This window comes from Biomphalaria glabrata, chromosome 12 (genome assembly GCF_947242115.1).
Source record: "Biomphalaria glabrata chromosome 12, xgBioGlab47.1, whole genome shotgun sequence".
In the NCBI taxonomy this organism is placed as follows: Eukaryota; Metazoa; Mollusca; class Gastropoda; family Planorbidae; genus Biomphalaria; species Biomphalaria glabrata.
In genome coordinates, this window is record NC_074722.1 from 15,187,355 (window position 1) to 15,259,443 (window position 72,089).

General features: G+C 36.5%; 1 protein-coding gene across 1 annotated transcript; it reads left to right on the top strand.

Moving 5' to 3' along the window:
• Positions 1 to 11,920: 11,920 nt before the first annotated feature.
• LOC106073628 (cartilage matrix protein-like) lies at positions 11,921 to 54,498 on the top strand. The gene is made up of 12 exons (XM_056007275.1): positions 11,921 to 12,073; positions 19,522 to 19,540; positions 20,336 to 20,508; positions 21,521 to 21,717; positions 27,636 to 27,826; positions 34,830 to 35,011; positions 35,736 to 35,932; positions 43,145 to 43,335; positions 47,726 to 47,856; positions 48,916 to 49,041; positions 49,978 to 50,118; positions 54,208 to 54,498. Exons 1-12 carry the CDS (start codon positions 12,035 to 12,037, stop codon positions 54,316 to 54,318), a joined length of 1,698 nt encoding a protein of 565 aa, XP_055863250.1. The 5' UTR covers positions 11,921 to 12,034; the 3' UTR covers positions 54,319 to 54,498.
• The last annotated feature ends 17,591 nt before the right edge of the window (positions 54,499 to 72,089 follow it).

Below are 72,089 nucleotides of genomic sequence, written 5' to 3' on the forward strand. Positions count from 1 at the left end.
TTTCTTGCCTCTTTTTTGGGTATTTCTTTCACCTCTTTTTTGGGCTCATGCCTCTCATTTTGGCCTTTTTTTTAAATAATTTTTTTATTTCTAAGAAAACACATAACATATTATTTTATATTAATAATTATACAAAGAATATTTCATAAAAACAAATTTCTATAAAGGAAATAGTTTCTAAAAACACATTCCAGGATTTCCAGCATGATTGTGGAGTCGGCTGCGGCAAGGGGCTACAAAATCATGACAAAGTCAATTTACAAAAATCTTGAACATTTTGTCAAATCAAATATTCCAAAACAATTTTTTTGCAACAATTTTTTCCCTTGAGAATCCAAGACAAAAGACCTCCATCCTCTAAAATGTATTCTCATTATTGTTTAAAACCTTTCAGTATTATGCTCGCATTTGGAGAGCGTTAACGGTAACAAACTTTTTAAAAATATAATAATATAACTTTATGTAAGTTATTCCGTTATGTCATTTTCTAAATAAGACTTTTTAAATATATACCAAGTTCGCAAGAGGCGTCTGCTACAATAAAGAATCATTTTTTATAAGTCGAAATTATTCGATTATTCTCCATCTAATTTTTTTTCCCACTGACGTCCATCAATGACTTTTGTGAAAAAAAGAAAAAAGTCCAAGAGAAGACTTTACACGGACGATCACGAATTATATGTTCCTCAAAGTTCCCGCGCATAATAGTGTTGGCCAGTACTGTCTCATTATTTATTGCCTCATTATTTATTGTCTCATTATTTATTGTCTCATTATTTATTGCCTCATTATTTATTGTCTCATTATTTATTGTCTCATTATTTATTGTCTCATTATTTATTGTCTCATTATTTATTGTCTCATTATTTATTGTCTCATTATTTATTGTCTCATTATTTATTGTCTCATTATTTATTGTCTTATTATTTCTTGCCTCATTATTTATTGCCTTATTATTTGTTGTCTCATTATTTCTTGACTCATTATTTATTGCCTTATTATTTATTGTCTCATTATTTATTGTCTCATTATTTATTGTCTCATTATTTCTTGCCTCATTATTTATTGCCTCATTATTTATTGCCTCATTATTTATTGTCTCATTATTTATTGCCTCATTATTTATTGTCTCATTATTTCTTGCCTCATTATTTATTGCCTTATTATTTATTGCCTCATTATTTATTGCCTTATTATTTATTGTCTCATTATTTATTGCCTCATTATTTCTTGCCTCATTATTTATTGCCTCATTATTTATTGTCTCATTATTTCTTGCGTCCCGAGACATGACGTTAAACTGCGCTCCTCTTTCCTTAGCACTTTTGGAGCTCAAAAGTGCCCTACTTCTTTTCTATCATTGTGTCTGCCTCCTCTTTTCCTAAGTCTGCCTTCATTGATCATCACACTGTCTCCTTAACTTTAAATTCTCAGTACGTCCTAGACCAGTCCGTTTGCCGTGGACTGCGACGGGTAAGGGGGGATAAAGAGATCCTGGTGTTTGAGTGGTGGCTATCTGAGGATAAACCACAACAACACAATACTTTGGCTCCAAGTTCCCCTAGACCTGAGACCCAGATGGCCCGCTCTGGGTCAACCGGCTGGTCATGCCGAGCTACCAGCATAGGTCGTCGACCTATGCTGGAGGGCGGTGGCTGGAGGGTCAATCAGGGAGCTGCTGTATCGGACACATGTCCGATGTAGCAGCTGACTGAGTATAGCACCTGTGTAGCCCTGGCGGGCTCATTCTGGACATCCGAATGGCCCGTCCCCTTGTTGGACTCGATGGCGGGTGGGGAGCACAGGTGCCGAATTAACCAATATATATATGGACAAAAAAACACACACAAAACTACTTGCCCCAGACCTATGTCTGGGCAAGAAACGACGAATTGACGATAAAAAAGAGGAGGTCCCAAAAAGCTGTGCCACCTGGCCATCATTTCTGGTGGTTAGATGCACAGAGGAGGGAAAAAGCCTGACCAAGTTGAGCCCTTTTATTATCTATAAGGGACTCAAGTCAGTAGTGGGAGAGCCCAAGAGTGTGTCTAAGCTACACAAAACAATGGAACTCCTTGTAGAAGTAGACAGCAAGACACACTCTGATGGGCTTTTAAGATGCAGAAGACTCTGTGATCTCCAAGTGGAAGTCATGCCACACAAGAGTCTGAACACCAGCAGAGGTGTAATCAGCTCTAGGGACCTACTGGAATGTTCCGAGAAGGAAATAGTGGAGGGCATTGAAGGAGTCACCCATGCCCGGCGCATTACCAGGCGCAGGGAGGGTGAGGAGGTCAAAACCGCCACTATTATCCTCACATTCGGAACTAGGACACCGCCAGAGTATGTGAAGGCAGGATACCTACGAGTTCCAGTGAGGCCCTACATACCTAACCCCATGAGGTGCTTCAAGTGCCAGGGTTATGGACACGGCGCGGCAGTCTGTAAGAGGAACACTGTGTGTGCCAGATGTGCTGGAGAGGGTCATGAGGACAAAGGCTGCACAGCCCAGTTCAAATGCCCAAACTGTCAAGCTGGCCACTCAGCCTACTCCAAGGACTGCCCTGTGTGGAAACAGGAGTTTGCCGTGCAGGAGTACAAGGCAAGAAACGGATGTACCTTTAGCCAGGCGAAATCGGCTGTACTGGCCCTACCCAAGGGCCAATTCGGCTTGACAAAGACCTACGCCCAGGCTGTTGCTAAGAAAGGAAGATCCATAGCCACACAGACGGACACATTGACCCCACCACCCCCTCCTCCTCCCCCAACTCAGAAGAAAACACCGCCAAAGAACACACCTCTGAAGAAACAAGAAAGCCCTGTTGTCATGCTAAAGAACAGGTTCTCTGTGCTCGCTGATGAGAGCATGGAGACTGAGCAGCATGTCAAAACCAATACTCCGGGAGAACCCGGAGACATCATGTCTGACACAGGTTCTCCTCAGAGAACCCAGCCAGACACCCCAACCTCTACTGAGTTAGAGGTTGACCAACTCCCTAAGGGGAGAAAACAAAGCGGAGAGGATGCCCGAGGTGAGAGAGGAGGAAATAACCTCCGCTCTAACCAGAGGGATCTCCCCTCTCCAGAGAGAAAGACTTCCCCCAAAAGGGGGTTGTCCTCCTCTCCATCCAAACCCAAGAATAAAAATACCAAGGTCACTGGAATAAAGGGAAACCCCTCCGGGGGCCTCCCAAGGCCAAATAGCTCCAAGTAGGTCATCTAGAATAAGCCATGGATTCCAGAATTGTACAGTGGAATTGTAGAGGCCTCAAGGCCAATTACGAGGAAATGCAGCTACTGATGGACTCTGAGACTCCTGTAGCTGTCTGCTTACAGGAAACATTTCTAAAAGATTGCATCAGCTTCCGAAGCTACCGTGCTTACACCAAGAATGTTGAGGATGCAGGTGGAGTCTGTATCCTTGTGAAGGATAGCATCCCCCATGAGAGGGTAGAACTACAGACCACACTACAGGCCGTAGCAGCTAGGATAACCCTTCACAAGGTTATCACTTGCTGCAGCCTGTATCTACCACCAGGCGCTCCATTAAACCGAACAGACATGGAGGACCTATTGAAACAACTCCCCCGGCCTTATTTAATCCTTGGGGATTTCAATGCCCATAACACCATGTGGGGATCCAACAATACCGACACAAGAGGTCGTATGCTGGAGGATATCTTCCTCCAACATGATTTATGCATACTTAATGATGCATCACCGACCTACTTGCACCCAGGAACTGGATCATTCACATGCATTGACCTCACCGTATGCGTCCCCGGACTTCTGGACGATTTTAAATGGTCAGTTAGCAATGATCTACGGGGAAGTGATCACTTCCCAATCATCATTACTAACAATCTCCCTTCATTGGGACGACCTCAGCGGTGGAAACTGAATAAGGCCGATTGGGAACAATTCCAAAAAAGATGCTCTGAGGATATCACAGAAAATATCCTCCATGAACAGAACCCAGCTGATACCTTTGCTAGCAAGCTACTAAGTATAGCCAGGAAAGTTGTACCCCTAACCTCTGCAAATCCAAAACGGCCTAGCAAACCATGGTTTGATACAGCTTGCAAAAGTGCTATTGGTGATAGGAAAAAACGACTGGCTGCATTTATAAAGAATCCTTCCCAGGAAAACCTAAAGCTATTCAGAATAGCTAGAGCAAAGGCTAGACAAACCATACGGTCAGCCAAAAGGAATTCCTGGAGAAGTTTTGTCGGCAGTCTGGATGCCAAAACTTCTGCTAGAGCGGTTTGGAAGGCAGTAAGGCGAATCAAAGGGAAAGAATCAAATGCAATAGGGCATTTGAAAAACCAAGGACGAACTGTCACGTCCCCCAGAGAAATAGCCGACTGCCTTGCATCCTCAATAGCAGAAAAATCATCCACTGCACACTACACGCCAGAGTTCCAAAAAGTCAAAACCAGGGAGGAAAGACACCCCATTGATTTCAGGTCAGAGAACAATGAAGACTACAACAAACCGTTCTCGCTTGAGGAACTGAGGGAATCGCTGGACAAGTCACATGACACAGCGCCTGGAGAAGACGAAATCCATTACCAGTTCCTCAAGCACCTTCCCGAACCCTCATTGGCAGTCCTACTAGGGGTCTATAACTGTGTGTGGCAAACAGGCGCTTTCCCAAACAGCTGGAGGAAAGCCACAGTTATACCGATACCTAAACCGGGAAGAGACGGCTCTGACCCAGCTAACTATCGACCAATAGCACTAACAAGCTGCATCTGCAAAACCATGGAAAGAATGATTAACAGTAGGCTGGTCTGGTACCTGGAAAGGAATAAAGTGATCTCAAACTACCAGTGCGGATTCCGGCAGGGGCGGACAACAACTGACCACCTGGTAAGGCTGGAAGCTTATATTAGAAATGCATTACTCAGAAGAGAACATCTAGTAGCTGTATTCTTCGATATAGAAAAGGCCTATGACACAACCTGGAAACATGGCATTCTACGTGACCTGGCGCTTATGGGGCTTAAGGGACACCTCCCCCGTTTTGTGGAGGAATTCCTGAAAGATCGAAAATTTCAGGTCCGAGTGGGCAACTCCGCTTCTGACACTCATGACCAGGAAATGGGTGTACCCCAGGGCAGCATTCTGTCAGTCACCCTGTTCAACATTAAAATAAATAGCATCATAAATGCGCTGTCCCCTGGCATAGAGTGCTCTTTGTATGTCGATTACTTTGTCATACTTACTTATGGGAAAAGCATGAACACCTTAGAAAGGAAATTACAGTTATGTTTAAACAAAATTCAGGGTTGGGCAAACTATAATGGTTTCAAATTCTCAGACTCCAAAACAGTTAGTATGCATTTTTGTAATCTAAGGGGGCTCCACCCAGACCCTGAACTATTTATACACAAAAAGAAGATCCCTGTCGTGAAAACTACAAAATTTTTAGGCCTCACCTTAGATTCCAAATTTAATTTTCTCCCCCACATTAAGGAACTTAAGAAGAAATGCCAAAAGTCATTAAACATACTAAGAGTACTCAGCCAAACGGACTGGGGAGCTGACAGAGATACCTTGCTGCTGCTCTATCGGAGTCTAATTCGATCCAAGCTAGACTACGGATCCATAATATATGGAGCAGCAAGGAAGTCGTACCTAAAAATACTGGAACCAATACAAAATGCTGCCCTGCGTCTCTGTCTCGGCGCGTTTCGTACATCACCTATCCCAAGTCTCCATGTGGAGGCTGGAGAACTCCCCATGGATATAAGAATGAAAAAGCTTGCAATGCAGTATATAGTCAAGCTAAAATCCAACCCCACGAACCCTGCTTTTGACTCCATATTTAACCCCACAGAGGTAGAATTATACAATCGAAGGCCTAACGTCATACAGCCGTTGGGCCTTCGAATGAGAGAACCCATCCAAAATTTAACCCCACCCATTGACCAAATCTCTAAAATAGAAACCCCTCAGAATCCTCCTTGGCTAATGAATAAACCTAAATTAAATTTATCCCTCCTTAATTTCAAAAAAGAAAATACAGACCCAAGCATACTACAAGTCCACTTTAGGGAACTGCAGGAGAGCTACGGAGATTGTGGCACCATCTACACAGACGGATCCAAAATGGAGGGAAAGGTCGCGTGTGCCTGCTCCTTTCGGAACAAAACAATCTCCCGTAGACTCCCCGATGGCTGCTCCATCTTTACGGCTGAATTGCACGCAATATTGCTTGCACTTATGGCCGTAAAAGCATCAGAAAGGAGTAAATTTATAATCTGCTCCGACTCCAAATCTGCATTGCAAGCTTTGGGGCGGATGAAGACTGACATCCCATTGGTACATAAGAGCCTGAAGCTGTTGGACCTAATAACAGCCGACCGTAGGGATGTCACCTTCATCTGGGTCCCCTCCCATGTTGGCATTGAGGGAAACGAAGCCGCAGACAGAGAAGCAAAGAGAGCCCTAAATCATGCGGTGTCAGGAACCCAAATTGCCTACTCGGACCTGAGACAAAGTATTGCCTCTGCCACCTATCGAGAGTGGCAGAACCGATGGGAGGCTGAGACTCACAGTAAACTCAGGCAGATTGTGGCGGATGTCAGGTGGCGGCCCACATCTAAGGGTCTGACAAGGCGTGGTAGCACAACCATGTCCAGACTTAGGATTGGCCACACCTACATCACGCACTCTTTTGTACTGAAGAGAGAGGAGCCCCCACTTTGCGAGTACTGTGACTCTCGCCTCACCGTGGAACATATCCTCATTGATTGCCCCAGATACCAGGATGTCAGGGCGAAACATTTTAGAGCCACTAATCTAAAAACACTATTTAATAATGTCGACCCTGGGAAGGTACTGGGCTTTATTCGGGAAGTGGGGCTATCTACGAAGATCTGATTTCTGAATTTGTGAACATGCACTATTTACATTAGATTTTTACCAAATATTAAAATTTTTACTACCTTTACTATTTTAACTGTGAATAGACCTTAATTTTAATTATATAACTGTATAGAATCTGGCCCTTGTTGTTTAGAGAGAGAGTAGTCCTTAAGGGACTGCAGGCACGACATGGCCTAAATTGTGCCGATGTGCCTCAAATCAACAAATCAATCTCATTATTTCTTGCCTCATTATTTATTGTCTCATTATTTCTTGTCTCATTATTTATTGCCTTATTATTTATTGTCTCATTATTTATTGTCTCATTATTTCTTGCCTCATTATTTCTTGCCTCATTATTTATTGTCTCATTATTTATTGCCTCATTATTTATTGTCTCATTATTTATTGCCTTATTATTTCTTGCCTCATTATTTATTGCCTTATTATTTATTGTCTCATTATTTATTGTTTCATTATTTATTGTCTCATTATTTATTGCCTCATTATTTATTGCCTTATTATTTATTGCCTCATTATTTATTGTCTCATTATTTATTGCCTTATTATTTCTTGCCTCATTATTTATTGCCTTATTATTTATTGTCTCATTATTTATTGTTTCATTATTTATTGTCTCATTATTTATTGCCTCATTATTTATTGCCTCATTATTTATTGCCTCATTATTTATTGTCTCATTATTTATTGCCTCATTATTTCTTGCCTCATTATTTATTGCCTCATTATTTATTGTCTCATTATTTATTGCCTTATTATTTATTGCCTTATTATTTATTGCCTCATTATTTATTGCCTCATTATTTATTGCCTCATTATTTATTGCCTCATTATTTATTGTCTCATTATTTATTGCCTTATTATTTATTGTCTCATTATTCACCTACTTTTACTTTTTAAAAAAATGTGCTCTAAATGCGAAGAAAATGCATTTCCGCAGGTTAGAATGTAGGAAAAGTCATGAATGTCGGCAAGACCCACTTGTTCTTAAACATTATTCAGCCTGCGTTCATCTTACTAGTAGAATAAAAGCTTTGTTTACGATTGGTGAATGAGGTCCATTGGCAATACATCAACACTAAAAATGCTATACCGTACACCACCGTACTAAACTAATAAATTCTACTGTGTCTATCTCTTCCTGGACTCGTACATTCACTTCAGGACCCCACCAGGACCGACTTCATGGCAGGCTAACAGACCCGGTCTACTCGCTGTCCTGTCTTGAACTGCACTGCCTTACACACACTGTGTCTCTGGTCCACGCAGGCTTATGATCAGATGACCATACCACGGATCCTATTCACGTGTAACGTTCATGCCAGTACTGTCCCTTGCTCTTCAATATATCACGCTAAACTGTATTACTGGCCTGTGTCACATATGTCAGCTGATCACACACAGCTAACCCGTATTCCGTAAATAATTTAATTAGTTGTAAAGAACTTAGTTTCAGTTCTATACTTAATACTATGAGATCAAGATTCAAACCAATGGGGGTAGTTCCGGATCTCTTCTCAGTCACGTGGGTGTGTTGTTTACATTTGTGACCTCATTGATTTCATTGTCATTTAAAAATGAAAATAGTCTAGATCTTGACATCTTTAAGGAAAAAAAAAGTATGTTACAATAATTCACTAATTTTTATGATTATTTAGTAGGTCTACTAGATCTAGGCTAGCACTAAATCTAGATCTACATCTTAACATAGGAAGATATTGCCACAGTCACGTGAATTTTTATAAAGTAGGTCAGACATTCGGAACTACCTCATTATATATTCGGTATGGGCAGGGCTGCCGCGAGGGTTGTGGCCGCCTGCGTGCGAGATTTTAAAATGCCACCCCCCACATTTTGTTTTTCTGAGCTGGACTATGTACCAAAAGTGCCCTTTGATTTAAATCCATTTCCTAGACCTTTGCTTCTCCAATTGTATCAGTAATTGGGCGAAACCCCAGAAAATTCTCATGTATTTCAACATGAGGTGTATGAGAAACAGGAGCAATAATAATAATAATTAGTTCGGTACATAGACATGTCTGTAGAATCCTCTTTTGTGTGTGTGAGTGTGAAAATATGTGTGATTACACAATTTCAATTATTTTATTTTCTATTTCACTCAAATTCTTAAATTGTCTGTACATATTTTATACAGCAACCATCAGCAGTCTAATTAACTTTGCCATCACCTGCTGGTATGGTAATACTTCACTTGCACAAAGACTTAGACTAAATAGACTAATTAAAAAGGCATCGTATATCACTCGAACACAGCTACCATCACTTTAGGAGCTTATTCATGAGAGATGCCTTTCCAAAACACTCACGATTCTTAAAATAACCTGCACCCATTAAACCACTGTTACATAAGATCTGAACGAAGAGGTCGTCTCCTTTTTATTAGGACTAAAACAGAAAGATTTAAAAACTCTTTCATCCCACCTTCGGTCAGAGTGTTACAAGATCATCTGTCGTCATCGAGAAGTACATAGAAGTCTAATTTATAAAGAGCTGGTTATGAGTGTGTATGTGTTTTCGTGTGTGAATGTTGTTTGTATGTGCATCTATATTGTTATAGTACATTAGTTACGCTGAGGTTGTCAATTGTAGTCACACTGAATTTCCATTTTTTTGGATCAATAAAAATTATCTTATCTTATCTTATAATTCTTGATCAAACAAAATCTATTCGTGGATCCTCTACAAGCGAGACGTAGTCACTAATAGTTCGTTCTTTAACGGATTACTTCTTTTATAAATTCACATACTGTCGAATGCGTTGCATATTTTTTTTGTTTTCTTTTCAAGAGCAATTTTTTAAATTTTCTGTATATGATCTGCATTATATACGTGTCTTTTCAGAATTAAAGACTTTTTAAAATGTACTCCTTTTGTGTCTGTAATGTCTTCATTGATTTATTCCTAAAACAAACAGCATAGACCGTAAATTACAGAATAAACTCACTCGAAATACAATAGCCATTGGCGGTGAAACGTTTTCAACGCTCCATAAACTTTGATGATGCGCGATTGTCTTTTGGAAAGAGTACATTTTAAGTACATTTCTGTCGCGGACCTTATTTTTCTACACAAAAGTCACTAAATTGAAGTGCAATAGTCGGAAGAAATCAAACCATTCTGCAACAAGAAAATCTGGAAGAATCATATTAGCGGGGACGTTTTGAAATGTTTTCTTCAAAACGTTTTGAAACATATTGTTGCATCCGCCTCTCGCGAAAACTGTCCACATTTGACAAAGTCTTATTAGAAGATATAACGACGTCTCTTATTTAAGATATTTTAATTCTTAAAACATTGGTAATTATGGTAATTTTAAAAATATTTAGAATTCAGACATGGATTAATAACTACAATGTAAATAAACATCGTTTTTGCCGCCCCCCCCCTTTTTTTCTTGTTGGTTAGTAGTTAACTTGTAGCTGGTGTAGGTGATCTATATTTTTAATAAATAAGCTTTAAATAACTTGAACAAAAGTCTCTTGTGAACAAAGAGTCAATAAAACAGTCATTACAATATACACAGATTTAGCTTGCTTAATTAACAGCCATTTGATAAAGTGAAAATGTTTAAAACATTGCCTTTTTACTGATTAATCTACTTACTGAAAGGGCTTTCGACTAAACAACAATACTTATATGTAATAAGTAGATACTTTAAAAAAAGAAAAAATTATGTTGGCTGATCTGCTTATGTAAGCATCATTCAAAACAAATACTACAAACAGCCCGCGAAGATTCAAGGCCAGAAATAAGTAGTCGCCTATTAAAAAACGCGCGGCGATTTTTTGTTTTTAAATAAGTTATGTACAAATGTCCTTTTTTTTAAAAAAAAAAGTTTGTAAAAGATACTGGAATAATTAGAATTCATATAAAATATTAAAATATTTAAGGTATTGTTTCTTATTAAACTAAAAATAAATTTTAAACAATTAACCCTGAAATAATCATTTGGTCGCCTACCTAAATTTGGCCGCCAGCGTGCCATTCACACATTGCACAATACGTAGCGGCGGCCCTGGGTATGGGTAGACCCCAAAATGTAATGTGCTATGCAAGACTTGAACTTTCACTATTACACTATAGCTCTGGTAGAGGTTTGAATCAATGAGTGAGGAATAACTGAATGAATGAATAAGAAGTTACCTAGGATGAACAAATTAGATACTACAAGGCAACAATGAGTACGCAGATCATATGATTGATTTACAATACTATTTGTTCATGTGCTATATAAGATATTCTCATTGATAGTGCTAATACATTTAAATGCACCAAAGTATTACACTAGTAAACAAATAGAAATCATTCGTAAATGGTCAACAAAGCTTAGACATTATCCCAATACAACACATGAGAATACATCCCTATCATACAGTACTGAGCAGGACAAGATCAGCACACCAACTGACTAGAGCAGCGGTTCTCAACCTTTTAAGTTCGGCGACCCCTTTTTACAATCCCCCATTCTGTCGCGACCCCCCTCCCTCACACACACACAGCAATAGAAGAAAAGACAACAACAATCCATCTTTTCGATGGTCTTAGGCGACCCCTGGCAAATCGTCAATCGACCCCCTAAGGGGTCGCGACCCACAGGTTGAGAACCCCTGGACTAGAGTGACAACTGGATACACATATTACTCCCTTGAAAAAACCGTGATAAAAACAATTCACAACTCACAACTAATAAAATAAAAAAAACACACACACACAATTTCACATCTTACACACCCCTGCTCTTTACATTAGTCATAAAGACTTAATAATGCAATTGGGATGTAATGATCTTTCATTAGAATTAAAGAAATGTCATAAGACTGATAATATTACAAATTACTATTCTAAAAAAACTGATGTCTACACCCAAACGATTAGACCTAAAGTCTAATTCATAAATAAGTAGGTCCACGTCCACAAACAAAATTTAACTTACATACACATATATACACAAATACAAAAACACACTCATTTCAAAGACGGATCTATATAATAGTCAGATTAGAAAGCTAAATCAGAAAGGCAGTTTTAGGAGTCTCTGAAATGCCTCTATCTTAATTAAGCTTACCACATAGTGTAGATATAGCTTTAAAGCCAAGAATTATTGAGTGAATTCAACAAGATGGTGTGGCAGCTAATCATTTGTTTGTCATTAACACAGGTAAGTTATAGATTTATAGATATGGATAGATAGATAGAAAGATAGATAGATAGACAGACAGACAGACAGACAGATAGATAGATAGATAGATAGATAGATAGATAGATAAATAGATCTAGATAAATAGATAGATAGATAGATAGATAGATAGATAGATAGATAGATAGATCTAGATAAATAAATAGATAGATAGATAGATAGATAGATAGATAGATAGATAGATAGATAGATCTAGATAAATAGATAAATAGATAGATAGATAGATAGATAGATAGATAGATAGATAGATAGATAGATAAATGCCAAACCAGTGATCGCAGTTGTGTATCAAGGATTGGCCTCTTTAGCCACACAAGAAGTTGCAAAGGGAAAAGATCGTCTCTCGAGACGTAAAATGCTACTGTCATGTCATATTGCCATGTTTACATGAGACAAGATCGAAAGGATCTAGATCTAATTTTAAGAACTACACTTTGCAAAGATAGTTTCGTACTTCGACACACGAAAATACAAAACATACTCCATTGATTTCATTTATAATAAAATTAACCTTCAAATTTGGGTTTCAAAAAGATTTCTACATAAACTCGTTCCTTATATCTGCTAATTTAGACGTCCTGACGTACCTTATAATCTCATTCATTTATCAGATTGGGTGAACCCGTTTCCATAGTATGATTTTCATAGATGATATGAATGTATCGGCTTAACGGGTAAAACTACTTTTATTTTCGTGTGAAAGAGAAAAACTTAAATGGAACATTAGCTAAGTTTGACATAGATCTAAATCCAAACCACTAGATTAGTAACACACAAGCTGAGGCCCGCAGGCCACGGGAGATATCCGGCTAGTATGAATATATATATATATATATATATATATATATATAAATTATCATTGGTACATAGATAGATGGATTATAATTATTTTATGTTGTTGTTTTTTTTTTTTGCCATACAACCGTATACGTTTTCAACGTCTTTAATATCAGTGGTAGAACCCTTGGCTTACAAGCTGAGGGTCTCAGTATCAAATCCTGTTTTCAATATTTTACGGGTCTCATGATGTCTCTGAATGTATTTAACTTTAAACAAAATTTTGTTGTTGCTGAAAATAAAATTGCTTATGCACATGTGCTCTTGTAAAAATAATTTTAAAAAATTGTTTTTATTATATATCTATCTTTATTTTTAGCGGCCCCCGAAAGGGGAAAAGACGCTATTAGTTTTGTGTGACCTCCCTGTCCGTCTATCCGTCCGTCCGTCCCGTTTATATCTCAGAAACTAGAAGAGAAAATGAAAATCGGACATCATTCAAAGTTCTGATGCAACGGCTACTTTTCTCTTTTCCGAAAGTGAACCATCTAATTTTTTAATTATATATGCAAGCAGAGTTTTCAAAAAATTACACCACTTTTTAATGAAAAACTTCAGGGGAGGTAATTTTTTTTTAAATGGTTATGAACGTCTTCATTAATAACTCAAGCTTCATTCATAGATTCGCGCATTGGTACACAAAATTATTTACATCTAAGGTCACAATGGTAAAAGTGTCAATGGTTTATTATAAAATATATTTTCCATTTATTAATTGACTCATTGAATAGAATATTGATTCAAATGTTGTTTTAAAAAAGAATTTTGATACGAACTTCGTCTAGTTATAAGTTTAAAAAATAACAAACTACATTTAAAACGCAAAGTTTTGACATATCCTCATTATAGGGGCATACACTTGACAGTCTAAACAAGACTAAATAGAGCCTAGTTCTAGATATATTTATAATAAATGTATTAATAATTTGAACAAAATTTTAATTATTAAGCAATAACTTATCATATGACAGCTTAGGGGGTGCAGATTTATTTATTATGTAAACAATTGTATCACATTAAGAAATGAATCGGATACGAACAGCATAATACACCATTAGTAATGGCATTACCCGATAACATAAGTCCTACTATTCATGATCTTATCTTATCTTATATGATACAGACATAACTTCAAAAAAGAAGATGATTACGTCTTACGCGTCATGCAATTAGTCTTGCATATTAACCAATGACCTAAACTCCACCAAATCACTGGTTTTCCTGGCTAGCTCAGGCAACCCATTCCATGCTCTAATAGCGCTAGGGAAGAAGGAGCTTTTGTACAAATTTGTCCTAGAATATGGAACGAGAAATGTGCCTTTATCTTTGTGTTCTATGTTAAGATTAAACGTGTAAATTCATACGAGTTCTAGTCTAGATATAGCAGATTCTATATTAAGATTCTTAAGATCTAGATCTAGAATTAGATCTACACTTAGATCTATTTCTAGATCTAGACTCAATTCTAGTTTTAGACCTAGACTTAGATCTTGAATCTAGATTTAGATCTAAAACTAGGTCTAGATCTGGCTAGATCTATGTCTAGTTTTTATGTCAAATGACAATGGAGATATTAATTTTTATTTTGCGAGGGGAATGTCTGGTCCATAGTTTTTGAACTAAATTAGTTGAATTACTATATAATGTTTTACATTATTTTGCTCCCCCCCTGGTATGTTGGCCGATTTGGTGGGGTTGGGAGGGGGCGATTGCATCCACTGCCCTCCCCACTGTAGCCCTCTATTTTTATGGAGAAATCAAAGTTTGTGAACACAATTAATTAAACATCTATATAATATAAGCTACTTATTGATATTTAAACCCATTTGTATATTATGTCGCCCACACGCTAATCTCAAATTTTATCATTAGAAAATAAAATAAAATGAAAAAGGGCTGTACTATCTGGGAGGGGCGATACATGCAATCGCCCTCCGCCCATCGGACAAACCAATACTTTTTCTTTTGTATTTTACTAAAGATTTTTTTTTAAAATCTATCACTATTATAATTTATATATGCTATAAATTCTAATATCGATTCGCCCCACCCCATATTCTTTAATGCCAAATGAAATCATTAGAAGAAATTATAAAAAGGAGCGAGGATTCTTACTCGATTAATCATTTTCAATCTTATCACCCCCTCCCCTTTTTAGGCGAAAACATGGCGTTTTCACACAGAATAGTCAAATATGGCAACAGAGTTTATGTAATTGCACATGAAATTATCTTTATTATTTTAAGAAAAACTTTGTTTAGGAAAATTTAGAATTGATAAGAAATGTTTCAGTATAAGAGTAACAATTGAGATGAGTTCTGAACACACATTTGTTTTTCCTAGTCGCCTTTTCCCAACCTCGTCATGTGACCGTAATAGTTAGAAGAGCTCACGTAACAAAAGCTTCTGGACCAGACACAATTAGTGGCAAGCTGATCAAGTTATGTGCGGAACTAATCTCTTTTATCTTCTCTCACATCTTTAACCCCTCGTTGCAAACGTGCGTCATTCTACACATCTGGGAAACTTCAGAAATCGTACCAGTACCAAAGAAATTAAAAAATAGATAGCTTAAATGATTTCCGCTCAGTAGCACTAACATCTATAATTATGAAAAGTTTTGAAAAATACATGCTTAAACAACTTGTAGAGAATGTCAATAACAGCCTAGACCCTCACCAATTTGCATATAAAGAAGCTAGGGGAACTGAGGATGCCATTCTATTGCTTTTGGACCAGCTTTACAAGCATCTCGATATTCCCAAATCATATGCACGAGTCCTCTTCGTAGATTTCTCCTCGGCTTTCAATACCATACAGCCACATCTATGCTACGCCTCCGGTCGACTAGTATTATAAGTATAATATTACTTATCTCAATGTAAATCATTAGTAAATATGGTAGGGGCGATAGATGTTATCACCCCCTCCCCACGGGCAGACAAATACTTTTTCTTTTGTATTATAGTTCAGAAAATATATTTTTTTGTAACAAAAATCTGTCACTAATATAAGTTATATATGCTATAAATTACATTCTTATATCGAGTCGCCCCAACTCCTAATTTTTAATGCAAAAATTCAATCATTAACAATAATTATAAAAAGAAGAGAGGACTTTTACATGGTAGTCATATCCACTCTACCAGCCCTGACGAAAACATGACGTTTTAAAACAGTTAAGTATGGTGACAGAGTCTATGTAAATGATCATAAATTAAAAATAATTATTGAAAGAATATGTTTTCGGTAAATTTAGAATTCATAAGAAATGTTTAAGCATAAGATTAATAATTGAGATGAGTTCTGAAATCAAATATCTTTTTTCTAGTCGCATTTTCCCAACCTCTACTCAATCTGAGATTTTTCTAATGTTTAAACAATATTTTATATTTTGTTTTTTAACAAATCGGCACAATTTAGGCTATATCGTGTACTGTATAAAGAACTTTGGGACTATAACTCACAATTTTATACTTGAATCCAGGGCCGACCCTAACAATTGCGTGGCCCTATGCGAAACGGCCCAGTCTGGGTAGGGATAATGATAATAAGGGAAAATTAAGATTTTGTATTACAAAATAGTTTCGTCTTTGCATTTTATTCATTCTTCATTCATACAAAACTACGATCAAATTAACTTTACGAGTTTTGCATGTAGCAAAGTCATACAGTATATCATCAAAATTCTGTTTCCTACATAGACCACGCTCAATAGCAAGAATTACCAAATTATTCAATCTATCTTCGTGAATTGTTGACCTCAAGTAATTCTTGATTAGTTTGAGGCGTGAAAAGCTTCTTTCACCAGATGACACATTTACGGGTATTATATAATGCCGTTTTGTCGCGGGTAGTATTGGCGTTTTTTTTATATCGAATGGCAACCCAAAATGGCAATTTTTTCTATATTTCAAGAGATTTTCATGATTTTTAAGGAGATTTTGATAATTTCAAGAGATTTCCAGAACTTTTTCCCTATATTTTGCAATTTCAGGATATTATCAGGAGCTCCTGGAAAATCAGGACGCCGGGGGAACCCTGTAATAAGTTATAACGGTTTATTTTAATATTTTACATCTAGAATTAGCGCAACGCCTATGAAAATACGGGGCCCTCTGCGGCCGAATAGGTTGCAGTGGCCTTAGACCGCTCTGTTTGAATCCTAAAAAAAAAAAAAAAAAATAGAATAGAATCTGATTGGTCGACTTGATTTCTTCTTTGTCTTCCGAATTTTTTTTTTCAGAACTTGACTTATAATTCTGTAACAAAACGAAGTTACAATCAGGCTTTTTGAGCAAAATTAATGGCTCATATATGAATTTTTGTTTACATATTTTTTTTCAAAGCCCTTTTTTTTCAGCGGCGCCCCTAAAACCCTCCCTAAAATTAATATGTGCAGTATCTTTTCTTTTAAAGGAACTAATCTATTGTATTTGCAATGTACTTAGGGCCTATAAATTTACATTTTCATTTTGAAAAGTAAATACTTTATTCAAAAGTTTCTTAAAAATGTGACATTGCTCGCGTCAAAACAGTCGAATATCTAGAGAGCGTTTAACTATCGTTCTGTTGGCATCTTATTCTGACCAAAAAAAAGTCTACTTCAAGAGGTCTCACTTAACATAAAGATAATATTACAAATATTTGCTCGTAATAAAGATAAACTTACACTACTTGTATCTCGATTGTCACTGACACTTCAGTATCGGCCATTGCCCTCACGTTACTTGATTTTACTACATTGACCTGCCTTTTTAAATAGAATGAATAATAAGCTGTAGATATCAAGAGAATGAGTTTCTGGCAGTGAAGAATGCAAGAAGACGCTTGGCGTCGGGCTGAAGAACGTGACTTTATGTTTTGCCGAAGTTTGAGAAACACTGCTCTACTTGTAATGTGACCAGTTCTGTTATTCTATAATATGTATATATATATATATATATATATATATATATATATATATATATATATATATATATATATATATATATATGCGTTTATACGTAGAATTAGGGTTTACTGGGCATTAGGGTTGGGGTTTAGAGAAAAATCGCCCCCCCCAAAAAAAAAAAGGTTCTGGATCCGCTAGTGCACAGAGATAGATAGATAGACAGATAGATAGATAGATAGATAGATAGATAGATAGAGATAGATAGATAGATAGATAGATAGATAGATATAGATAGATAGATAGATAGATAGATAGATAGATAGATAGATAGATAGAGATAGATAGATAGATAGATAGATAGATAGATAGATAGAGATAGATAGATAGATAGAAAGATAGATAGAGATAGATAGATAGATAGAGATAGATAGATAGATAGATAGATAGATAGATAGATAGATAGATAGATAGAGATAGATAGATAGATAGATAGATAGATAGATAGATAGAGATAGATAGATAGATAGATAGATAGATAGATAGATAGATAGATAGAGATAGATAGATAGATAGATAGATAGATAGATAGATAGAGATAGATAGATAGATAGATAGAGATAGATAGATAGATAGATAGATAGATAGATAGATAGATAGATAGAGATAGATAGATAGATAGATAGATAGATAGATAGAGATAGATAGATAGAGATAGATAGATAGATAGATAGAGATAGATAGATAGATAGAGATAGATAGATAGATAGATAGAGATAGATAGATAGATAGATAGATAGATAGAGATAGATAGATAGATAGATAGATAGATAGATAGATAGATAGAGATAGATAGATAGATAGATAGATAGATAGATAGATAGAGATAGATAGATAGATAGAGATAGATAGATAGATAGATAAATAGATAGATAGATAGATAGATAGAGATAGATAGATAGATAGATAGATAGATAGATAGAGATAGATAGATAGATAGATAGATAGATAGAGATAGATAGATAGATAGAAAGATAGAGATAGATAGATAGATAGATAGATAGATAGATAGATAGAGATAGATAGATAGATAGATAGAGATAGATAGATAGATAGATAGATAGATAGATAGATAGAGATAGATAGATAGATAGATAGATAGATAGATAGAGATAGATAGATAGATAGATAGAGATAGATAGATAGAGATAGATAGATAGATAGATAGATAGAGATAGATAGATAGATAGATAGATAGATAGATAGATAGATAGATAGATAGATAGAGATAGATAGATAGATAGATAGATAGATAGATAGATAGATAGATAGAGATAGATAGATAGATAGATAGATAGAGATAGATAGATAGATAGATAGATAGATAGATAGATAGATAGATAGAGATAGATAGATAGATAGATAGATAGAGATAGATAGATAGATAGAGATAGATAGATAGATAGATAGATAGATAGATAGATAGATAGATAGATAGATAGATAGATAAATAGATAGATAGATAGATAGATAGATAGATAGATAAATGTGGAATTGAATACATGAACTTTAAACTAACACATAGCACGTATTGCCATGTTCAGTTTCAACTGCAGTACACAAATACAATATCTATTTTCAAACTGTTGAATATTTGTTTTTATTGTTTTCTGTTTTGCAGGTGACCTTCGCTGCTCAAAGTAAGTATCTCTTTTATGTGTATGTCAAATCAAACTTTAGAGCAACAATTCTATGTAAAGTAAGTATTGGTGGGACAGGTCCAGTAGGAATGTTGTAAAGGAAGGAGAGAGATAGAGAACAAGAGAAATTGGGAGAGAGAGAGAGACAGCGATGAAATGACTGTTGATGAAGTGACAAAGGATGAAATGAACGGGGATAAAGTGACCGCGGAGGAATTGACCGTGAATGAAGTGACCAAAGATGAAATGACCGTGGATGAAATGACCAGGGATGAAATGACCGTGGATGAAGTAGCCAAGAATAAAATAACCGTGAATGAGGTGACCAAGGATGAAATGACCAGGGATGAAGTGACCGGGGATAAAATGACAGGTTACTTGCTTTATCTAGCGTAATTGCTTGATTTAAGGTACAACGTACTTTAGAATTCTCGTGTCTGGTGAACTCTGAATTTGTATTTTTGAACGCTTAACTCTGTAGAGTGTCCATTAAGGGATTGAAAGATTTGCTCTTCAAAGACCCTTCTGTTTGAAAGTCTATCATCAACTAGATGCTTATTTTAATCACATCCGTTTAGTTTAAGACTCCAAGCTCGCAAGAACTATGTGTATCAGATGAAGTCCTCAGAATATGTGTATCGCCTGATTTCTTTAGAACATATCTGTGAAAAACACATATAGGTTTCTATTTTAATTTTCATTGGTGTTAAATCGCGTGCATTTTTTCAACTGTTTAAAATTTTGCTAACATCTCCCTCTTCTTGCTCACTTGTAAAGAAAATTTTTTCTGTTCAGTCTGCAGGCAACAACTTGAGCTCGGCATTGTCCTAGACTCCTCAGCATCAATCCCACTCAATGACTTCAATAAAAGTATCAATTTTCTTCAAGACTACCTGAAGCTATTCGACATTGGCCAAGACAGTGTAAGAGTCGCCATCATACCATATGCTAGAGGAGTCATCTCTAAGGTAAGTTTAAAATGCAAATATTCTACATAGGAATTCAATAGTCCAGAAACATTCCAGAAATTTCCATTAAATAGACAGTAACATTACATTAGGAATATACTTTGTTTTGATGCTCTCAAATAAACTGGATGGCTCTCAAATTAAACTGGATGGCTCTCAAATTGAACTGAATGGCTCTCAAACGATCAGGATGGCTCTTAAACTGAACTGGATGGCTCTCAAATTAAACTGGATGGCTCTCAAATTGAACTAGATGGCTCTCAAAATGAACTGGATGGCTCTCAAATTGAACTGGATGGCTCTCCAATTGAACTGGATGGCTCTCAAACGAACTAGATGGCTCTCAAATTAAACTGGATGGCTCTCAAATTAAACTGGATGGCTCTCAAATTGAACTGGATGGCTCTCAAATTGAACTGGATGGCTCTCAGATTGATCTGGATGGCTCTCAAATTGAATTGGATGTTGAAAATTTAAAAAAAACATGTTTTGAACAAATATGGGACAAAACTGGCTGACCCGACTAAGTATTGAAAGAGATTTACTCCTGGAGCTAAGTTTTAGCGTAATGATCAACGACTGTCACAACAACATGCACATGTTGATTCGTCAAGGTGGTCAATACGTTTGTAATCAAATTTAATTTTGACTTGAATAATGTATAGCATTCTTTTTTTTAATGATTTTATTTGGGGGCAATAAATACTAGGCAAACAGAAAATTATGTTTGAAAAATAATTTGAGCCTCCACTTTTTTGTTGCCCTTGTACCTCCACACCTCAAAACGTTTCTGTCTGTATTAAAAGCGACAAAATATCTAGGTCGCAAATGGGTCTGAGAGGCGCAATGTGACTTATGGTATTAGTATCTCAAAATTAAAAAGCGACATTGAAAGCTACACCCTCACATTGGTCTTCTTTAGAAAAAAAAAAGAAACCTTGTGGGTTTTTTAAACTTTCATACGAAAACAAACAACTAAATCCATTTGAAAACGTGTTTTGTTTACTTTCAGAACGCTTTCTACTTGACTTCTTACAACACCAAAGAAGATGTCATTAGAGCTATAGGGAGAATAACTCACACACAAGGAGATCATACTTACACGGGAGAAGGGATTAAGTTCATGCGCCTGTATCAGCTAAACGATGCACTTGTCAGACCTGGGGTCGCCAAAGTTGGCTTGGTATTAACAGACGGAAATTCACATAAGTAAGTTTTCGCCCAGATTCTGTGAGATTTCATTTCATAAACATTTCTTTCAACTATGTCTGACCAATGTACGACATTTATCCATGTAGCGCCACAGAAAGAAACCAAAACATTCTAGGTTATAATTAGTTTTCAGTCACAGTGTTTCCACACAAACTGTCTTTGTGTCGATGTTACGGACATTTTGTATAGTCCAATTTCATACAAATAAAAATGTCCTAACTTCACTCCTATTTGACATAGAAAGATAACCTTGTATCGTTGTAATCCCTACATCAAGCTCTATATTAATAGATACTTTTTGTTGTATAATATTAAAACAAAATATATTAAAGAACCCAAATAGATCTATAAACTCTTTTTATATCTAGATGATTACGCATATAATCTGATGTATTCAGTTTATAACTTATCGTTCTAGCCAAATCCTAAATAGATTCACTGGCGGATCCGGGGGGGGGGGGGGGGGGTAGGGTTGATCGCGGGTTAATTTTAGTAGCGAAATCATACAATTTGTATACTTTACTTTTGTTAATAATGTTACGAATCTCACTATCCAGGCTCTCTGCAAACTGCACCATACACCACCAACTTAAAGAACTTGACAACTCAGGGCTCCAAAGTAACGTAACACTTTAATAGTTGAATAAATAACAGACAATACTGTACAATTGGCAACACGTACACTGTACAAATATCTTTCCGTTAACACCATATCGCCGTATCAACTCTTGCACTGGCCTCTCCGTCTCGTTCCGGGCTTGCACTTGGTTCAACAGTTCAGGACTGACTTCACACACTAGGCTCGTTGTGTCGGACTCGATCACAGACCAAGATCAAGACGCCAGACGTCTCAACTGTACTTGACAGTACTCCGCACCGAACCGTCGTAATGCTCCGTACAGAACCACACCGTTGAACTGTGCTGTAGTCGACCGTGTTCTGAACGCCTGCTGTGAACCTTCTGTCGTGAACCCTGCTGTATTGAGCCCCTTTTCTCAACCGTCTTGACTGCGACACCTCCGCTTCTTTATATAGGGTCCCTGCTGGCCTTTTAGAACCGGACAGAACGTTGCTGGACATTTCTAGCTTCGTCACATGACTACACCCCTCGTGACACTCCTGAGCTCTGTTCACGACAGCGATCTTTCCCAAACCGTCCTGTTGACACTCGTCTCGGCTGAACGTCGTAACTCGTCACGGTTGACCGCTCGTCTAGCGCTGGCCTGGGGCGATTTGCGTCGGCTGACTACACACATATCACTACCCCCATCTGTGCCACCACCAGGTTTATAACAATAATATATACTAATTATTTATATTTTATCCTATTTTTAGATCATGTCGATCCCCCCCCCTCTTCTAGTATGTTGGCTAAATTGGTGGGGTGGGAGGTGCCGATTGTATCGATCTGCCCCCCCCCTTAAACTTTCGAGGGGGGGGCGATTATATATAATGTTCTCCCCACCTAAGCCCTTAGAGTTGTGGGGCTGTCAAATTTTTATGGAGAAATCATAGCTAGTGAACAAAATTTGTTAAATATCTATATAATTTGTATATTATGTTGCAGCCCCTTTGTATCTTGGCCGATTCGATGGAATGGAGGGGGCGAGGGGCGATTAAACCTAGTGCCCTCCCCACTCTAGCCCTTTTATGGAGAAATCATACTGTGTAAACAAAATAGAACCTAGATCTAGATACACATATAAAATCTAATTCTACATCTTAACATTTAGAACACGAGCCTATGGTGCTTAAGATCTTTTCAAATCTAGATCTAGATCTACCTTCTAGATCTAGATTTAGCCATAAAAAGTTAGATCTAGTCTTGATATACTTCTAAAATTCTAGATCTGAATCTACATCTGTTATATTATCAATTAAGATGTAAAAACAACACTGCTTTTTTAAGTTACAACTCCATTTTATTGACATGACAAGAAAGTGAAAAACTAACAGGAGACTTCAATACACATCATATACCATAGCTACGCCACTGCTGCTAGGACAAATTGAAACATTCTACTAATACATTGGTCGTCAAAACATACTTGAGAAAAACATATGAACACGTGAATATACTGAACAGTAGAACAAGAGAGACAACAAGTAAACAAACAAACACATACACACACAATACATAAACATAAATACACATAAATGTAACAAAATCTAGATTAGATCTCAAATTCTAGCTCTAGATGATCCAGATTTAGCTCACATAAAGTACTAGAAATTCTAGATCTAGAATGATTAGATCTAATTAGACTCTAATTTAGATATATATTGTATGACTATATCTATTTAGACTAAAATCTAGATCTAGTCTAAGTCTAAAAAATCTAGGTCTAGCAGTAGAGGATTGATTGATTAATACATATGGTTAATAACAGAAGAACACAATATCGTCACTTTTGTATCTAGAATAATGTGATCACAATGAGTCCGGGTAGGGCCTAATAGTTTACATAATGCTGTTCGCCTGCAATCTGCTTCTAATGAGATATGCCGTATACATAATTAAAAAATCTGCTCCCTTAAGCTGTCAGAAGCTAAGCTATTACGTTACTAATTTAAAGATATACATTTTGTTCAAATTATTAATACGCTACATCTAAATCTGAATAATTGACCTAACCGGTAATAGCTGCATATATGCGACCGAAATTTTATTTTTTAGGCTTAAGATAAGCAAGTATTAATTGCAATCAACAATGTAAAATTTGCGGCTCACTAATTTGGCAACTAATGGTAAAAAAAATAAATAAAAAATAGCAATACTCTAACAATGAATACACATTGTTAGAAAAAAAAAATCTTTTTGCTGGGGGTTGGGGGCATCGTGAGTAGCTGCCACACTAGGCATCATATACCATAGCTACGCCACTGCTGCTAGGACTAATTGAAACATTCTACTAATACATTGGTCGTCAAAATCGTTATCCGAAAGTGCCAAATATAAACAATACAGAAGAATGAAATGTATTTTAAGAGCCATGTTGGCGCCCCTAAAAGGGGAATAGCCGCATTTAGTTTTGTCTGTCCGTCCTGCCTTCATCGAGTTTAGAGCTTAGAAACTACAACAGTAACTTTTTTTTTTACCTTTTAAAGTTCTAATGCAATGGCTACTTTAAATGTAATTGACATTTTTTATTTTAAAAATTAACTATGCAAGCAGATAAAAAAAAAAAAACAACACTTTAAATGAAATATTTCAGGGTAGGTAATTAGTTGTTTTTTTTAAAGGTTACAGACTTTTCTTCATTTATAACTTAAATTTGCTCATTGGCTCATTGGCACATAAAAAATTGCATTTAAGGTCACATTGGAAAAAAGTATGAATGGCTCATAAAAATATATTCTCTGTTTACTTACTAACTCATTGAATAAAAGACTGATTTAAATGTTGTTTTTTTTATAATTTAAATATGAACTTCGCTTTAGTTGCAAGTTCACAAAAAAAAGATAAATTTTTTAATAACCCGAAGTCTTGATATATTCCTCATTACATACTTGACAACATTCTATGCCAATGTAAATCATGGGCGTAGCCGGGATCTTACCGGGGTCTTACCCCCTCTCCAGATGGCTTTGACTTTAACCCCCCCCCCTTTCCTCCAGCGGGGTTTGAAGCTAAAACCCACCTTTCCTTTAAAAAAAAGCACACTCAAAATTCTATGAGCATAGCCAAAGGGGATTTTGAGTTTAAACCCCGTTCCACTAGGACGACCCTCCCCAAAGGGGTGTAGCGGACGAATTTTAGTACAGAATTCACATGAATTGTATATGAATTTATTACTTATGTTAATAATATATACTACTTATTAATATTTCAACCTATTTTTAGATTATTGACTTTCGAGTGGGGGGGGGTCCAATTTATTTGTAGAAATCACTGCTTGCTGACAGAATCAATTAAATATCTAGATCTATATGATTAAAACTTGTTATTGATGTTTTAACCGATCTTTATATTATGTTGTTTCCCTGTTGGCCGATTGGGTGGGGGCGTCGAATACCTCTACTGCCCTTCCCACCTAAGCCCTTTGGGGGGAGGGGCGATTCTACTTTTATGGGGAAATCATAGTTTGTGAACAAAATTAGTTGAATTAATATATAATTTTTATATTATGTCGCTCCCCTTCTGGTATCTTGGCCGATTCGGTGGGTTAAGGTGGAGGGCGATTGCATCTACTGGCCTCTAGCCCTCTGAGTGGGGGGGGGGCGGTCCTATGTTTATGGAGAAATCATAGTTTGTGAACAAAATTAGTTGAATATCTATATAATAGAAGCTATGTATTGATATGTGAACCCATTTGTATATTATATCGCACCACACTCTAATCTCCAATTTTAATATTAGTAAATATAAAATGAAATAGGGTTGTACCAGGTGGGAGGGGTGATACATGCAATCGCGTTCTGCCCATCGAACCAACCAATCCTTTTTCTTTTTGTATTATAGTTAAGAAATTACAAAATAAAAAAAAAATCTGTCACTGTTATAATTTGTATATGCTATAAAGTAAATTCTTATATCGAGTCGCCCTACCCCTATTCTTTAATGCGAAATGCAATCATTAGCAAAAATTATAAAAAGGAGCGAGAATTAAACATTTTTATTCTACCGCCTCCTCCCCTTACCTGACGAAACCATGACGTATTAAAACAGAATAATCAAATGTGGCGACAGAGTTTGTGTCATTGCACATGAATTTATCATAATAATTTTAAGAAAGACTTTGCTATGGAAAATGTAAAATTTATACGAAATTTTTCAGTATAAGAGAAACAATGGATATTAATTCTGAACCAAAATAGTATTTTCCTAGTCGCCTTTTTCCAACCTTTACTCAGACTGATATTTTCTTGTTAAATAAATTTTGGACTATAACTCACAATTTATGCTTGAATCCTAAAAATGGTAAAAAAAAATTAGAGTAGAATCTAATTGGCCCACTTAATTTCTCCTCCCACTTCCGAAATTTAGTGCTTTGAAATATAGTTCTGTAACAAAACAAAGTTACAAACATGCTTATTGAACAAAATGTATCACTTAAAAATGAGTTTTTTTTTTTTTTTTTATTATTTTTCCAATAAATTTTCTTTGGCGGCGATCCTAAAAGCCTTAACCTAATTACATCTGATCTTATCAAAGAACAAATCGGTTTTATTTAAAATGTAGTAAGGGTCTATAAATTTATATTAGAATATTTTTCAAGTAAACATTATTCAAAAGTTCCTTTTTTAATATGATGAATAATGAGTTGTAGATGTCAGGAGAATGCGTTTCTGCAGTGAAGAATACAAGAAAACACTTTTGGCGTCGGGGCTTCGCAGCTCACAGCGCTCTCCCAGACCCCATAGCTGTTAAGACAAACGCCTCAACATGACTTTTTCCCCGAATGTTGAGAAACACTGCTTTTTTAAAGAGAGAGAGAGAGAGAGAGAGATGTTGTACGTACAATTACGTATAGGGTTAGGGTTTACTTGGCATTAGGGTTAGGGTTTGGAAAAAAATCAACCCACCCCTCACTCCAAAGTTCTGGATCCGCTAATGACCATGAGCCACAAAAGAAAGTGTAAAAATGCATTGCCTAGAGAGATTTAAATAAATCTAGTAAATTTGATTCTACCTGGCTTGGTCTACAGCTTACATTTTATTTCAAAATATCATTGGGGATCAACAAGGAAGAGTTTAATTAAATTTGTAATCTACATTTCAAGTAAATTAGTCTTTGTTCATGTTTTGCATAATGTGTTCTTTTACTAAGAAAGTGTATTATTAGTTTGATGCTGCACATGGGTAGCTACGCCTCTGCCTAACTGGGCTACTTTATTTTCATCTTTGCTTATTTAATTAGCTATAATTTATATACTGTCTTATAGTGTTCGTGTGTACCAATTCTAATTGACAGTAAAGATGTAACAGAAGCAGAGGCCAAGGCTGCGAGAGATAGTGGGATCCATATGTTTGCCGTGGGAGTTGGTAGAGGTATCAACGACAAGGAGCTACTTAGGATTGCTGGCGACTACTCCAGGATAAACCACGTGGACAGCTTTAATAATCTTAAAAGTATTGTCCAACGTCTGGCCGTACAGACATGTGGTATGTAGTGTGTCTTGCCAATAGGTTTATGCCAATAGGTTTATGCCAATAGGTTTATGCCAATAGGTTTATCCCGAAATAAAAAATCCCAGTTTTCACCACGATTCTTCCTCGGGACCCCGAGAAAAGTTAGCCCTCACCTAGACGTTAGTTTAAACATCTACAATTATTCTTAATTTTTCTAGGTAGGAAAGCGGAAAGCGTTAGAATAGTAAATGTGAGAATTATATTGTTTAGAACGATTATGCTCAAAGTGATTTTTTAATTTTATACTTAGTACGATATTATTTAATGCTTTGATCTAATTGCATTTTTACAAATATTATATCAACTCACACTGTCTGTCTGTTTGGTAAAAATGGTGTTACTCCACGCTCATTCTCGAATCAGAAACCCCATTGGAAGCGAATCCATGCTGAGAATTACTCCATTAGAGCACGTGAAAGGAAGCGGGCAGTGAGTTTTAAGGTCGCCTTGTCCTCGTACGAGGACAGCCTTAATGTCGTACATGAACCAGTTTTCTCGCTATCAAATCCTTGTCCCGATCGTCGTTCATGCAGAACGCGACATTCATACATAATGTGCTCTATTGTCTCGACGTCCTCGATGCAGTGGCGACACCGTGTTGTCTCGAAACCGTCAGAAGTAAGCACCTATTAGACAGTGACCGACTTTGAACTGGGCTAGGACGGCCTGTTCCACGCGATTAAGTTGCCACCATGCATCCTTTTGTCTGGTCTACTCATTGCCCTGTGGAGATCACAACCCTTATCCAAAGAATTCCAGCCATCGCACCAAAGCACCAACAATCTTTTGTTAGCCCTGGATCGTACCCTTTGGTATGTACACGATTCATCACGCACGAGTGCCGTCTGGACCGCGGTTTTTGTGAGGTGGTCGGCCATGTCGTAGCGACCACATCACAATGGGCAGGCACCCATAGCATGGAAACGTTCAGGCCGAGTTGTGGGAGACGCCCCATGACCGTGAGGAGTTCTTCTACCCTTCTGACACCTGCACACTGCTCTTCGAGGGCCTCTAGAGTGAAGATCAAGTCGGTAAATAAGACTATGTTATTGGCTGGCGCAGCCCCGTTTCTAGCTTTTCCTTCCACCCATTCCAGTGCTTTGAACATTAAATTAAATTCAGCCAAGAGGCAGGATCCCATGAGCTTGTCACTTTCGGGGTGCCAGAGAGTTGAACTACCGCCCAATATCCAGCTTTCACAGCGCCCTTGAGCGTCTGCACTGAGCCGTCTGTGTAGATAGTGGTCACTCCTGCTGGATACGATGTGATAGTTTCTCTGGCTGCATGTAGTAGCCGTGAGGGCTCACACTGCCTTGTTACCACTGGGTTAAAAAGGCACTTCCGTATCGTCATCATGCCGTAAGCCTTAGTTTTGGGGGGAAAGAACCGGACGGGAAAAAAGCAGCCCGCTCCACCGACAGATTCATCTCTTTGACCAGCCCACGTTCCACATGCATGAAGAAAGGCCGGTTATTGAGACGTCTCCTGCCCACCCAGTTGTCTACCAGACTTCTGAGTGGGCATTCTTCCTGCAGCCGAATATATCTATCGTGAGCTTGTATGACGGCTCGCTCTGTGCGCAACTTCAACGGCGGCACGTTTGCCATAAATTCGCCTGCGGCAATTGGCGTTGTCCGAAATGTACCACAGATTTGTCGTATGGCTCGATTCTGAGCAGCGTCTAGGCTTGCTAGAGTCTTTTGCGATGCCCATACCTAAACAAGTAGACTGTAGTCCAAATGAGAGCGTACTGCACCCATGTAAAGCCCTCTTATCACATCTGCTTTCGCTCCCCACTTCGTTTCAGCTAGTTTCTTTACAATGTTCTCCTCGGAAGCTGTTTTTCGCACCAGCTGGAAATGTTCGCAAAGTCAGGTTCTGATCGAGGATAACCCCGACCCACTTAAGCTTTTCGTCCTACGCTAGCATCTTTTCGCCCATTCGTAGCTCAACTGGCTCCTTCAACATATCACGTCTGAGCGTAAACTAGGAGTAAACCGACTTCGAGTGGTTTACCTAGAGGTTGCACATTCAAGCGTAGCAGGATAGAGTTGTTGACGGTCTCTCCGCGACTCCCACAACACAATATCACCTGCAAACAGCAGCTTCTGGCATTTCAAGAGGGCCAGCAAGTCGTTGATGTACAAAAGAAATAGGACAAAACTGAGTGCCGACCCTTGCGGCAAGCCCTGCTCCAGTGGAAGTTTCGTTGACACGTGCTTACCAGCTCTCGACTGTACTGTCCGCTCCGTAAGGAAATATTGTATTCACCTAAGACTATGTGAACCGACACCTAGGTTTATAAGCTTTAACAACAGGTCAGGCCTTCATACTCTGTTGCAGGCTTGTTTGACATTGATAAATACTGCTAGCGTCGACTGACCAGGTCGCTTTGTGTTGCCCCACTGGAAGCCGTCCGCCACCTTCTGCAAGAATAACGTCACTTGGTCGATCGCATTTCGATGCTGCATGAACCCGCCCTGTTCAGGAGCAATAGACCTTTCGTCTCTAGGAACTATGTGAGCCTTCTGTTGATCATGCATTCAGTCGTCTTCCCAACATTGGACGTCAACGATATGAGTCTATAGCTTTCTGCACGATCCTGGACCTTCCCACTGGCGGATCATGGGGGGGGGGGGCGGTAGGGGCGATCGCCCCCCCCCCCCACTCAGCCGACCCCCCCCCCTTGGGTGGGGGCGGACGAATTTTAGTATAGAATTTACGCAATTTGTATACGAATTTATTACTTATGTTAATAATATATACTAATTATTTATATTTCAACCTATTTTAAGATTATTTCGCCCTCCCCTCTAGTATGTTGGCCGATATGGTGGGGTCGGGAGGGGGCGATGGCATCAATCCCGCGCGCTCCCCTAAACTTTCGAGTGGGGGGGGCGGTCCAATTTATTTGTAGAAATCACAGCTTGTTAACTGAATCAATTAAGTATCTATATGATTAAAACTTGTTATTGGTATTTTAACCGATCTTTATATTATGTCGTTTCCCTGTTGGCCGATTGGGGGGCGAATACCTCTACTGCCCTTCCCACTCTAGCCCTCTGAGTGGGGGGGCGGTCCTATTTTTATGGAGAAATCATAGTTTGTGAACAAAATTAGTCGAATATCCATATATAAACTATGTATTGATATGTGAACTCATTGCATATTATGTCGCACCACACTCTAATCTCAAATTGTACGATAAGTATAAAATAAAAAAAAGGTTGTACCAGGTGAGAGAGGCGATACCTGCAATCACCTTCTCCCCATCGGACAAACCAATACATTTTCTTTTGTATTATAGTTAAGAAAAATACAAAATAAAAAAAAAACTGTCACTAATATAATTTATACATGCTATAAATTAAATTCTTATATCAAGGAGCGAGGATTAATCATTTTCCTCCCCTTTTTTATCATAAATTTATCATAATTATTTTAAGAAAGGCTTTGTTTTGGAAAAGTTAGAATTCAAACGAAATTTTTCAGTAAAAAAGTCACGATTGAGATGAGTTCTAAATCCAGATAGTCTTTTCCAGGTCGCCCTTTTCCAACCTTTACTACCTTTCGGAGGCGATCCTCAAAGCCTTAATCTAAATATGTGGGGTATCTTATCTTTTAAAGGCACAACGGTTTTATTTGCAATGTATTAAGGGCCTATAAATTATACATATATACGCTGTACGCACTTTTATGCATATGGTTAGGGTTTACTGTGCGTTAGGGTTAGGGTTTGGAAAAAAATCTTCCCCCCCCCCACTCCAAAGTTTTGGATCCGCTAGTGGACCTTCCCCTTCTTGAGAAGGGGAACAATCGTTGCCACTCGCCAAGACTTGGAGAAATCCCCTTGAGTCCACGTATGATTAATCAATTCCAACAGTTTCTTCCTGCCGATGGGGCCGAGATTCTTCAACTTTTCGTTGGTGAGTCAATCTGGCCCTGGTGCCTTTCTCAATTTGAACTTTCGAACTGTAAATTCTAACTCTCCGTGGATGATAGGTTAGTTAATGTCCTCGACTCATTTTCGCCATAAACCATACTGCGTTTTGTTTAGGCCTTCCTGATACCGTCTAGAATTAGTCTAGAGCTTTCAACATTTCATTCCTTCTAACTGACTAAGAGATAGCCACAAAGGCACGATTTAGAGAGTCCGATATTTTACAGTCTGTGAACACCATGCCTTTAGCCGTTTGTAGGGGCGCTGCTGCTTTTGGTTCTTTCGCCCTAGTCAAGTTATTTAGGAGTTTCCATGCCTGGCGTTCATCCGTAAGATCCAGGTTATCGCAAGTCTTAGCCCACTTCAGTCTCGTGCCATCCGAAATGGCTTCCTTCACCTCCCCTATAGATTGTTGTAAACACGTCGGATTAGGCGTTTCAGAGAGGGAGACCAAAAAGGCCGAGTATTTAGCCCACCGTAGCACCGCGGAATAGCCCTTCGAGTGGCACTCAAGATGGCCTTAACAAAAAGTCCGTAAGTCCGGTTGATGCATCCAACCTTGACATCCAGCGCATTTAAAGAGGCATCCAATGCTCTCTTAAACAGACCCCAGTTAACACGGTTGTACATCCTTTGTGGTTCTGTGTATGGGGACTTGGTGTTGATCTTTTCGATCGCTACTGACATCTTCAGGCACATCCACTCTTGACTGTGACCTTAAGTCAGTTGACACCAGTCTGGTCGCGACACGCCCCAATATCAAAGGGTGGTGGGGGGCAGTCTTTGCCCAGCAAGACAACCAGATTTGTTTAGTCACATATCTCGAGCAGTCTCCGCCCTCTAACGTCTGTCTCCGGGCACCCCCAAGTGGGGGTTTTAGCGTTGAAATCACCTGCGACGATCATCCTTGTGCCAAATGACTCACGCAGTTTAAATTGTAGAGGTTTACCAATGTGAATCGCTGACCATATTTTTACACCTCAACTGTCAAAATATCCGTCCCGCCGGGTCCCGCAGGGGCGCTGGATTCCACAACTCGGGCCTTCAGCGTATTTCTTACAAACATTACTAATACCTGGCACCTCGAGCAGAAACACTGGTAAAGCGGTAAAGCCATAAAGAAGGGATGGCACTTCGTCTGAGCACTGAGTCTCTTGGCCAGGAAGGACATCTGCCTCGTATCGTTCTGCGATTGTATGGACCTCGATACGTTTCAGAGAAGAATAGCCGATTCAGATTGATGTGGATCATCCAAAACTGTTTGCTACAATCGTAACCGGGTGGGGGTGCACCACTTCCGTTTACCTTGCCTCCTGGTGCGTTCATCTTTCGGGTTTTAGTGGAGGGCACAACTCCCCGTTTGTGGATGAGGACATCGTGGCGCTCTTTTACGATGGGCTGGACCCAAGGCGTCGTGCCCAGCGGATGCTGGCCACCTGTCTCACATCCTGGCTCCGCATAAATATGCCTTGATATAGAAAAGACATGAAACAATAAAATAAGTAACCAATTAGACGAATAACTACTTGTATTTTTTTAGGTTTAATGGCAACAAAGGAAACTAACATTTCAGTATTCACAGATATGGCTAAATTTATTTGGCTTAATCCCCTTCTATAATTGTTAACGCTAATTCTCACTTACGCATTCTCCGATCAAGTGATACCAAGTTACAATTATTTTTTATAACTAAAAAAAAAAACATGAATCAATAAACAACAAGGTTACAAAGGACAGTTTGTGTGGAAACACAAACTCAAAATCGGCCCCTGAAGTGGTCCACCCAGGCAGGCTTCAATATTTTCAGAAAGAACATCCTAATGAAATTATTTGAAAGACAAATGAGAGATATGGAGAAAGAAGGTTGACAGATCTTGTGTAGTGCCCCAACGGTCCCGCGGATCAAAGAATAGGTGAAAGTGAATGTAAATTTAGATGTGAACCTGGCCTAACTAGTTCCCCTTTTAGACCTTGTGGCAGATGATGTAAAGTTCATCTGTTTTTGTGGCCTACGGTTAACGAGGGTGTCATGTAGCCAGCACAACGACCAACCGCCTTTACTTTTCCCCAACTAATGTCAGGTACCCATTAGAGCTGAGTGGACTCAGAGCCTCCCAAAGATTCCAAAGTTGAAAATCCCAGTCCTCACCAGGATTCGAACCCAGGACCCCCGGTTCAGAAGCCAAGAGCTTTACCGCTCAGCCACAGCGACTTCCCTGGCCTAACTGATGTCTTATAATTGATCTAATTGTTATGAAAAGGCTTTATCTCTTATTCGAATCCTCAAAACAAAATATAAAAATGATGTTTGAAATTAAAAAAAGTTTAGGAAAATGAAGTTTACAAAATTATTATTCGTTTTAAATTAGGTCTAACTTATAATGCATGCTAATTAGCTTTTTCTCTTTAAAAAACAGCTTGCATAACTGATTTTAAAAATTAGATTTCGCTTTCAGAAAAATAAAAAGTAGCCGTTGCATCAGAACTTTGAATGGTCTAAAATATTGTGGTGTCGGATTTTCAATATCTTTTCTAGTTTACGAGATCTAAACGGGACGGACGGACAGACGGACAGACGGACAGACGGACAGACGGTCAGACGGACAGACGGACAGACATTTCGCACAAAACTAATAGCGTCTTTTCCCCTTTCGGGGACCGCTAAAAATACTCAATTAGTCAATTAATTATTGGTAATTAATTATTTTGTTTGATATCGAATAAGGGAAATAATGTGTAACTGTAAAATATAGTTTTAAGGACGGAGTTCTTCCCCTTTAGATAACCTTTTTTTTTCTTCTTTTTTTTCTTTTTTAAAATTTTTCTTGTTATATCATTTTTTTTTAAATCTACCAAGGAAACAAAGGACATAATCAATGTAGATATATGTAAGAAAGAAGACTTTGTTTACTTAAGAGCAGGCGTTTAACAAATAATTGCCGTATTAAATATATTGGTTTTGTCAAGATGTAGGACCACAACCTGTCATTTCTATGTACTTTGCTGTGATATAAGGTTCATTATCAAACTATTCAGTTGAAGAATGCCAGACACCATCTCTTGAGCTAGGCATAGTCCTGGACTCCTCCAGCTCCATCTGGGTTGAAGACTTCAAAAAAAGCATCAAGTTTCTTCAAACCTTCCTCCAGCAATTGGTGATAGACAAGGACAGCGTCAGGGTCGCCATCATTCCTTATTCTAATGAAGTGCACACTAAAGTAAGTGAATGTCCTTGCTTCCTTAGTACTTTTAGGGTTGTATCTGTGATAACTGTAATTAGCATATCAGCTTGCGTTTTTATATTGGAATCCAGGATGTTGAGGGCTGCAAAGCTTCCTCCTACTTGTGGCTCGAATATAGCAGATATTTGTGGGGGTCTTTCAGCTTGTCCAGGTCAAATTTTAACATGATAGGTCTTAGTTTTCTTACCATTTTTAGGTATAATTTGGCCGCTTTTAAGTTCAGCTGCAGGAAAACTTGTTGTATGGATGCTTGCCTTAAAAAGCTGCTGCACCATTATATAGTCGAACTGGTGGTAATATATCCAGACAGCCAACAAGTGGAAGTATGGTATCAAAGGCCTTGTATAGGATGTAATCTCAGGCAATCAAGGTTTAATTAAGTGTATTTTTTTTTTGCAAAAGACAGGAATAGTGGTGATTGATCTTTTATTATTTCTAATATCTATAATTCTTTTTTTTTTTAACTTTTTAATGTGATATGTCTTTTTTGTCTTTTTTGTTCTTCACAAATAAAAAAAATGTTTAAAGTAAATAAAATATATTCACACTTTCTTTTTTCTTTTGAATGTATCAAAACTAATGATCTTCACTTTTATTGCTTTTTAAACGACGGACCCACAAGGGACCGCCTAAGATTTAAATTTAAAACACAAACTCTGTTTGATATCTGGAATTGTTATGTTTATCTTGTACATTTTAGAACTCGTTCAACTTGAATACATACAATACCAAGAAAGACGTCCTTAACGCTATAGGGAAAATTTCTCACGAGCAAGGCAATGCGACTTACACTAATAAAGGCATCAAGTACATGCGTGAGCGCCAACTGAGTAATGCAGTGGTCAGGCCAGGGGTCACAAGGATTGGCCTGGTCATAACGGACGGAGAGTCACACGAGTAATTATTGACTTTCATTTGGATATATAAGTACAAACGTTATTTACTTGCTACCTGTTTATACGTAACCTTTTTTTTTTCGTTTTTATAAGATTAAACATTTTTTTATTGTTAATATGACAGATAGAGTAGGAAATTCAGGCATTGGTTCAAATAACAAGTGTCGTGGATAAGTATTATCAGAATTAGAAAGATACTTAAAAATGTTTTTAAAAGAAAATATCATTTCTTCCTTTATGAAATTGAGACCAATCACTAGAGAAGGCCAAACACTGGCCTGCAATGTCAAAACTTATAGGCAGTCTAGACTCTAGACCAATAGCTCGTTTCCACGTTGTACAGACCTATGAGGTGGCAGCGAGCGATTGGTTGAAACTGCCCACAGGTTGTGACATTTCAAGTAAGTGTTCAAGCCTTCTATTATGATTGTTTTCGATGTAACCCATGGAGCAGTGGTTTAGCTAGGAATGTTCTTTAATTTGGGGGTCCAGGGGGCCTGACGTCTTTAGGGGACCCTGCATTTCGTTTTTTGATGTCATAACATGAGATAATGGGGTAATATTTAATGTAAAAAAAAATGAATACTTATTTGGGGGAACCCTCAAGTGGGGGCCCGGGGTGATTTTTAAATTCTCTCCCATTCCCCTCCCCACCATAGCTACGTCACTGCAATTGAGGTCTAAAATTTCTAATTCTATTTACTTTTCTATATGCTTCAATTTTGAAGCAGTTAATCTAATGAGATTGCACAATTAAGTTTGCTAATTACAATCCATCTTTGTTTATACACAAGAGAATGCTCGAAACTTCATGAAATTGTATTTGTTTATATAATTCTTTATTGAATAAAAAGAAACATCCAAGTCGAGTGCGGGAAAACCCGATGAAAACGTGATTGAAATAGCCACATTTCATTTGAAGATCATATTTTGAAACATAACGTACAAACCAGAAAGACCAATTAGTCAGAGTTTTTTTTTTCCTCAAAGATATACATACAAGGCTAGTGCTTTTGTAAAAATACTCATCCAGCGACGAGGTTCCAACCAGTTTGAACCCATGAAGAGTTACAAGCTAACAAAAGTAATACAAATAATAATAATAATTATTATTATAGTTATACCCTGTTGTTATATCAAATGAGGGGATAATTACAACGGACCTCACAGATACCTTCATGGCCCTTAACATTCCTAAAAAAGACTCTTGTGGCCTGTCATAGGATGGTACTTCTGCAGAGCTGCCACATCAGCAGACAATTTCTCAACGGACACTGTTAAAGAGAGTTTCGTTTCTCTTTAACGAAGCTCGACCCTGGCAGTGACAAAGAATGAATATTAGTTCGTTTCTAATATAATAGTAAAACGTAACAATTTAAAATGGTTTCTTTTTAAGATTAGAAAATAAATAAACATTTAGTGTACTCTGCCCAGTTTAGAATGAGTGACGAGTTTTTAGGCATTGGCAAATGGTTCTAATGTTTCCGTATTTTAGAAGTCATCCACTAGGGGCCAGTTTTCTTACACATTGTTCGCCTTGTGCTCATATTAAAGAACCTTATTTTAACACCGAGTATGTTAAGCTAAGGCCATGAGATCTGGAATCCATCGGGTCTTCATTTTCCGACCTAATAACTATCTACATAAGTGTTCATCCCAATTATCCCTTAGTACCATAGCCTTGATGACAGAACAGCCAGAATTAGTATTCAAAGTTTAGAAATAATGCAAATCTTTTCTCGGATTTTCTTTAGAATGGGACATTTCCTGTTAGTTTCTATTGAGATAATGTTTCAAAAATCCTAGATCGAAATAATTCATGTTTGTTGATTTGAATCATCTTATGTACATTTAAATATATTGATTACCTAGATCTTTCTAGATAATGTATCTAAAAATTGCAAAATAAGGATAATGAGAAGAGTGTTTTCTTATTTTTGATGTTCAACTACTAGATCTAGATCTAAAAATTAAATTCTATGTTACATAGGTTAGGGTTGAAAAAAACTTTACTTCTTATAACTACTTTACAAAACAACGCCTTGTTTCAACTTGTAGTTTTAAAATATCTCCATGTTCAGTATAGATACAATATATAAGTCTATGGTTAAAAGTAAAGCGAATGCGCAAATTTAAAAATAGTGTGAATGGAGCTATAAAAATAGTTAATCGACCTAAATCCGTTTTTTCAAGAAAAACATTTGCTTGTAACCCTATGTATTTAGATGCTAGATCTAGAGTCTCGATACTATTATAATAAAAAAAGATCTATTATTATAAGAGTGAATTCAAGGGCTCAATAAAATTATTAATTACTGAATGTTAGTATATTTAATAATCTCCATATAGAGCCTCATCTAGTTAGTCCAAACCTAGTGTAGTTACACAGCGCATGTTAGATGTGCGCGACACATGAATGTAACTATTAAAATGTATGTCAACACGGCTAAAGTCACATTCCGTAAAAATGGTTAATTGTAATAAATAATGAAATGAATAGAATATATTGTGTATGTTCATGTGTTAAAGTAAACACCTATCTTTGCGAAGAGTAGCTCTAGCCTTCACAAGATGTTCTGTAATGTGCATGCTTGACTTTTTGGTAGTGTCTAATATAAGAAGAGAATGACATTGCGAATGGATATGAAATGTACGTCAAGACGGATAGAATCACAGCATTAGGAAAAGAATTATGTTATTTGTTTTTGAAACACAAATTTGAAGGTTAATTTGATTAAATAATTAAATAAATGGACTATATTTTGTATGTTCATGTGTTCAAGTAAAAAACAATCTTTGCGAAGAGTAGATCTAGCCTTTGCAAGAATTACAGCTATGCGCATGCGTAACCTTTTGATCTTGTCTTATGTAAACATGGCTATATGACCTAGATCAATGAAATAGAAATACTTTCATAGTGTTGGGCAACTTTTTTTTTTTGAGGTTTCTTATGTATGTTTTACTACTTTACATATGTTATTGTTGCAGTTAGTATCCAAAGTACATGTATGTCAAGTTTTATCAAGATTGGTTAAATGGTTTTGATTTCTATTCGGGACATACATACATACATACTCATACATACTACATACATACATTCATACATACATACATACACATACATACATACATACATACATACATACATACATACATACATACATACATACATACATACATACATACATACATACATACATACATACTTACATACATACATACTTACATACATACATACATACATACATACATACATACATACATACATACATACATACATACATATATGGCTCCTTTTGTCTCGAAAGGCAATGGATGCGCCCAAGTGAGTCACTGGTTTTGGCTTAATCTTGAGACGGGGCAGAATCTGGTGTGGCTAATCAAGCCAATTCTAGAACGGCAGACTTTGCCACAATTCGTACATTTGTATGCCTCTGATTTAGGGCTAGCAGACAGGGCAGCTTTCTTTTTTTCCCTCTTGATTAAAGCCGCTTCAATTCTTTTGTTCTCAGCAAGGGTTGTCCCAGCACGCACAGTCTGTCTCCATGCACTCCGGTCTTTGGCTATGTTTTCCCACATACTTTCACTGATGCCTGAGGCTCTCATGTCTCTCTTGCAGACATCTCTATATGTTAGTCTTGGGCGGCCCTTGGGTCTGACTCCTTCCACAAGCTCAGCATATAAGATATCTTTCGGGATTCTACCATCTGGCATGCGGGTGACATGTCCGAGCCAGCGTAATCTCCTTTGTGTCAGGAGAGCATACATGCTGTTCATATTGGCCAGTCTCAAAACTTCCTGATTGGAGACATGGTCCCTCCAAGAGATGCCCATTATGCGTCTCAGGCAGCGCAAGTGGAAACTATTCAATCTGTGCTCTTGGTACATGTATGTTGACCAGCTTTCACTGCCATAAAGGAGAGTGCTCACAACACAGGCGTTGTAGACTAGGATTTTGGTCGCTGTGGTCAATTTACCATTTTCCCAGACGCGCTTGGAGAGTTTTGCCAATGCTGTGGTAGCTTTTCCTATCCTTTTTGTCAGCTCGATGTCTAAGTCTAGGTTACTGACAATTGTTGAACCCAAGTACGTAAATTCCTGCACCACTGAAAGGGTGTGGTTCCCAATTTGTATTATAGGTATTTCTGCAACGTCTTGTGCCAGGATTTCGGTCTTGGAGAGACTTATAGTAAGGCTAAACTCTTGACAAGCAGCTGCTAAGGCGTTCACTAGCTTCTGTAGACCTCCTTGTGAGTGAGATACGAGTGCCGCGTCATCGGCAAACAGCAGCTCCCTTATCAAGATACGACGCCTTTTCGTTTTGGCTTTAAGACGTGCCAGGTTAAAGAGCCTTCCATCGGATCTGCTATGGATGTATATTCCGTCTTCCAGGGATTTAAAAGCACTGGATAGTACGACTGAGAAGAAGATGCCAAAAAGTGTAGGGGCCAGTACACATCCTTGTTTTACACCGCTCTTAATGGAGAATGGCCTGGAGGAAGAACTTTCAAACTGAACGGTGCCCTGCATATTTTCATGAAAAGCTGACACTAGTTTTCTTAACTTATTTGGACAGCCGATTCTCTCTAGTACAGCAAACAGACCGCTTCTGCTAACAAGGTCAAAGGCCTTGGTCAAATCAATAAAAGCTATGAAGAGGGGCTGCTTTTGTTCTCTGCTCTTCTCCTGTAGCTGCCGCAGAGAGAAAATCATATCTGTTGTAGATCTTCCTGCCCTAAAGCCACACTGCGACTCTGGATAAACACGATCTGCCAGGATCTGTAATCGCTTTAGTAACACTCTAGCAAAAGCCTTTCCGACTATGCTAAGCAGTGAGATGCCTCTGTAATTGTTACAATCAGAGCGGTCGCCTTTATTTTTATAAATTGTAACAATGTTGGAGTCTTTCAATTCCTGGGGGACCATTCCTTGTTCCCAGCACAAGCTTAGCAGTTCATGGAGTGGTTTGATTAGGGCATGTTTTCCAGCCTGAATTACTTCAGCAGGAATGCCATCTCCTCCTCCATACATACATACATACATACATATAAATACATACATACATACATACATACATACATACATACATACATACATACATACATACATACATACATACATACATACATACTTACATACATACATACTTACATACATACATACATACATACATACATACATACATACATACATACATACATACATACATATATGGCTCCTTTTGTCTCGAAAGGCAATGGATGCGCCCAAGTGAGTCACTGGTTTTGGCTTAATCTTGAGACGGGGCAGAATCTGGTGTGGCTAATCAAGCCAATTCTAGAACGGCAGACTTTGCCACAATTCGTACATTTGTATGCCTCTGATTTAGGGCTAGCAGACAGGGCAGCTTTCTTTTTTTCCCTCTTGATTAAAGCCGCTTCAATTCTTTTGTTCTCAGCAAGGGTTGTCCCAGCACGCACAGTCTGTCTCCATGCACTCCGGTCTTTGGCTATGTTTTCCCACATACTTTCACTGATGCCTGAGGCTCTCATGTCTCTCTTGCAGACATCTCTATATGTTAGTCTTGGGCGGCCCTTGGGTCTGACTCCTTCCACAAGCTCAGCATATAAGATATCTTTCGGGATTCTACCATCTGGCATGCGGGTGACATGTCCGAGCCAGCGTAATCTCCTTTGTGTCAGGAGAGCATACATGCTGTTCATATTGGCCAGTCTCAAAACTTCCTGATTGGAGACATGGTCCCTCCAAGAGATGCCCATTATGCGTCTCAGGCAGCGCAAGTGGAAACTATTCAATCTGTGCTCTTGGTACATGTATGTTGACCAGCTTTCACTGCCATAAAGGAGAGTGCTCACAACACAGGCGTTGTAGACTAGGATTTTGGTCGCTGTGGTCAATTTACCATTTTCCCAGACGCGCTTGGAGAGTTTTGCCAATGCTGTGGTAGCTTTTCCTATCCTTTTTGTCAGCTCGATGTCTAAGTCTAGGTTACTGACAATTGTTGAACCCAAGTACGTAAATTCCTGCACCACTGAAAGGGTGTGGTTCCCAATTTGTATTATAGGTATTTCTGCAACGTCTTGTGCCAGGATTTCGGTCTTGGAGAGACTTATAGTAAGGCTAAACTCTTGACAAGCAGCTGCTAAGGCGTTCACTAGCTTCTGTAGACCTCCTTGTGAGTGAGATACGAGTGCCGCGTCATCGGCAAACAGCAGCTCCCTTATCAAGATACGACGCCTTTTCGTTTTGGCTTTAAGACGTGCCAGGTTAAAGAGCCTTCCATCGGATCTGCTATGGATGTATATTCCGTCTTCCAGGGATTTAAAAGCACTGGATAGTACGACTGAGAAGAAGATGCCAAAAAGTGTAGGGGCCAGTACACATCCTTGTTTTACACCGCTCTTAATGGAGAATGGCCTGGAGGAAGAACTTTCAAACTGAACGGTGCCCTGCATATTTTCATGAAAAGCTGACACTAGTTTTCTTAACTTATTTGGACAGCCGATTCTCTCTAGTACAGCAAACAGACCGCTTCTGCTAACAAGGTCAAAGGCCTTGGTCAAATCAATAAAAGCTATGAAGAGGGGCTGCTTTTGTTCTCTGCTCTTCTCCTGTAGCTGCCGCAGAGAGAAAATCATATCTGTTGTAGATCTTCCTGCCCTAAAGCCACACTGCGACTCTGGATAAACACGATCTGCCAGGATCTGTAATCGCTTTAGTAACACTCTAGCAAAAGCCTTTCCGACTATGCTAAGCAGTGAGATGCCTCTGTAATTGTTACAATCAGAGCGGTCGCCTTTATTTTTATAAATTGTAACAATGTTGGAGTCTTTCAATTCCTGGGGGACCATTCCTTGTTCCCAGCACAAGCTTAGCAGTTCATGGAGTGGTTTGATTAGGGCATGTTTTCCAGCCTGAATTACTTCAGCAGGAATGCCATCTCCTCCTCCATACATACATACATACATACATATAAATACATACATACATACATACATACATACATACATACATACATACATACATACATACATACATACATACATACATATACATACATACATACATACATACATATATTCATACGCATTACTTTCTGCTTTATATTATAGATAGTCGTACGTTGAACAAATGCTATAGTTACTAAGTTAATTAGATGTCAATCAATTTATGTAGTCTTTTACTGTAAGTCTATACACCTTTTAATTGGCAGACCAGACCTGACAGCGGCAGAGGCCAAGCTTGCAAGAGACAGTGGGATTGTCATGTTCGCCGTGGGAGTCGGTAGAAATATCACAGATAAAGAACTATTCAATATTGCCGGTGACTACTCCAGGGTAAACCATGTGAACAACTTTGACAATCTAAACAACATCATTCAAAGTTTGATTAGAAAGACGTGTAGTAAGTAACCTTTAAAGTGTCTTCTAGTCTTCTGAGTTAGTGACTGCAGATGTACGAGCTGCTCGTGACGACAGAACAACCACCAAATGTGTTGACTGACCCCCCCCCCAACTGACCCACCGCTACTCATTGATCAGGGAAATGCACCAAGATGCCTGTGTGTAGTCGCTGAATGAACACTTTATGTTGTCTGTTGTATTTATGTTTTTTTTTTCTGTTGTGTTGTCTTTATATGAGAGAAGAGTCCTTGTAATCACAACAAATTTCCGTAAGAATCAATAAAGCTGTCCTAGTCTTAGTCTTAGTCTTAACTAATTTCCAGATCAAAGCTGAGTACTTGGAAATATCCTGAATTGCAAAATGAAAATTTAGACCCTACCGAGACACATTAATTTTGACTTTCGTGATACATACACACAAAATCACCAACGTTCTTAATTTCTAGAATTAATTGGTAGGACAATTAAATGTGAGATAAAGATTTGATTTTATTAGGTCCAAAAAAGTAATTTTAAAATTTCTTTTTTATTTATTTCCTTAAAAACATAAAAAAATACATGTTTCCTTATGATACATTAGATTTTTTTTTAGTTATTTCAGACGAAGATTTAAAAATTATTACTACTATTAAAGAACACGAAAGAACAATTATATTGCAGTATCAAATAAATAAATCTATTAGACATCGCATAATTTGAACATAATAAAAGTTATTTCGATGTTGATGTAAAGTTCAAATATTTTTTTACAATATTTAAGAAAGACAGACGTTTAAAAATAGAAAAAGTCTTTTTTTAAATTTCGTACAGTCACACTGTTCCTTTGTCCCTCTAGATCTCGAATTAGAAAAGCTATCGAAAATCCGATTTTGATGGTACCAATGTTATAAATTAATCCTTAAACTTTATTTTTACAAAGCTTATAACAACTCACTCCGTCCGTCTGTCTGTCCGTGGAAAAATTTGAACACATTCTTTCTCCTACTTAACATTCTCGAAAGAAGTTGACAGTTTGCTCAATTATTTATGTAGAAAAACATAATTCCGTTTGAAGTAAAAAATTAATCTTACAATATCGAGAAATCTAGCTATAAATGTGCAGTTCTTTCCCTTTTTATAAGTTTTGTTTTTATTTTAATATTCTTTCATATTTTGCTTAATTTCTTTTTTATGAATGAATAGGACATGCAAATTTGAGATCATTTAGTTTAAAATTAGATTTAATTTTTTAAAGTTTATTTTATTATTTATAATATCTTATTTTTCCCATTACAAAGCTTACACCAACTCACTCTGTCTGTCTTTGTGGCAGAAATTATTTCTCCTACACCCAATCTCGGATCAAGCTGAAATTTTGCACAATTATTTGTTTGACCTGACCCAACAAGAACCAATAAAACAAAATTAACCAATTAGTTAACTAACTGTATGTCATTAATTATATTTAACGAGGGACTGAATCGCAACCTTGGGACAGGTATTCGCGAAAAAACGCAAACCTTCTATCAAACCTATGTATGTTTTTTTTTCGTTTTTTTCTCCAAAAGGCCGATGTCTAATTAGAAAGCATTAAAAATAAGTTCTATTATATGTTATATCACCGAAATAGGACTTCCTGTGTATTCATTCTTTTCTCGTAAGTGAACCTTTTGTGTAGACCTGAAACTGTTTCTATGAAGAAATGTATTTAGGTGGTGGCTAATACTGTACATTGCTTGAATTAAGAGGAAAGTTTAAAAAATTATAAAACTAGCCAAAAGAAGCAATAGAAGGGTAGGAACCGCTAATTACTGCTATTTATCTGAAAATTGCGGGGTTTATCTCCCTTCTTCTATATAAAACAAAATTAATTAATTAGTACTAAATGATTAACAAATAGTTTAAATTTTAGATTTATTCGTGCATTGTTATTGACTGAATAATTATGCGAAATTTTAACTTGGTCCGAGAATGGGAATTGGGAGAAAAAAACGTGTCAATACGTATAAGGGGACTTAATCCATACATATATATGTATGTGTAAGTGTGTGTGTGTGTGTTTTAGGTTGATAGATAAAGCATCGCACCGTTTATTAAAATTGAACAAAAAAAAAAAAAAAGAAAATAAGAGGGTGTTCCGGCCATAATAAACCTTTTAGAGCCTGAGAACAACAACGGGAGTAGCCGATGTGTACTGCTAGTTGAATTATATAGCGTAATAAAGGTAACCGGATTATGAAAGTCGAAGTGTCAACAAATAAATCAGATGGTTGTGTCTAACTTTTAGTGGTAATATTTTTAAGTTTAACTTTCAACAAACAACGTTGATCTGACCAGGGCCGGTCTTAGGCCACTGCAACATATGCGGCCGCAGTGGGCCCCGCACTTTTATAGGCTCCGCGCGATGCGAACTCTAGGTGTAAATTATTAAATTAAACCATTTTAACTCATTATTAAAGGGTTCCTGGCATTGTCCTGAAATTATAAAATATATGAAAAAGTCATGAAAATGTCATGAAATGGTTAAAATCTTCTGAAAACTGATGCAAATCTACTTAAAATAGACAAAAGTGTCATTTCGGGATGTCATTCAATATGGAAAACGCTAATCCCACTCGCAATTAAAAATAAAACGGCATTGTCTGCTTTCATTTGATAAAATCCTAATAATATTATTAATAAACCGAATTTTAACAAAACAAGAAGTTCAAATACTTAATTTACGTTGTCACTGGCATTCAAATATAGATCTAAATCTATCTCGACCTCTTAGAAAAACAACAAAAGCGATATTTTGCTAGTCGATAGTAAATCTAAAAGGCAGATCTGAATGTTCATCGTCTTTTCGTTGGAAAACTACTATCTACTGTAGATGGCTCGTAAAGTTAATTTGACAGTAATTTTGTACTTAGTAAAGCATTAATAAAATGCAAAAACGAATTTATTTTCTAATACAAAATCTTAATTTTCACTTATTATCCATATCACAACTCACAACCCATATTAGGCCCCTCGCAGTCAGTTTCGCATAGGGCCTCGCCATCTGTAGGACCGGCCATGGATCTGACTAAAGTCTTTGACATGGTCAAAAGAAGTGGCCGCTTCAAACTCCTAAGGAAAATACGTTGTCCTCTCAAACTATCTAAGTTTATTTAGTGCTTTCATGAGATTCATAACAAACGAATATTCACATTTGACTAGAGTAACACCTTTAGTAAAATCACTAAATTTAGAAAGCCTTCAGGACAGAAGGCTCAAAAGTAAAGTAGCAATCATACATAAAACACTGAACCATAATCTTCAAATACAAAAACAAAATTTAATAAAATACTCTGAAAGACACAAAGATAAAGGCGCATTCCTCGTCCCATATGCTAGGACAAATTTGTACAAACACTCCTTCTTCCCTAGTGCTATTAGAGCATGGAATGGGTTGCCTGAGCTAGCCAGGAAAACCATTGACTTGGCTGAATTTAAGTCATTGGTTAATATGCATGACTAAATGCATGACGCGTAGGACGTAATCATCTTCTTTTTTGAAGTAACGTCTGTATTATATAAGATAAGATAAGAAGAAACAAATTGTACATTGAAATTCAATGAAGTCACATCAGCACCTTCTGAGGTTAACAGTGGTATCATGCGGGGATGTGTTCTCGCACCTACTCTGTTTGGCATATTCTTCTCCTGCCTACTGCAAAATCGACCTTAACAGGTGGAAAAAAAAAGTGGCACTGAATAGATCCACATGGAGAGCGAGCATAAAGGAAAGGTCCCGGTTTGCAGATGTCAAACACAACAGTAGTGGGAAGATAGGTAAAAGTGCTATGGCGCCTGGTGATTACAGATGCCCAACCTTTGACCGCAGCTATGTACCAAGCATTGGCCTCCTTAGTCAGACAAGAAGTTGCAAAGGGAAACGATCCTCTCTCGAGACGACATAGATCTATGAACTTTTGTACCCTTTGATCAACGCACCAAAAAGAATCCAGAGTTTAAACATAACAAATCATATCAATTTTATAAACAACAATTTCAATGTAAAAATAGAAGTAATTTATAAATATAAATGTTAAAACCAAATGTTATACAAATTAAAGTAGAAAATAGAGAAAAGTTGTAATGATTTATTTACTACAGTTCCCAAACTTTTGAGTTATTTGTACTCCTTTTATAATTATTCTATAGCCGAATACCCCTCGTCCCCCGCCCTTTCTATGTAAATACATCTATGTGCTGAGATGACAGATCATATAATTAGGTTCCCTGGTTTTTAATTTTAATTTGAGATGCTGCTCCACGTCTAACAGTCTGTTTTTGTTTTTGTTTTTTTACACTAAAATTTATTTTTTTTTAATCTTAAAGCCTAAAGTTTACAATGAAATGCGCAATGTAATTTATTTGTCTTGCAGCTAAAGGCCAAAAGAATCCGACAGACATTTACTTTGTGTTCAGTCCTTCTTACTTGGGCTACGAGATCACCTTGTGGACTAAAGAATTGATTTCTTCAATCATTTCAATGGACGTCAATAAAGTGATGAAGGTGAGTTGGAATGTCTTAGAACATGACAGTATGTAATTAGAGTGAGTTGCAGTGTATTAAATTAAAGACTATAGATTTCAGTTAGAGGTAACCTGTCCAACACTATGTATATAGAGCATTGTATAACTAGAGATGATCATTAGGTTTATTGTAAAGTTTAATGGTATACCTCTTTCTCCATTCTTCTCTGTCATTTGTCTTTGATCGACTTTAAAACGTCCCCTCTAACGCGATTCTACTCATTTTTCTCATATCAGAATTCCGCCTGTCCTATCCCGTCTTTTGTACATCATGCACTTGACGACTTTTGCGTGACAAAAGAAAAATTGGCCCTTATTTAAAGTGGCTTGTTAAACCTATGATGATTCATTGCATATAATGAGTGCTATATGTACCGCAAATATTTTTTCCATTTCTATATTGGTCAGTGCCACCTCCATTTTTTTTTTTTTTTAAATTTGACCTGGCGCTTTAGCATGAAGTGTAGGAGACTGTAGGAAAATGCAGGAAAATGTTTGCCAGACCCAATCTAGTTATTTGTGGTGCCAACAGTATTATTTTTAATACCTAGTATTAACGTAAACTTCATTCACGAGAAAACGTTGGGTGGGCGGAAATTCCCAAAACTGGTGTCGGATATCGCAAGTTCTATCCACATACTGGCTATTTTTATTATATTTATTTCATGAACGATTTGATTCGTATACCTTTTGGATATGATCTCTATAGGATCACATCTTATTCTTATACTTTTGGATAGGATCTTAATTGGCTCCGATCTGTTTTGTATAAGTTTTGCATTAGATCACATCCGATCGATCCTATCTGATTTAAAAATAATTTAGTCATTTATTTTAAAGTTATAATAAGTGTTTTATCCATGGCGCAGATCGTCATGGTAAAATAGTTTTGTAACACCGAAATAGTATAGTAGGATGATTATTTACATGTATTAACAAAACACTCAGATTAAGTGTTCCAAACAAAGAAAGTCTAGTGAACAAAAACAATTTTCTTTTTTTTTTTTACATTTATTTTTAAATATTTTTTTATCACCAGTGTGGCCTTCTATCTGATCCCTGTCCATCAAATGTACGTTTTAAACTAGAAAGCTATAGCACAGCAAAAGAGATTACAAAGGAACTGAATCCTTACACCGCCAATAAGCTACCTGCTCTCATACAGGTAAAAATAATACACAATAACAATAATACAATATTTTAGTTACTGATACAGTTTTCTATAATGTAAAGCTTGTAAAAATTTATGTAAAGCATAAAGTAAGAAGTGTGTATGTATGTATGTATGTATGTATGTAAAAATCAAAACCATTTGTCCAATCTTGATAAAACTTGGCATAATAGTTCCTTGGGTACTATCTGGAACAGTAACGTATGTAATTAGCCCTAAAACAAGCTTAAGACCCTCCAAAATAAGTTGCCCAATTGTACAATAATATCACTATTTTATGCATCTAGGTCATATAGCCATGTTTACATGAGACATGACCGAAAGGATCTAGATCTAATTTTAAGAACTACACTTAGCAAATATAGTTTTTTACTTTGACACATGAAAATACAAAATATAGCCCATTGATTTCATTATTTAATAAAATTAACCTTCAAATTTGTGTTTCCAAATCATTTTTACATAAATTCGTTGTTTATATTTAGAACGTCATGTCGTACTTTATAATCTCATTCATCGCGCGCTTCTATCAGGCATCGCCGAAAGGTTGCGCATGCGCATAACTTAAAATCTCTCAAACCCTAGATATTATATATAAGTCTATACCCTATATCTTCTAATTTTTACTTGTAACTCATGGACGTAGAAATTATGGGATATTTATTTCATTTTTTAATAAAATTAACCTTTAGATGTGTCTGCTATAGCTGCGAAATGTGACTTTAGCCGCGTTAACATACATTTTAATAGCTCCATGCATGTGTCGCGATGATCTTACATGTGCTGTGTAAACACACTATGATTGTTTTGTTACTTTTGCCTTTCTTGTATGTAGATTAGTTAATTAGATATGTCTGGGTGGGGGTGTATGTTCTGCAAATAAAACTTTCCTGAGGTTTTTGAAATATTTTTTTATATCCCTTTACCTAGCAACTAGCTGATTCTGGTTACATTGCCCAGCGAGGAGCCAGGCCAAACGCTAGAAAAGTTGCAGTCTTGGTTGTTGAGGGTGTCAAGTCTGCAGAGTTAGTGTCGAATCAAGTGAAAAACTTACTGAACAAAGGCATCACGGTGAGTAACGAGATAAGTTTAGGCTACTTAGTAGTGGAGCTCTTTCAAAAACACAACGTGTAGTTAGTAGTTTAGCTTTTAAACGGCACAGTATTTTGTAGTGATATTAGTTTGGGAAATTATTGAATTAATCCGTTGATGAGTTCATTGTTGAACAGATTTGAAAAAAAAAACACTTTGATACAATGCAGCACAAAGAGCAAGACGTCTACTCCCAACAAGGTCGTTGTTTTATGGAATGGACTGGGACCATGATATAGACTGTGACTTTGACATTTACTTAAAATATGAAATAGACTAAGGCTATGAAATAGAGCAGTGGTTCCCAAAATTACTATTTGTTGTAGACCCCTTGTTATGTTTTCCAGTTTCCGTTAGACCCCCAACTTAGCTAATTACGCACTTTTGGAAAAATTCTTAAACTTTAAATGTTTTTTTTAGAGTAATTTCTAAGTCCTTTATCTTTAATATTAATGACATTGAAAATAAAATTCAAAATGTTTTAATATGTTGTACATGAAGTCACTATTAATACGCTGCAATTACGCACTTTTGGAAAAATTCTTAAACTTTAAATGTTTTTTTTAGAGTAATTTCTAAGTCCTTTATCTTTAATATTAATGACATTGAAAATAAAATTCAAAATGTTTTAATATGTTGTACATGAAGTCACTATTAATACGCTGCAATAGAAATAGATCAAATATGGGAGATAGATTTTGAAATCCCTCTCTACTTGACAGAAATAACAAAACAATAGAGAGCAGAAAAAATGAAAATGGACAAAGTTCACACAAAGTTCAAGAAAAACGATGCCTATTACTAATAGTCCCGACATGACCAACATATAATATTTCATCTCAGAACCGGACCCATCAGAATGACACATGTTGGGGCAGCTAGTGAGATCTGCCCTTGTAGAGCATCACCAGAGAATGCCGACCATGTCTTTCAAAGCTGCATACTCTATCAGAAGGCCCGAACAAAACACTGGGCTCTTTGTGGAAACCACTGCGCAGTTCATAAAGGACTTTTGTCTGAACCCTCCAACATATCAATGAGAATTAATAACAAGTGGGCTGCTTTGATTATACAATTTCAAAATCGGGCTTCATCTCGGTTAAGTTTAATAACTGAATTAATCGGTTAGTATTAATTAAAGTCAGTTTTTTTTTAGGAGATTGACCAGTGGTATAACTAGGGTCGGTGTCACCCAGTGCGGTCAGCTCAGGGTGTCCAACCCCTCCCCCTCTCCAAAGGAAAAAAAATAATCTCCCCCTAAAAAACATCATACTATTTTTTTTTGTTTCTTTATGTTGAATAATAAAACTGTAAGCTAATTAATTGACTGGTTACACCCGAAAATGGTTTTCGATTCTATTTGAAAATGGCGTTGTTTTTTTACATTTTATCAAAATTGAATACATAAATTTAAAATGAACAATTATTTCAGAAACATTGAGTTGAACATTTCTATTAAAGATTTTTTAAGAGCTCCTTACGGAAAAGGTTTTAAATTATGCTAGTGTTTCTCAGCTGCTTCTGAAAAGGCAAATCAAGCGCTGAACAGGTAGACATCCTTCGAAACAACAACGATCGAAGCCTAAAATACCAAAAAATGATGATCAGTTTTGTAGATTTCAAAAATAAGTTTGATAGCTCTGGAAAATAGCAAGAGAATAACACATCTCGCAACAATTTGTCCAGATTCAGCGACATGTCTAACACAAAGCAAGTTGTTTTGTATCACAACAGACACTGGAACTTTTTAACACCGAGTCTGTTATGAGATTAGGGTTTATCTTATCCCCATTTCTCTTTCTTGTAGCCATCGACGATGTCATAGACATACATTAAACAGGATGTATTCAGGTTCCCATAGTATATACCAAACCGAGTTATATTTTGCAGACAACCTAGCATTACTTTGAAATTCAATTAAATGTAAACTGGATATGACGGATAAAGATGCCCTCATAGTTATGCATATTGGGTGCAGGTTATCCAAAAACCCCATCAACATTGGTCATACAGATCTTGAACCAATAGAAATATTAACCTATTTAGGCACTGTTATCACAAGCAATAAAGTTGCATATCATGGTGTTACATGTCGGATTGGAAAGCAGGAGCCGTCTTTAAAAAAGTACGACCTATCTGAACAAACAAATCATTAGACTGAAGATTAAAATCAACCTACTCAATGCAATTATTTTCCAAACGGCCATCTACGCTTCGAGACGGTTGAAAAGAGGCTGAGCAGTGATGACTGAGAAGGATCTTACGAATAACGTACCGAAATAATGTTACCAAAAGAGAAATCTTTTCCCGCACAGACATTCGCTGACTAAGAGATAGGGCAACTGAACGTCCATTGACATTTGTGAGACATATCATTAGACAAGACAAAACAGGTTTACCAAAGTCAAACTTAACACGAAAGCCGAAAAGAGGAACGCAAAAATCATGGCCGTCCACGTTTAATTATGGGGTCACACCTTTTTAGAAGGAGAGTGGCTGTAAAAGTCGCCTAAGACGGATTTCTGTGGAGAGAGCTTGCAGCCCTATGCATCGAATGGCGCGCGAGGGAGTGATGGGTTTCACCCGATGCGGCCCGTACCCCTCTAGTGACGCCACTGAGATTGACAACCTTGCCGAAACCTTTGCTACTAGATATGAAGATGGCAGAACATAAAGGTAGACATTTTCTAGTGATATTTTATTATATCTGAGAAGTATCAGGTATACTCGCTTTGAAGCAAGCTAAGCTAATATTCCAGGCAAATCAATTTCTTTGGCAAATACTGTGCGGATTTCCGGATTTTGCTATAAGCAGAGATATTGTAAGACGCTTGCAAACCTCTTCTCTTTGTGATGTCGAAGTGAAAATTGTGTCTACTGTGAGTGCATTCTGAACTTTAAGTGCTCGAAAGTATTTCAAATCTTTATCTATTTTTCCAGGAAGTCATCGTCTCAAATCATCCTCCAGCTTCATAACTAAAAAGTTTATTCAGGATCAGATTTAGACCAAAGACCTTAAGCTATTTGAAATAGTGGTCCCCTTGCTGTCAACATAAGGCAATCTTTCCTTGGCTCTTTCTTCAAAATGATTGAAAATAGTTCTGAAACCATTTGGGGGGGGGGGCATAAATAAGTGAGGGCACTAAGCAATAACTTATGTTTTCTATAGGTCAATCCAGCATGGAATATAATGCATAAAAAGTGCATAGACATTAAAGAAATGAATGAAGCCAAATTATAAATAATCAATACTTTACTGTCTATATTTCTTTTTGAATTTGGGCCATGTTTAATATTTGTTTAATGTAGACACAATTAAGATATTTAAATTAGATGCTAACATTTTAAAATTAAAAACCAAAATTCTAACAGCAGGGTTTTAATTCAAAGGATAAGCTAATTTACAAATCATATGTGTTTTGGAGTTAGATCTAACTAAATTAATAAGAAAAAAACAGTCTAGACCTGCTGAAATGAGATCGACTATCTTAAACCCCCGTTCACAGCTCAATAACCCCCAATTTATATTTTCACTCACGTAGACCCATTGGGTCTATGTAGACCATTTTGGAATCACTGAAATTGAGTGTGTTTATGGCGCAAAGTGTGCTTTGCCTAGTGTAGCTGTTGAATAATAATCGATATATTCACATTTTCACAAGTTTTTTTTTTTTATTATTATTATATATGAATATGTCAGCTGAACGGGTAAACCCATTTACACTCCGATTTTATTTTCGTGGCAAAATGTTTTTAAAAAATGTGAAGGGAACATTCTCCAAGTTTGACATAGATCTAAATTCACTCCAGTAGATCAGTAATACCCAAACAAAGGCCCGTGAGTCATTTTCGAGTAGTATTTTATAAAATAAATAAAAGAGTGTATCTCTAAACTTTGAGTGTAACATTCGGAATAGATAAAAAGTGATTCAGATTGAACAAATTGTAGAGTAATTTTTCTTTTATGTGTGTGTCTTTGTGTTTAAATATATATATTGAATAAAGACCTTTAAAAATTATGGAAACCTTTTTCACAGAACGCTATCTGTCTCATAACTGTTTTTATAGGTGTTCATCGCTGACCCAACCAACTCTGGAGCTAAGATTAAAGGCGTGACCACACTTAAGGGAGGGTCAGAGGAACAGGCTACAGAACTGATCCAGAATCTACTGCAGTAACTCTTGTGAAAACCAACTCGTTAGAAGTAGAAGCCAGGGACAAACACATGGCTGGATTTCTATCGCTTGGGTGTCAATGAGTTGGAGAGTAATTCTTTTATTATTTAGTATTGAAATGATATTTTCAGAGCAGTCAGTGAAGGAAGTCATTTAGTTTCATTGAAACTTTCTATATTTTTTTTTAAATGTGCTTGTTACTTAAGAGAGAAGACCTTCAATAATACTACATAAATAATGCATTTAAAAAAAATAATATTGCTACTGCACTAAAAATAGGTACAACAAAATATTTGGGTCTGTTTGATTATTCAAATTAAGCATGCAAATTATTTATGTGTAATTTTTTTTCCAAATAAAAAAAAAGATGTAAATTACCTTAATTGTATAGATAACTATATTATTCTCGCATATGCATGGTATAAAATAAAATAATAAACCTCATTACCATATGTTTCATTGCTTATTTTGACACATTAGCTAGCCTAAATAACAAAAATAAAGAAATACTTTTCTGAGGCTAGGTAATATTTTCAAAATCTCAATATACCAAATAGTGATAGTCTTGAGTATAAGCAATAAACGTAAAGATACGTTGTCCTTTATGAAGCTAATAACTATTTATAATAGTGATGACGTCGGTCTTAGTAAAAAATGTATAATTAAGAAAAAAAATATCTATCCCCCTAACCCCCAAAAATAATGGTTACCCTCATGTATAAATCTACTCACAATATAGAAGATTTTTGTGCCACTGTGGACGGCATTTGTGCAAATATTTAAAAGGCTGGAGGCAATACAACATTTTAATGTAACAAGCCACCTAAATTATTAGCCGCAATAGAGTCACACAAAAAAGTCTGTCTCTTTAAATCGCCTGCTAGAACTATACACTAGATGGCGATAGGGAGTCGACAGAGAATTTGTAGCTTTTACTTGAGGTTACTGGGAAGAGAACAACGGCTGGGCTGGTTCTTGTAATGTTGTTATACATTATACAATACCCCACGATTAGGTAGTGAATCACTAGGACATAGTGATAAAGTAGATGTAATGATACCTTCATTAGGATCAAACGAGAAAAATGTCAGGGGTCTGACACTATCACGACAATGTGACACCGAACAAGCAGTCTCAATTACATGTCAAATACACACGCTCACAATTACACCGAGAACCATAAAACTTAATATATACACACACACAGGCAAATGACTAACACACATACGTGCAAGTAAAAGCCGCAATAAGAATGAGCACCTAAGCATTGGTCTCCAGGTCAGGCCTATCTAATGGTCACTTCAGTGTCAGTCTGCTTCAATAAAAGGGTTTGTTAGTTGGATCTCTTTTTGAATTGGGTGTACCTTAAGCTTAGATCCAATAGTTTTACATCGAATTAAAAGAATACTTGAAATATTTCATACTTAGAAGATGCTGTGCCTGATGCTCATTTGCTTGTCACTCTTACAGGTAAAGTAAAAACAGACAAACTATATATATAGAGTTAGGATTACCAGAGATTCGGAAAAAAGGATTATATTTTCTTTCTTTTTTTGTTTTTGGGGGGAGGGGTCATTTCATCAATCTGGCACGCATTGTGTAAAAATTGCATATTATCCATCAATGAATTAACTATTTCATAATTTGGCTTGAACTCAAAAAGAAGTTTCAATAAGTTTTTGGCAAAGTCTTGCATGAGAATGTTTTTGTATATTTAGGGCTGTGGGAAAAAAACAACTGTTACACACATAGCCTCAGGATCTTGGATTATCTTTTTTTGTGTTTTGTCTTACTGGACTAAACGCTGACGTTAAAAGAATGGTTTCGCTTATCTCCAACCACTGGAACAAAAGAGATAAGTCAACGTTCCTTGTTGGTCAGAAATGAAGGTGATATTATCTTAATCCAAATCTCCTGTAGGACTGCGGACAGGGAGGTGGATACGGGGTGGAGCTCTAACCCGAGAAGAAGATCGTGACAGTCCAAACAATGATTTAAATACTTCATGGACTATCCTGAGATATTTCTATTTTGAATCTGAATAACATCTGACTGAATGTTTGAACAAGTAACTAGTACACAGTATTTTGTTATGTTTGTAGGTGACATTCTCCTCTGAATGTAAGTACGCCAACAAGTTTCAATGTTTCATTACCTATGTTGATAACAACTGTTTAGCGCCTGTTTAACACCTAGCGGCGCCTGTTTAGCGCATATTTAACCCCTGTTACGCATATGTTCAATATCGAGTTAAAGTGAATGGAAACGTGAAGTTGATTAATGAAAAATCTTAAACCAAGTGTATTTCGCAAACTTCTCAGACTTTATCACGGTCATTTATGTAGACGAAAACAACAATAAAAATAATTAAACTCTATTTTTTTTAGACTTATGAAATACAAACAAAACTGAGATGGTTCTGCCTATGATCCGTAGTTCTGAAACTTTTTATTAACAACACAATGTTTAGAAATGGAAAATAGTTTAACAATTGGTCTATTTACGCGACACTATTTACAATTGTAAACACAATGAAAGAAACTATGGCATTCCAATTTTAAGTTATAAATTATAATAAAAAATATCGTTGTGTAAGAACAGATTGCTCGTAGTGTTAAACTTCTCTGACATATTTTAACATATTGAGACAAAAATTCCCACTAATAGATTGTAAATATTGAAAAAAAAAAAGAAACAACTTTTCTTCCCCACCTGTTTTTCCCAATACCACGTGACATATTAAAAACAATCGACATTTTTGTTTAGATTTTGATAAAGTAAAAAAAAAGTTCCCCTTTCAGACTTTGTGGTCTATAGGGCAGATGATGTAAAGGTCATCTGTTTCTGTGGCCTACGGTTAACGAGGGTGTCATGTGGCCAGCACAACGACCAACCGCCTTTACTTTTCCCTAAATAATGTCAGGTACCCATTAGAGCTGGGTGGACTCAGAGGCGCTCGAAGATCCCGAAATTAAAAATCCCATTCTTCACCAGGATTTGAACCCCGGTCCCCGGTTCGAAAGCCAAGCGCTTTACCTTTCAGCCACCGCACTACTTTGATAAAGTAATCAATGTCAATGATGGTAAATTTAACTTCAATGTTGTCTATTAAACCAAAAAAAACCCTAGAAAAGTAAAATATTTAAATCCAGTCGTGATATTAGTACAGTATGTATTGCAGTATACGGTTTATCACTTTAGCTGGAAGGTGCCCCTCGGACTTTGAGATTGTTTCTATGGACAATAACCCCGCCTACCCGTCCTAAATCTGTCCCTGACTAATATATACTTTTAAGCAATTAGTTCAAAAGTTAAAGTGAAAAAAAGTATTAGCTTTTATAAAATAAGTTTGTTTTTTTTAAATTACTATATTACACTCGAATAAACCTTAATCATTGTTGTCTTCTATTCTAGATAATCATGTACACGGATGTACAGAAAAACGTCGACTATACAAAAGGTGAGCAATTGAACATTTTTTATTTCTTTCTTGCATGAAAATCAATGAGCATGAGTTAATTGCTGGTCATATGACCATTGAAGTATAATTATGTGTATCAGGGGTGTCACCAGCATATGTGTATCACGTGGTGTCACCAGCATATGTGTGTTACGTGGTGTCACTAGTATAAGTGTATTACGAGGTGTTACTAGTATATGTGTATCACGGGGTGTCACCAGCATATCTGTATCACAAAGTGTCACTAGCATATGTGTATCACGAGGTGTTACCTGTATATGTGTATCAAGAGGTGTCACTAGTATATGCGTATCACGTGGTGTCACCTGCATATGTGTCTCACGAGGTGCTACCTGTATATGTGTATCACGAGGTGTCACCTGCATATGTGTCTCACGAGGTGTTACCTGTATATGTGTATCAAGAGGTGTCACTAGTATATGTGTATCACGTGGTGTCACCTGCATATGTGTCTCACGAGGTGCTACCTGTATATGTGTATCACGAGGTGTCACCTGCATATGTGTCTCACGAGGTGTTACCTGCATATGTGTATCACGAGGTGTCACCTGCATATGTGTCTCACGAGGTGTTACCTGCATATGTGTATCACGTGGTGTCACTAGTATATGTGTATCACGTGGTGTCACTAGTATATGTGTATCACGTGGTGTCACTAGTATATGTGTATCAAGTGGTGTCACCTGCGATATGTTCAACCTGGATCGCTACAGTACAGCCAAAGAAATTAAAAACCGCCTTAAATCTTATGAAACCAGTAAACTGATTTCTCTCTCAAAGGTTAGAGTTGAATTAATAACCGTTTTATTATATTTATTATACTTCATCTATTACCTTCAACTCCCAAGCTCGCTAAGCTTTCTCCATCGTCATCCATATTTTCAATATGAGACTTGGATTTGGTTCTTACGCTCACGTACTTGACATCAGGTTTATCTCTTTCACCGTACTTTCACGTCTTTCTAAAGCTATTAACAATACAGCAATGATTCCTTTAATTAAGACCTTTCTGGGCACGACATTGCCTAAATTGTGCTGATGTGCCCAAAACCCAAAATATCATTTCAAATTAAGACCTTAAGCAAAATATATGCCATTGTGCTAATTACTGCTAACGAATTGTGCTAAGACTTTGTTAATTGCAACAAGATGTTGTTTGCATTGCTAACAAAGGGTCTTCTCTTATCAGAGCCGGATTTAAGTAAGTGGAGACCCCGGGGTTGTATTTTTGAGGAGGCCCAATAATTTTTCGAAAGGTTTAATCAAAATCGACTGATTTAATAATACTTTTATCTAGAAGCATGCAATATCTTAGATGAAAAAAAGAGTACGGGTACATTTATTCTCATTTTTTCTTTCTTTCTTTTTAAAAATATTTAAGGTACATATTATATTTCAAAAAATGTATATTTTTGAGTTTGTGGAAGAGAAGGCCTTGGGTTGACACACTGTCCTAAATTCAGAGCTGCTACGAGCGAAATATTTTTACCACGGCAGTGTTGCCAAGTTAAAAGTTTTGTAAAGTAAAAATGCGGAAAAAAAATGTTCGAAATATTAAAGTTTTTAATCTGTAGAAATTCAGTTTTTTTTAAAAAGTGGAGTCCCAGAGGCAGTAGCCCCTCCAGCCCCCCACCCCATGAAATCTTGTCCTGCCTATCTCCTTAAAACGCTCCCAGGACTATGTTTCATAAGAAATCTGCGTGCACTGCAAATCTGCAATGTAGAAGAAACCTGCACATGTAGAAAGTATGCTCAGCTTTCTCAGTGTTCTTAGTGTCCACATCTGGAGTCAAACTCTGTCCAAACTCTTCTCGGTTTATGATTCAACTGGGAAAACATTTCATAATAACGCATTTCTGCATTTATGACTCTGCAATTTTTATTTTGTTTTCAAATTTAAAGTAAAAACAAATGATGAACCTAATCAATGGTAAGACCTATTAGTTATGAACAAAAAAGCTTTAACTATTATATTTTTATTTTGAGATTGAAGACAGATGTATATTTGGTATATTTTTATGACATTAGTTTGATTTATAATGTAAGTGAAATACCAAGCGCCCCGTGGTTAAAGGATATCTACATGGTTAAAAAGATAAGTTAGCCACTTTTTCTTTTACAGAGCTTATATCAACACATTGTCTGTTTAGTAAAATTGTATTTCTCCTACACCCATTCTCGGATAAACTTGAAACTTCCCACAATTATTCATCGGCGTAGAGTAGGCGTAGGCAATGCACGAGCTTATACAAACAAATTAACCATCAGTCAATTAATTATTGGTAAATAATAATTATTTTTAATTAATACTTTCACGTATGAATTTGCAAGTTAAAATAATTTATTTCACCTTAGAAATGATCCATTAATTAAAAATTAACAAGTGAATTGTTATTAATTATTTTGATATCGAACACGGGAAATAACTTCTACATTACATAGAAATATTGCTTTAAGTGAGTAATTATTCCCCTTAGATTAGCTTTAATTTTTTTTTATGATTTTTAAAAATATTTTGCTTTTTTTTAGGTTTCGCTTATAGCAGGGACTAACATATAGCCAGAGTTTTCTAAATTAAAATTTTCTTTTACATTACCAAAACGTTTCACATTGTGCCTTAGTTTCTTTAAATTTTCTATGTAGGTTTTCGTTCTGTTTACAAAGTATCAGTACCACACTATTAAACCAGCATTTATTTATTTTGTTTGATGTGTATTTAGTTGGTATATGATTTTCTATAATGCTTTTAAGATGTTTTTAACTAAATCACAGAGGACATCGACTGGTTGGTTAATGTCTTTTTCTAATAAGAATGTTTGTTGAAAGTTTAGTGCAGCTTGGTGTAATTGTGTTAGGTTACATTTATTCCAGAGTAATGTTTTTATGCATTGGGTTTGAAAACTTTCTTAGTTTTAAGATCACTTCTTATCCTAGGCTAGGGACGCCATTTTCGCTGCGTCACTTCCATGATTACTAGACCTAGATCTAAAAAGCTTGTTTACTGAGACAGTAGATCAAAATAAACTAGTTAACGCACGATCATTTTTTTATCTTCATTTTTGAATTTTGAGGAAATAGAACGGACCCATTGCTTCTTCCAGGACAGCGATGAATATGAAATAAATTAGGCGGTATATATTATTCACAAATGAGTCGAGTGTCTACTGAGGGTAATTCACAACCTCATGACCAAACACAAGAGGTCGGTCTACTCCCTGACTCGCACCCCACACAATTGAGAGGTGCTGTTGGTGGTAGAACAAGAGGAGCCAAAAGGATCAAATGGACGAGAGAAATGAATATAGACGTTATCAAATCGTTCTTCCGTGTAAACATTTGTGATGATAAACCTCTCCCAGGTTATAGGCAAAAACTCTCCCTGGAATTTCCCTTAACATTCCTTGGAACATCTTCGTTGCCTGTCAGAGGGCGGTACTGCTGCAGACCTGCCACATCACCAGAAAATTCCTCAGTGGAAACTGTTAAAGGGACTACGATGAATTTTGTTTCTCTTTAGCGAAACTCGACCCTGGCAGCGCCAGAGAATGACTACTCGTTCATTTCTAACATAATAATAATAATAATCTTTATTATCCGTAAGGAAATTTGTCTTACAATTTGTGCATTACACCAAACAAAAAACATTATAACTATAATAAACCAAAGTGTACATTCACACCAGACTCACTCATAATTTACATGTGACAAAGTTTATACCAGGTTGTTCTTATTTAATGATTTGATTGCCAGGGGAACAAAAGAGTGTTTGTGTCTGTTTGTCTTTGCTATCGGTGTCTTGTATCTCTTTTGTGATGGTAAAATCACAAAATCCTAACACAAAGGATGATTCTTTATTTCGAGGATCTTGTTAGCTTTTTTATAGATGTTTGTCTCAAACAACTGCCCAAATGGGGTTTGTTTTTTGCCAATGATTTTGCCAGCAGCATTTAGAATTCTATAAAGTTTATTTTTATTTTCGATGCTCAGATTGCCATACCAGGCTACTGCTTTTATCTGACTGTGTATTTTTATGATCTCATGGTCTTGATATCGAACATGGGAAATAACTTCTACATTACATAGAAATATTGTTATAAGTGAGGAATTATTCCCTTTAGATTAGCTTTAATTTTTTTTTATGATTTTTAAAAATATTTTGCTTTTTTTTAGGTTTCGCTTACAGCAGGGACTAAAATATAGCCAGAGTTTTCTAATTTAAATTTTCTTTTACATTTCCAAAATGTTTAAGATTGTAATGATGGACTAAGCAAAAATTTGCTGCCCTTAAAAAGTAATAAAAGAAATTTGTCACGTGTGATTTGTAGAGTTCTTTCCCATTCAGTTCATGTCCTTGCTTATTGCATTCAGAGTAAAACCAAAAGGCCGAAACTAAAGGAGATTCTCTTAAAAAGACCTCAACAAGCAGATTGGAGAACTAGTTGACAACTGAAACATGTAAAATAAGTAGGAGGCACCAAATAAAAATGTTTACATACATGTGGAATAGTTGGGCAACTGTATTTATGCAGCAAAGGTAAAAAACTATATAGCTAGGTCTGCTTTTTCGCGTGAGACACTATACTACTCGTAAAACCTTTAGATTACCATACATTAAATTACCTACATTAGATTACCTTACATTACATTCCCATACATTAGATTACAATGCATTTGATTACTATACTTTAGATTTTCATACATTAGGATACCTACAGCAGATTACCATACATAAGATTACCATACATAAGATTACCATAAATTAGATTACCATACATTATATTACCATATATTAGATTACTAAATATTAGATTACCATACATTAGATTACTAAATATTAGATTACCATACATTAAATTATCATGCATTAGATTATCATACATTAAATTACCATACATTAGATAATCATACATTAGATTACCATACATTAAATTACCATAAATTAGATTATCATACATTAGATTACCATACATTAAATTATCATACATTAAATTATCATACATTAGATTACCATACATTAGATTATCATACATTAAATTATCATACATTAAATTACAATACATTAGATTGCTAAATATTAGATTACCATACATTATATTATCATGCATTAGATTATCATACATTAGATTATCATACATTAGATTATCATACATTAGATTAACATGCATACGTGACGAAAATTTTAGCTTTATTTAGGGGCGGTCTCTACCAAAATAAAATAACCGCAGAGAACTTTAAAAACAAGAAATACAGGAAGACAAAGATGCCATAACACGTTTTCTTTTTTTTTTTTTGTTTGTTTTTGGACCAATTAATTTTGTTTGAAACTCAACAAGAATACCGTGATCAAGAAGTGGCGCTTACGGCATGCTTGTAATATTTCAACGCAGCTGGAGAATTACGGTCTACCAAAGGCTTTACCCTCCACAAACTCAAAATTATACACTTTTTAAAACTAAAATATGCATATTAAATGTCAAAAAAAAGGAAAGTGAAATTAACTCTAGCATGTTTTTAGATTCAAGTATTTTTTTCATTCATAAGTGGATTTTTATTAAAGCTTTTGAAAAAGTGTAGGGGCCTTCACAAAAATCCTGCCCCTGTGCGTCCACATACTTAAATCCGGCCCTGTAAGTAATGGGTCATGGTATATTCTTAAAAAGTCGCGTATTTGTGAATGTACTAGCACGAAGCAAAAAGAGCTTTTAAGTAATTACCTTTCTAACCGTTCTGCTTTCTTGAATCCTAAAATGGAATGAGTTGTTTGAGTCTGCCATAAAAGCCAACAACTTGCAGAGTTTAAGTCACTGATGGATTTACATGACTAGAATGACACATGAAATGCGTAGAACATAATAATCTTCTTTTTTGAAGTAATGTCTCTAATCTTTAAGTAATAATAAAAAAGTTTCCAAAATATTTAATAATATATTCATTTCAAACTCATTAAGGCTACTGTTGTACTATTTTCAGACTAGATACATGTATAACTAAAATAAATTACGCAAGCATCCATTCTGTTTCCGATGCATTATCAAACTATGCTTACTCATATAATATGATATGCTTTTTGTGGGCCGGGTTATATGCTAATGCCCGAGCCAATTTAGATACCCAGTCCACCCCTGGCCTTATTCCTAACACCTTTAGGTAGGCCGTTGCTACAGCAACGTGTATATACGTAATATATCATATCGTATACTTTTAGAAAATTAAGGAAAATGATTTAAAATAATCATATGGAAACAATAATGTAAATTAGTCTCACCATTATAAAATATTTGTAAGTTGTTTCTTAAGCTCTACACTATGCTCATATGAAATGCAGGGCACACAGTGTACGGGGGGGGGGGGGGGGGGTAGAATTTAGACGACGTAAAGTTATATTATTGTTCGTCTACCCTTATTCTTAGTCTATTATTTAAATAGTTTCTAAAAAAAATACAATAGTATAAGTAGTTTCTGGTGATCTGCTCTTCATCCTATTAAAATACGTATGTTTTTTAATGGGATTGTGGAAGGGAAAAATAAAAAATTTGATGACTGGTTTTTTTTGTTCACTGTTTGTCTCCCTTTTCTTATTTTGTCTAGCAACTTGCTGATTCTGGGTATACCTCCGAGCGAGGAGCCAGACCTAACGCTAAAAAAGTTGCTGTCTTGGTAGTAAGCGGTGTCAAGTCTGCAGAGTTGGTGTCAAAACAAGTGAAAAATTTGCTGGGTCAGGGCATCAAGGTCAGTAACAATTTAAGTAGATTATGATCTGGTTGGGTAGTGCATACAATATGTTTAATAGATTCACCAGACATTTTTTCCTTAACTTTTACCTATCCCTTAGTCTGTGGGGCACCATGCAAGATTCGTCGACCGTCTTTCTTCATTCTTCACTGTCTTTCGTCATAGCTCACACTCTCCTGATTGACGATACCATCGTTGATTTGACCCCATTAAATTAATTTAATTTTTGGTTTCATAGACTTGAATTGGTGTAATAAAAAAAGAACATGCTTTTGTCTATGCCAAGTATAACATTGTCTGATTAAAAGAAAAACGACACGTTACTGAAGTTTAATCCTAACATGCCAGTGAAATCTACATGAGAAATATTCCTTCTGAACGCATAAAATAATTACGGAGAGATAGAGTTAAATATAACCTCTTTCACTTGCAAGCTCGTCCATTATTTTATGTTGTCTTTCCATCGCTTTCTCTGTCTGCCTCTTCTTCTTTTTCCTGGTACTGTTCCCTAAAGGAAGGTCTTTGCGAGCCCCGAAGACCTAGTAATATGGCCTTAGATTTTTAGCTTGCGTGTTTCTACGATAGTTAGCAGGTCATCTCTGCAGTAACCCTGTCTCTTAATCTCTTGGTTTTTCTTAAAATGTTATGCCTAGGATCCTTCTGTAGCATCTCAATCCCATTGCTAGGATCCTCCTCTCTAGCTCTTCAGTCTCTTCCGTTGTTAACGGAACAGAATCAACAAGCTTATTTTTGAAGTACAGAGTACCCCAAGGATCCGTTCTAGGCCCAGTACTGTTCACTATGTATACATATCCACTCAGCGGTGTCATACGGCCAACCGGCATCTTATATCATTTCTTTGCCGATGACTCACAGTTATACCATTCATCAGTACCCTCAGGGGTGTCGCATCTGGCAGAGAAAATCAGTGGTACCGTTGCAAGGGTGAGCGATTGGATGGTTGAAAATAAACTCAAGATGAACGAAGACAAGACAGAAATAATTAAGATTGGCACTAGGAACAATGTCTCAAAAGTTGAAAGCACAAATTCTCTCTTTTTAACGAACTGCCATGTTCCTTTTGTCCATGTAGTGCGGAATCTTGGAGTTTTCTTCGACTCAACACAATCTTTCGACCCACACATAAGTCAGCTCTGCAAAGGTCTTTATCTGCAGCTGCGCAGATTTGGCCAGATCCGACCATATTTAACAACGGAGTCAACAAAAACGCAAGCTGTGGCATTCATACTCTCCCACCTTGACTACTGCAACGCCGTGCTAGCGGGTAATCCGGATGACAAAATAGCCAAGCTGCAACGTATACAGAACAACGCCGCTCTAATAGTCCTTTAAAAAACTAGACAAGATTCTGCTACTACGCTCTTGCGCACGCTCCATTGGCTTCCAGTGAAAGCGAGAATCGTTTACAAGGTCGCCACACTTTGTCATCAGTGTATATATAACAACGAGATGCCCTTGTACCTTAGCGAACTGATTACTCCATATGTCCCCCAGAGAGCCCTGCGCTCAATGGACTCAACGCTTTTAGTAGTGCCACGTTTCTCCCTCAAAAGCTACGGTCTGCGGGCTTTTTCAGTTCACGGACCAAAAGTTTGGAACTCACTCCCCATTGATCTCAGACAGACAACATGCTACACCACTTTTAAGAAGAACATTAAGACCTATCTGTTTAAAACTTTTTTAGATTAACTGTCATTTTAGATCTCGTGTCTGTGTTTGTAATGTTATTACAGCGCCTTAAGCCTACATTTTTGTTTCTTAACAACGCTTTATAAATAAAATTATTATTATTATTATTATTATGTGCATATTAAACACTTCTATTTCCAATGGTTCGGAAACTCCGAAGCACGGACTAGAATATGTGGCCAAATGCAGAGCACATAAGGGACCCCCGCCATTTTCCTATACTTTACCAAGCTAACTGTGCTGAACTCGTCATTGATGAAACTGTCCCTTGAGGTACGGCGCCTAGATTTGGACATGGTCGAGGAAGCTCTCTTACAACTCCGCACTGAACAATGGGAATACTCTCACCTTTCCTTAGATACTGCCACAGGAGCTAATTATTCTAATTTTCAAAAGCTTAATCTTTTTCTTTTCTGTATATATATGTTTATAAAAATAAGAAAACCAATGGAAATTAGAATTGTAATAATGAATTTAAAAATTTAGAGTATTTTGTATTTAAATAGAAACAACAGTTTATGATCTCTTTGTATTTCCATTCCCTATAAGTATTTTCAACACCTCAAGACAGAATTCTGTGTTTTATTGGACGTCCTTCACCAATCGTAACAACATTTAGCCACGTGGTTCTCTATCTGTTTTATACAAATTACGTAATACACACAGGCTGTCACGTAACAGTTTTTTTTAAATGTTTTATCAATATTATCACGTGGCTAAATGTTGTTTGTTTACGATTGGTGAATGAGGTCCGTTGGCATAGTTTAACACAGTTTATGACTGTTAACTTTTGTTCATGACTATCTAGGTCAATCTGGGATACATTGTCACATCTCTGAAGTATGCAAAGCTGTACATATCATGATATACTCAAGGAGACACAATGAAGTCATGTCGTGTGTATGTAGTACTATAATTGGATAGCGACTACTTCAAAATTATGTTATTTTTATCTTAATAAGCAAGATTATAACTTTTAGATATGATTCCATTTTTTTGTATCATCTGTTTACTTAAGATATAGATCTATAGTAAACAGACTGCAACAGTTGACCTGGAATTAAAAAAAAATAGACCAAAGTCAACAGTAAAAAAAAAGTATTGTGTAAATAACAAACTGTCTCAGCAATCTGACTCTTACAAACAAAAAGTGTGTCCGATGAAGTAGATACTTTAAAATCAACGAGGACGACGACGTCCTTGAAACTCTTCATCACATTGTTTTGTCTTCTGTGATGTGTTTTAAATGGCGACATGCAATTAGCTCTTCACTGTTGTCAATTTCGTATGTAATGTGGGAGAGAAACTGGGCTATGAACGTATATCTTGTGTTGTATAGTACAAAATGTTTCTTTCTACTCGTGTATTGTTTCTTGTGATGCACAATTGTAAAACAAATTTCCTCATGGATAATAAAAGAGTAATATTCTGTGTAAAAACGAACTAATATACATTCAATAGCACTGCCATGGTCGAGCTTCGTTAGAGAGAAACAAAATTTATTATAGTCCATTTAATAGTGTTCAGATGATGATTATTATTATTATTATATATATGCTATAAATTATATTTTTATAACAAGTCACCCTACCCCCCCCCTATTCTTTAATGTCAAACGCAATCATTAGCAATATTTATACAATGGAGAGAGGATTCTTATATGATTACTCACTTTCACACTACCGCCCCTTCCACTATTTCGACGAAAACATTACTGTTTAAAACAGAATGTCAAATATGATTACAAATCTATGTCATTTTGCATGAATTTGTCAAAATTATTTATAGAAAGACTTTGCTTTGGATAAACTTGAATTCATGAGAAACTTTTAAATAAAAGAATAACAATTGAGTTCTGAATCTATTTTTTTTTCTTTTCAAAGCTTATTTCAACTCACTCTGTCTGTCTGTCTGTCTGTCTGGTAAAAAGTTTATGCACGTTATTTCTCCGAAACCCAATCTCGAAACAAGTTGAAGTTTTGCACAATTATTCCTTTTACCTGACAACATAAAAATAAATTTAAAAAAATTTACAAATAAGTTAGTTAACTATTAATATTTAATTATTTTGTTTGGTATCTCTAAGAAGGGAAATAAATTATGCTCTACTAAAGTGGTGGTCGCGGCTCTATATTGAAACAAACAATATAGAACCATACAATCTCCTCTAGTCATAAGTTTCCCAATAGAGTATAGTATTTCATGCCTTTATTTTAATCTTATCTTGTAACGTCACTTCAGAAAAGACGATAATCACGTCCTAAGTGTATCCTAGATGTGAATTTAGGAAATTTAGGCACCGGATATTTAGGCACCGCATATTTACGTATATTTAGGCACCGGATATTTAGGCACCCGGAAATTTAGGCACCCGGATATTTAGCTACCCGGATAATTAGGCATCCGGAAATTTAGGCACCGGATAATTAGACACTTTTTGACAAGGCGGAAAATTAGGCACCGGATAATTAGGCACTCTTTAATTAGCGACCTTAATTTTGAAAATGATTATAAAAAGTTAACGTATATTTTATCATTAGGCTATGGGCTATCGGTGACGTTATAATAAATAGCAACTATAACGATTCTAACTAAAGAAAAGCTGACAGAATGGGGAGAAATGACAATCATGAGAATGTGTGGAAAAAATGACTCCTGAGTATATAGACATCACACGATTCAGGGGAGGGTAGGTATAGATGATTCTCCTCTCATTGCTTCCCTCCATCACCAGCCCCTAAGGTTGACTGGTGAGTTTTTTTAAATTGATGATTATGCAATTTGTCTAAATATTTAGTTACTAATGTAAATACTTAGGATTAAAAAGTATTATAAAATATTTTTATTATGTCGGGGTGTGTTGGTGATAAATAAAATCGCAATCGCACTCGGCTTGTGGGAAAGGGAGGGGTCGTACTTTTAAAATGGGATGGGCGGGGGGGGGGGCGCACACACTCTCACTTAAATGAGAAGATTTCTCGCAGGTAGATGTAAACTTGGTGGTAAAAGTTACGTAGTGACTCTGAAGGCTACACACTGGACTAAAGGGTATGGAAACACAAAGGTGTTCAAATGGAAGTCTGGGGATTGTAGTTTAGAGGCCTTCCAAAAACTTTGGTAGATACATTTCTGTTAAAACCATCATAATAACAGTAATAAAAATAATAATAATATATATATAAGGGAAAAAAAGATAGTTAAATTTCATTGTGCAGTGTTAAAAGTTTGGGAAACGAGTTTTTGTTGTCGTTGTTATTTTAATCATATGTGTGTGTGTGTTTAATAATGTGTGTATAAAACCTTTTTTGTCGTTGTTTTTTTTTTTTTAATTCTGAAGAATAAAAAATTGTATATGGTACTGAACACAAAAGGAATGGGGGAATCATACCTTCTCGAAAATGGTAGTAAATAGGCGCTATATTAAATTTGGTTTATGATAGAGAAGGCGGGGTTAAATTGGAACATCAACAATCTTCTATAAGCAGAATAAGTATTAATAAGAGATCAATATTAAAAAAAAATGATATTTAAATTTTTAACTCATCTGTCTTTTCCATAAACTTTTTTTTTTATTTTCAAAACATTATATTTTATCGTAATTTCTAGCCGTTTTGCGATTTCCATTGCAATTTATATAAATATTATATTACATAAATTTACATATATATTCAATAAAAGTTAATGACCACATTTGAAGGACGTAACACAGCTATACACTCACACAATAGATCTTCCTAAAGGGGTTACCCATTAATAATATAAAAGAAGGAGTGTTGATAATAGATATTAATGCTATTATAAAATATGTATACTACTTTAGTTTATCAACATATTTAATTCCTGTAAGTAACGCGCGCAAATCCACCCTGCTCATTTCCCTTCCCACTATAAGAAGACAATTTTCTCCTGACTTCCATTTTAGCAGTTATGTTCAATGCTGTACCCTGCCCTGTACTCCAGTGTGTAGCCTTGAGACTCATTACATCATTTTTACGACCTAGTTCAACATCTACCCGCGGCAAATCCTCTCCTTTTAGTGGGAGTGCGTAGAGGAGGAGGGGCTAAGGTCAGGAAGCAATGAGAGGAGAATCAACTCTACCTCCCCTTCCCTGAATCCTGTGAGGTCTATATTTTATAATGACTATTAATCCGGAGTCATTTTTCCACACATTCTCACGATTTACATCTTTTTCCTCATTTTGTCAGCTTTTCTTTTATATCATGAAAATTCAGTAAGAAACGTTATAGTAGCTATTTTTATAACGTCACCGATAGCCCATAGCATAAGGATAACATATACGTTAAAATTTTAAAACTACTTTCAAAATTAAGGTCGCTAATTAAAGAGTGCCTAATTATCCGGTGCCTAATTTTCCGCCTTGTCAAAAAGTGCCTAATTATCCGGGTGCCTAAATTTTCGAGTGCCTAAATATCCGGTGCCTAAATATCCGGTGCCTAAATTTCCAGATACCCCCTAGATGTATATAATCGTATCAATGTAGTCGTGTATTCTAATGTGAGACTTCTACTCAACTACTCTGTTCTACTAAGTCATGTTGTTTTTTTTTCAGGTTAATAAGAATGCCCACGAGTTGACAATGAATAATAACTTTTAAAAAAAATTAAAACTAGGTGTTCATTGCGGACCCAACAGACTCTGGTGTTAAGATTGAAGGAGCTACCACACTTAAAGGCCAGTCATTGGCTCAGTCTGAAGAACTCATCCACTATCTGTGTAACCTGTGTTAACCCACCACATCGAAGTAGAAGTCAGGAGTGAATTCATTACTACATTGAGATTGTTGTGAGTTTAATGTGAATCCATTAATCATTTTTTTTTAAATATTTTATTGAAACTATGTTTAGACTACTTTGAGGAAATAAATGGCTTAACTCTTTCTCTCCTAATTGACGATACCATTGTTTAATTTTATAAACTTTATTTTGTGTTACATAAAAAGAGCATGCATTCTCCTTTAATTCTATGCCAGATAAAACATTTTCTGATAACAAACGACAAAGCTATTGATGCTTAATCAAAACAGGATGTTGAAATAATTACGAAGAGAAAGAGTTAATTAGAGATTGAATAAAAACAATAAAATCTATGAACAACATCTTTTCCAGGGTTGTCGTTTGCTTTTGTTGTAAGACTTGAGCTTTCAGAAACATCATTAAGACTCCACCGTGACTCGTGCACTTGGGTTGGGAAGAAGAAGCAAAGGGATTTCACAGATTGCTTGAGGCGGGTATTTCGAGGTGAAAGCATGTGACCTTTGACCTATGGGTGGGTGGGGAAGTATAGAGGGTTGTGTCAGGGCCGGCCTTTGATAGTTTGAGGTCCTAAGCGAAGTGGATTTGGTGGCCCCAAATGAAATTAAAAATAAAATAAATAAACAGTTAAAAAATAAAATAAAACAATTTATTTAAAACCTCACATGTTTCACTATTTCTTCTCTAAAAAATCAATCGGAGGCTCTAGGCGGCTGCCTAGTTTGTTTGTTTGTTTTTTTCAGAAAAAAAAAATCCTCAATTAAGACTATCTCAACGCCCTCCAGTTTTTTATATCATTTTTTTTTCCATAATCGCGCCTTTATTGTATTCCCGCCATCTTTGATCGTGACCATATGATGTTCGTTTAGATATGAACTGGTAGGGCTTGCTTAATTGAAATCACTCCCCTTACACAGACTAAACTTAAGAGTTATTTAGTTTGAATCGCTCACTCAGTTAATACAATCATCCTGTAAGTTTTCATGGGAACTTGGAAATTACCTGGTGTAACGATATTTCTCCATAAAGTAGTATCGGCTTAACAATGATGTTAAAGAGCCTAATCTTGGTGGAGTAG

Coding starts and splice junctions, on each gene's coding strand:
- LOC106073628 (XM_056007275.1), top strand. CDS start 12,035: ATGGTGTGGCAGCTAATCATTTGTTTGTCATTAACACAG. Junction 21,718..27,635: donor ACAGACGGAAATTCACATAA/GTAAGTTTTCGC, acceptor TCTAATTGACAG/TAAAGATGTAACAGAAGCAG. Junction 47,857..48,915: donor ACGTCAATAAAGTGATGAAG/GTGAGTTGGAAT, acceptor TTTTATCACCAG/TGTGGCCTTCTATCTGATCC.